This window comes from Petromyzon marinus, chromosome 79, assembly GCF_048934315.1.
Source record: "Petromyzon marinus isolate PM22_M1 ecotype Great Lakes invasive population chromosome 79, UKy_Petmar_22M1.pri1.0, whole genome shotgun sequence".
Taxonomy (NCBI): domain Eukaryota; kingdom Metazoa; phylum Chordata; class Hyperoartia; order Petromyzontiformes; family Petromyzontidae; genus Petromyzon; species Petromyzon marinus.
The window spans coordinates 15,710,722-15,782,810 of NC_133745.1; the positions used below are offsets into that span (position 1 = coordinate 15,710,722).

Below are 72,089 nucleotides of genomic sequence, written 5' to 3' on the forward strand. Positions count from 1 at the left end.
CGCTCACTCCTACATCATCCATGCTCACCTTTACAACGTCCACGCTGACCCCTACACCATCCACGCTCAGCCCTACACCATCCACGTTTACGCCTACAACACCCACGCTCACTCCGGCAACATCCACGCTCACCCCTTCACCATCCACACTCACCCCTACAACATCCACGCTCTTTCATACAAAATCCATGCTAACTCCTGCAACATCCACGCTCACCCTTACACCATCCACGCTCACCCCTACAACATCCACGCTCACCCCTACAACATCCACCCTCACCCCAACACCATCCACGCTCACCGCTACAACATCCACCCTCACCCCTACAACATCCCCGCTCACCCCTACAACATCTACGTTCACCTCTACAACGTCCACGCTCACCCCTACACCGTCCACGCTCACCTTTACAATGTCCACGCTCACTCCTACACCATCCACGCTCACCCCTACACCATCCACGCTCACCCCTACACCACCCACGCTCACCCCTACACCATCCACGCTCACTCCTACACCATCCACGCTCACCCCTACACCATCCACGCTCACCCCTACACCATACTCGCTCCTTAAACATCCACGCTCTCTCATACAAAATCCACGCTCACTCCTGCAACATCCACGCTCACACCTACGCCATCCACGCTCACCCCTACAATAGCCACGCTCACCCCTACACCATCCACGCTCACCTCTACAACATCCACGCTCACCCCTACACCATCCACGCTCACCACTACACCATCCACGCTTTCCCCTATACCATCCACACTCACATCTACACCGTCCATGCTCACTCATACAACATCCACTCTCACCCCTACACCATCCACGCTCACCTCTCCAACATCCATACTCACCCTGACAACATCCACGCCCACTCCAACCCCATCCACTCTCACCCCTACAACATCCACGCTCACTCCTACACCATCCACGCTCACCTTTACAACCTCCACGCTCACATTTACAACCTCCACGCTCACCCCCTACACCATCTACGCTCACTCCTACATCATCCATGCTCACCTTTACAACGTCCACGCTGACCCCTACACCATCCACGCTCAGCCCTACACCATCCACGTTTACGCCTACAACACCCACGCTCACTCCGGCAACATCCACGCTCACCCCTTCACCATCCACACTCACCCCTACAACATCCACGCTCTCTCATACAAAATCCATGCTAACTCCTGCAACATCCACGCTCACCCTTACACCATCCACGCTCACCCCTACAACATCCACGCTCACCCCTACAACATCCACCCTCACCCCAACACCATCCACGCTCACCGCTACAACATCCACCCTCACCCCTACAACATCCCCGCTCACCCCTACAACATCTACGTTCACCCCTACAACGTCCACGCTCACCCCTACACCGTCCACGCTCACCTTTACAATGTCCACGCTCACTCCTACACCATCCACGCTCACCCCTACACCATCCACGCTCACCCCTACACCACCCACGCTCACCCCTACACCATCCACGCTCACTCCTACACCATCCACGCTCACCCCTACACCATCCACGCTCACCCCTACACCATACTCGCTCCTTAAACATCCACGCTCTCTCATACAAAATCCACGCTCACTCCTGCAACATCCACGCTCACACCTACGCCATCCACGCTCACCCCTACAATAGCCACGCTCACCCCTACAACATCCACGCTCACCTCTACAACATCCACGCTCACCCCTACACCATCCACGCTCACCACTACACCATCCACGCTTTCCCCTATACCATCCACACTCACATCTACACCGTCCATGCTCACTCATACAACATCCACTCTCACCCCTACACCATCCACGCTCACCTCTCCAACATCCATACTCACCCTGACAACATCCACGCCCACTCCAACCCCATCCACTCTCACCCCTACAACATCCACGCTCACTCCTACACCATCCACGCTCACCTTTACAAACTCCACGCTCACATTTACAACCTCCACGCTCACCCCCTACACCATCTACGCTCACTCCTACATCATCCATGCTCACCTTTACAACGTCCACGCTGACCCCTACACCATCCACGCTCAGCCCTACACCATCCACGTTTACGCCTACAACACCCACGCTCACTCCGGCAACATCCACGCTCACCCCTTCACCATCCACACTCACCCCTACAACATCCACGCTCTCTCATACAAAATCCATGCTAACTCCTGCAACATCCACGCTCACCCTTACACCATCCACGCTCACCCCTACAACATCCACGCTCACCCCTACAACATCCACCCTCACCCCTACAACATCCTCGCTCACCCCTACAACATCTACGTTCACCCCTACAACGTCCACGCTCACCCCTACACCGTCCACGCTCACCTTTACAATGTCCACGCTCACTCCTACACCATCCACGCTCACCCCTACACCATCCACGCTCACCCCTACACCACCCACGCTCACCCCTACACCATCCACGCTCACTCCTACACCATCCACGCTCACCCCTACACCTTCCACGCTCACCCCTACCACATCCACGCTCACCCCCACCAAATCCACTCTCACCCCTACACCATCCACGCTCACCACTACAACATCCACCCTCACCCCAACACCATCCACGCTCACCGCTACAACATCCACCCTCACCCCTACAACATCCCCGCTCACCCCTACAACATCTACGTTCACCCCTACAACGTCCACGCTCACCCCTACACCGTCCACGCTCACCTTTACAATGTCCACGCTCACTCCTACACCATCCACGCTCACCCCTACACCATCCACGCTCACCCCTACACCACCCACGCTCACCCCTACACCATCCACGCTCACTCCTACACCATCCACGCTCACCCCTACACCATCCACGCTCACCCCTACACCATACTCGCTCCTTAAACATCCACGCTCTCTCATACAAAATCCACGCTCACTCCTGCAACATCCACGCTCACACCTACGCCATCCACGCTCACCCCTACAATAGCCACGCTCACCCCTACACCATCCACGCTCACCTCTACAACATCCACGCTCACCCCTACACCATCCACGCTCACCACTACACCATCCACGCTTTCCCCTATACCATCCACACTCACATCTACACCGTCCATGCTCACTCATACAACATCCACTCTCACCCCTACACCATCCACGCTCACCTCTCCAACATCCATACTCACCCTGACAACATCCACGCCCACTCCAACCCCATCCACTCTCACCCCTACAACATCCACGCTCACTCCTACACCATCCACGCTCACCTTTACAACCTCCACGCTCACATTTACAACCTCCACGCTCACCCCCTACACCATCTACGCTCACTCCTACATCATCCATGCTCACCTTTACAACGTCCACGCTGACCCCTACACCATCCACGCTCAGCCCTACACCATCCACGTTTACGCCTACAACACCCACGCTCACTCCGGCAACATCCACGCTCACCCCTTCACCATCCACACTCACCCCTACAACATCCACGCTCTCTCATACAAAATCCATGCTAACTCCTGCAACATCCACGCTCACCCTTACACCATCCACGCTCACCCCTACAACATCCACGCTCACCCCTACAACATCCACCCTCACCCCAACACCATCCACGCTCACCGCTACAACATCCACCCTCACCCCTACAACATCCCCGCTCACCCCTACAACATCTACGTTCACCCCTACAACGTCCACGCTCACCCCTACACCGTCCACGCTCACCTTTACAATGTCCACGCTCACTCCTACACCATCCACGCTCACCCCTACACCATCCACGCTCACCCCTACACCACCCACGCTCACCCCTACACCATCCACGCTCACTCCTACACCATCCACGCTCACCCCTACACCTTCCACGCTCACCCCTACCACATCCACGCTCACCCCCACCAAATCCACTCTCACCCCTACACCATCCACGCTCACCACTACACCATCCATGCTTTCCCCTATACCATCCACACTCACCTCTACACCTTCCATGCTCACTCATACAACATCCACTCTCACCCCTACAACATCCACGCTCACCTTTACAACATCCACTCTCACCCCTACAACATTCACGCTCACTCCTGCAACATCCACGCTCACCCCTGCAACATCAATGCTCACCTCGCCAACATCCATACTCGCCCCGACACCATCCATGCCCACTCCAACCCCATCCACTCTCACCCCTACAACATCCACGCTCACTCCTACACCATCCACGCTCACCTTTACAACCTCCACACTCACCCCCTACACCATCTACGCTCACTCCTACATCATCCATGCTCACCTTTACAACGTCCACGCTCACCGCTACACCATCCACGCTCACCCCTACACCATCCACGTTTTCTCCTACAACACCCACGCTCACTCCGGCAACATCCACGCTCACCCCTACACCAACCACACTCACCCCTTCAACATCCACGCTCTCTCATACAAAATCCATGCTCACTCCTGCAACATCCACGCTCACCCCTACACCATCCACGCTCACCCTTACAATAGCCACGCTCACCCCTACACCATCCACGCTCACCTCTACAACATCCACACTCACCTCTACACCATCCACCCTCACCCCGACAACATCCACGCTCACCCCTACAACATCCACCCTCACCCCAACACCATCCACGCTCACCGCTACAACATCCACCCTCACTCCTACACCATCTACGCTCACTTCTACAACATCCACGCTCACCCCTACACCATCCACCCTCACCTTTACAACATCCACTCTCACCCCTACACCATCCACGCTCGCCTCTCCAACATCCATACTCACCCCGACACCATCCACTCTCACCCCAACACCATCCACGCCCACCCCAACCCCATCCACTCTAACCCCTACAACATCCACGCTCACTCCTACACCATCCATGCTCACCTTTACAAAGTCAATGCTCACCCCTACACCATCCACGCTCACCCCTACACCATCCACGTTTACTCCTACAACACCCACGCTCACTCCTGCAACATCCACGCTCACCTCGCCAACATCCACACTCACCCTAACCCCATTCACTCTCACCCCTACAACATCCACGCTCACTCCTACACCATCCATGCTCACCTTTACAACCCCCACGCTCACCCCCTACACCATCTACGCTCACTCCTGCATCATCCATGCTCACCTTTACAACGTCCACGCTCACTCCTACACCATCCAAGCTCACCCCTACACCATCCAAGCTCACCCCTACAATAGCCACGCTCACCCCTACACCATCCACGCTCACCCCTACAACATTCACGCTCACTCCTGCAATATCCACGCTCACCCCTGCAACATCCACGCTCACCCCCTAACCATCTACGCTCACTCCTACATCATCCATGCTCACCTTTACAACGTCCAGCGCTCACCCCTACACCATCCACACTCACCCCTACACCATCCACGTTTACTCCTACAACACCCACGCTCACTCCTGCAACATCCACGCTCTCTCATACAAAATCCACGCTCACTCCTGCAACATCCACGCTCACCCCTACACCATCCACGCTCACCCCTTAAACATCCACGCTCTCTCATACAAAATCCACGCTCACTCCTGCAACATTCACGCTCACCCCTACACCATCCACGCTCACACCTACACCATCCACGCTCACCCCTACAATAGCCACGCTCACCTTCCACATCCATACTCACCCCGACACCATCCACGACCACTCCAACCCCATCCACTCTCACCCCTACAACATCCACGCTCACTCCTACACCATCGACGCTCACCTTTACAACCTCCACGCTCACCTTTACATCCTCCACGCTCACCCCCTACACCATCTACGCTCACTCCTACATCATCCATGCTCACCTTTACAACGTCCACGCTCACCCCTACACCATCCACGTTCACCCCTACACCATCCACGTTTTCTCCTACAACACCCACGCTCACTCCGGCAACATCCACGCTCACCCCTACACCAACCACACTCACCCCTTCAACATCCACGCTCTCTCATACAAAATCCATGCTCACTCCTGCAACATCCACGCTCACCCCTACACCATCCACGCTCACCCCTACAATAGCCACGCTCACCCCTACACCATCCACGCTCACCTCTACAACATCCACACTCACCTCTACACCATCCACCCTCACCCCGACAACATCCACGCTCACCCCTACAACATCCACCCTCACCCCAACACCATCCACGCTCACCGCTACAACATCCACCCTCATTCCTACACCATCTACGCTCACTTCTACAACATCCACGCTCACCCCTACACCATCCACCCTCACCTTTACAACATCCACTCTCACCCCTACACCATCCACGCTCGCCTCTCCAACATCCATACTCACCCCGACACCATCCACTCTCACCCCAACACCATCCACGCCCACCCCAAACCCATCCACTCTAACCCCTACAACATCCACGCTCACTCCTACACCATCCATGCTCACCTTTACAAAGTCAATGCTCACCCCTACACCATCCACGCTCACCCCTACACCATCCACGTTTACTCCTACAACACCCACGCTCACTCCTACAACATCCACGCTCACCTCGCCAACATCCACACTCACCCTAACACCATCCACGCTCACCCCAACCCCATTCACTCTCACCCCTACAACATCCACGCTCACTCCTACACCATCCATGCTCACCTTTACAACCCCCACGCTCACCCCCTACACCATCTACGCTCACTCCTACATCATCCATGCTCACCTTTACAACGTCCACGCTCACTCCTACACCATCCAAGCTCACCCCTACACCATCCACGCTCACCCCTACAATAGCCACGCTCACCCCTACACCATCCATGCTCACCCCTACAACATTCTCGCTCACTCCTGCAATATCCACGCTCACCCCTGCAACATCCACGCTCACCCCCTAACCATCTACACTCACTCCTACATCATCCATGCTCACCTTTACAACGTCCACGCTCACCCCTACACCATCCACGCTCACCCCTACACCATCCACGTTTACTCCTACAACACCCACGCTCACTCCTGCAACATCCACGCTCTCTCATACAAAATCCACGCTCACTCCTGCAACATCCACGCTCACCCCTACACCATCCACGCTCACCCCTACACCATCCACACTCACCCCTTAAACATCCACGCTCTCTCATACAAAATCCACGCTCACTCCTGCAACATCCACGCTCACCCCTACACCATCCACGCTCACACCTACACCATCCACGCTCACCCCTACAATAGCCACGCTCACCACTACACCATCCACGCTTTCCCCTATACCATCCACACTCACATCTACACCGTCCATGCTCACTCATACAACATCCACTCTCACCCCTACACCATCCACGCTCACCTCTCCACATCCATACTCACCCCGACACCATCCACGCCCACTCCAACCCCATCCACTCTCACCCCTACAACATCCACGCTCACTCCTACACCATCCACGCTCACCTTTACAACCTCCACGCTCACCTTTACAACCTCCACACTCACCCCCTACACCATCTACGCTCACTCCTACATCATCCATGCTCACCTTTACAACGTCCACGCTCACCCCTACACCATCCACGCTCACCCCTACACCATCCACGTTTTCTCCTACAACACCCACGCTCACTCCGGCAACATCCACGCTCACCCCTACACCAACCACACTCACGCCTTCAACATCCACGCTCTCTCATACAAAATCCATGCTCACTCCTGCAACATCCACGCTCACCCCTACACCATCCACGCTCACCCCTACAATAGCCACGCTCACCCCTACACCATCCACGCTCACCTCTACAACATCCACACTCACCTCTACACCATCCACCCTCACCCCGACAACATCCACGCTCACCCCTACAACATCCACCCTCACCCCAACACCATCCACGCTCACCGCTACAACATCCACCCTCACTTCTACACCATCTACGCTCACTTCTACAACATCCACGCTCACCCCTACACCATCCACCCTCACCTTTACAACATCCACTCTCACCCCTACACCATCCACGCTCGCCTCTCCAACATCCATACTCACCCCGACACCATCCACTCTCACCCCAACACCATCCACGCCCACCCCAACCCCATCCACTCTAACCCCTAGAACGTCCACGCTCACTCCTACACCATCCATGCTCACCTTTACAAAGTCCATGCTCACCCCTACACCATCCACGCTCACCCCTACACCATCCACGTTTACTCCTACAACACCCACGCTCACTCCTGCAACATCCACGCTCACCTCGCCAACATCCACACTCACCCTAACACCATCCACGCTCAACCCAACCCCATTCACTCTCACCCCTACAACATCCACGCTCACTCCTACACCATCCATGCTCACCTTTACAACCCCCACGCTCACCCCCTACACCATCTACGCTCACTCCTACATCATCCATGCTCACCTTTACAACGTCCACGCTCACTCCTACACCATCCAAGCTCACCGCTACACCATCCACGCTCACCCCTACAATAGCCACGCTCACCCCTACACCATCCACGCTCACCCCTACAACATTCACGCTCACTCCTGCAATATCCACGCTCACCCCTGCAACATCCACGCTCACCCCCTAACCATCTACGCTCACTCCTACATCATCCATTCTCACCTTTACAACATCCACGCTCACCCCTACACCATCCACACTCACCCCTACACCATCCACGTTTACTCCTACAACAGCCACGCTCACTCCTGCAACATCCACGCTCTCTCATACAAAATCCACGCTCACTCCTGCAACATCCACGCTCACCCCTACACCATCCACGCTCACCCCTACAATAGCCACGCTCACCCTTACACCATCCACGCTCGCCTCTACAACATCCACGCTCACCCCTACACCATCCACGCTCACCACTACACCATCCACGCTTTCCCCTATACCATCCACACTCACATCTACACCGTCCATGCTCACTCATACAACATCCACTCTCACCCCTACACCATCCACGCTCACCTTTACAACATCCACTCTCACCCCTACACCATCCACACTCACTCCTGCAACATCCACGCTCACCCCTACACCATCCACGCTCACCCCTACACCATCCACGCTCACCTCTCCTACATCCATACTCACCCCGACACCATCCACTCTCACCCCGACACCATCCACTCTCACCCCCCACACGATCCACGCCCACCCCATCCCCATCCACTCTCACCCCTACAACATCCACGCTCACTCCTACACCATCCACGCTCACCTTTACAACCTCCACGCTCACCTTTACAACCTCCACGCTCACCCCCTACACCATCTACACTCACCCCTACACCATCCACGCTCACCCGTACACCATCCACGCTCACTCCTACACCATCCAAGCTCACCCCTACACCATCCACGCTCACCCCTAAAATAGCCACGCTCACCCCTACACCATCCACGCTCACGCCTACAACATTCACGCTCACTCCTGCAATATCCACGCTCACCCCTGCAACATCCACGCTCACCCCCTACACCATCTACGCTCACTCCTACATCATCCATGCTCACCTTTACAACGTTCACGCTGACCCCTACACCATCCACGCTCACCCCTACCCCATCCACGTTTACTCCTACAACACCCACGTTCACTCCTGCAACATCCACGCTCACCCCTACACCATCCACGCTCACCCCTACACCATACTCGCTCCTTAAACATCCACGCTCTCTCATACAAAATCCACGCTCACTCCTGCAACATCCATGCTCACACCTACGCCATCCACGCTCACCCCTACAATAGCCACGCTCACCCCTACACCATCCACGCTCACCTCTACAACATCCACGCTCACCCCTACACCATCCACGCTCACCACTACACGATCCACGCTTTCCCCTATACCATCCACACTCAGATCTACACCGTCCATGCTCACTCATACAACATCCACTCTCACCCCTACACCATCCACGCTCACCTCTCCAACATCCATACTCACCCCGACAACATCCACGCCCACTCCAACCCCATCCACTCTCACCCCTACAACATCCACGCTCACTCCTACACCATCCACGCTCACCTTTACAACCTCCACGCTCACATTTACAACCTCCACGCTCACCCCCTACACCATCTACGCTCACTCCTACATCATCCATGCTCACCTTTACAACGTCCACGCTGACCCCTACACCATCCACGCTCACCCCTACACCATCCACGTTTACGCCTACAACACCCACGCTCACTCCGGCAACATCCACGCTCTCTCATACAAAATCCATGCTAACTCCTGCAACATCCACGCTCACCCTTACACCATCCACGCTCACCCCTACAACATCCACGCTCACCCCTACAACATCCACCCTCACCCCAACACCATCCACGCTCACCGCTACAACATCCACCCTCACCCCTACAACATCCCCGCTCACCCCTACAACATCTACGTTCACCCCTACAACGTCCACTCTCACCCCTACACCGTCCACGCTCACCTTTACAATGTCCACGCTCACTCCTACACCATCCACACTCACCCCTACACCATCCACGCTCACCCCTACACCACCCACGCTCACCCCTACACCATCCACGCTCACTCCTACACCATCCACGCTCACCCCTACACCTTCCACGCTCACCCCTACCACATCCACGCTCACCCCCACCAAATCCACTCTCACCCCTACACCATCCACGCTCACCACTACACCATCCATGCTTTCCCCTATACCATCCACACTCACCTCTACACCTTCCATGCTCACTCATACAACATCCACTCTCACCCCTACACCATCCTCGCTCACCTTTACAACATCCACTCTCACCCCTACAACATTCACGCTCACTCCTGCAACATCCACGCTCACACCTGCAACATCAATGCTCACCTCGCCAACATCCATACTCACCCCAACACCATCCACGCCCACCCCAACCCCATTCACTCTCACCCCTACAACATCCACGCTCACTCCTACACCATCCATGCTCACCTTTGCAACCTCCACGCTCACCCCCAACACCATCTACACTCACTCCTACATCATCCATGCTCACGTTTACAACGTCCACGGTCACCCCTACACCATCCACGCTCACCCGTACACCATCCACGTTTACTCCTACAACACCCACGCTCACTCCTGCAACATCCACTCTCACCCCTACACCATCAACGCTCACCCCTACAATAGCCACGCTCACCCCTACAACATCCACGCTCACCCCTACACCATCCACACTCACCACTACACCATCCACGCTTTCCCCTATACCATCTACACTCACATCTACAACGTCCATGCTCACTCATACAACATCCACGCTCACCCCTACACCATCCACGCTCACCTCTACAACATCCACGCTCACCCCTACACCATCCACGCTCACCACTAGACCATCCACGCTCGCCACTAGACCATCCACGCTTTCCCCTATACCATCCACACTCACATCTACACCGTCCATGCTCACTCATACAACATCCACTCTCACCCCTACAACATCCACGCTCACCCCTACACCATCCACGCTCATTCCTACACCATCCACGCTCACTCCTACACCAGCCACGCTCACACCTTCACCATCCAAGCCCACCCCTACACCATCCACGTTCACCCCTACAATAGCCACGCTCACCCCTACACCATCCACGCTCACCTCTACAACATCCACACTCACCTCTACACCATCCACCCTCACCCCGACAACATCCACGCTCACCCCTACAACATCCACCCTCACCCCAACACCATCCACTCTCACCGCTACAACATCCACCCTCACTCCTACACCATCTACGCTCACTTCTACAACATCCACGCTCACCCCTACACCATCCACCCTCACCTTTACAACATCCACTCTCACCCCTACACCATCCACGCCCACCCCTACAACATCCACTCTCACTCCTACAACATCCACGCTCACCCCTACACCATCCACGCTCACTCCTACAACATCCACGCTCACTCCTGCAACATCCACGCTCACCCCTACACCATCCACGCTCACCCCTACACCATCCACGCTCACCTCTCCTACATCCATACTCACCCCGACACCATCCACTCTCACCCCGACACCATCCACTCTCACCCCCCACATCATCCATGCCCACCCCATCCCCATCCACTCTCACCCCTACAACATCCACGCTCACTCCTACACCATCCACGCTCACCTTTACAACCTCCACGCTCACCTTTACAACCTCCACGCTCACCCCCTACACCATCTACACTCACCCCTACACCATCCACGCTCACCCCTACACCATCCACGCTCACTCCTACACCATCCAAGCTCACCCTTACACCATCCACGCTCACCCCTAAAATAGCCACGCTCACCCCTACACCATCCACGCTCATGCCTACAACATTCACGCTCACTCCTGCAATATCCACGCTCACCCCTGCAACATCCACGCTCACCCCCTACACCATCTACACTCACTCCTACATCATCAATGCTCACCTTTGCAACGTCCACGCTCACCCCTACACCATCCACGCTCACCCCTACACCATCCACGTTTACGCCTACAACACCCACGCTTACTCCGGCAACATCCACGCTCACCCCTTCACCATCCACACTCACCTCTACAACATCCACGCTCTCTCATACAAAATCCATGCTAACTCCTGCAACATCCACGCTCACCCTTACACCATCCACGCTCACCCCTACAACATCCACGCTCACCCCTACAACATCCACCCTCACCCCAACACCATCCACGCTCACCGCTACAACATCCACCCTCACCCCTACAACATCGCCGCTCACCCCTACACCACCCACGCTCACCCCTACACCATCCACGCTCACTCCTACACCATCCACGCTCACCCCTACACCTTCCACGCTCACCCCTACCACATCCACGCTCACCCCCACCAAATCCACTCTCACCCCTACACCATCCACGCTCACCACTACACCATCCATGCTTTCCCCTATACCATCCACACTCACCTCTACACCTTCCATGCTCACTCATACAACATCCACTCTCACCCCTACACCATCCACACTCACCTCTACACCTTCCATACTCACCCCGACACCATCCACTCTCACCCCGACACCATCCACTCTCACCCCCCACACCATCCACGCCCACCCCATCCCCATCCACTCTCACCCCTACAACATCCACGCTCACTCCTACACCATCCACGCTCACCTTTACAACCTCCACGCTCACCTTTACAACCTCCACGCTCACCCCCTACACCATCTACACTCACCCCTACACCATCCACGCTCACCCGTACACCATCCACGCTCACTCCTACACCATCCAAGCTCACCCCTACACCATCCACGCTCACCCCTAAAATTGCCACGCTCACCCCTACACCATCCACGCTCACGCCTACAACATTCACGCGCACTCCTGCAATATCCACGCTCACCCCTGCAACATCCACGCTCACCCCCTACACCATCTACGCTCACTCCTACATCATCCATGCTCACCTTTACAACGTTCACGCTGACCCCTACACCATCCACGCTCACCCCTACCCCATCCACGTTTACTCCTACAACACCCACGTTCACTCCTGCAACATCCACGCTCACCCCTACACCATCCACGCTCACCCCTACACCATACTCGCTCCTTAAACATCCACGCTCTCTCATACAAAATCCACGCTCACTCCTGCAACATCCACGCTCACACCTACGCCATCCACGCTCACCCCTACAATAGCCACGCTCACCCCTACACCATCCACGCTCACCTCTACAACATCCACGCTCACCCCTACACCATCCACGCTCACCACTACACGATCCACGCTTTCCCCTATACCATCCACACTCAGATCTACACCGTCCATGCTCACTCATACAACATCCACTCTCACCCCTACACCATCCACGCTCACCTCTCCAACATCCATACTCACCCCGACAACATCCACGCCCACTCCAACCCCATCCACTCTCACCCCTACAACATCCACGCTCACTCCTACACCATCCACGCTCACCTTTACAACCTCCACGCTCACATTTACAACCTCCACGCTCACCCCCTACACCATCTACGCTCACTCCTACATCATCCATGCTCACCTTTACAACGTCCACGCTGACCCCTACACCATCCACGCTCACCCCTACACCATCCACGTTTACGCCTACAACACCCACGCTCACTCCGGCAACATCCACGCTCACCCCTTCACCATCCACACTCACCCCTACAACATCCACGCTCTCTCATACAAAATCCATGCTAACTCCTGCAACATCCACGCTCACCCTTACACCATCCACGCTCACCCCTACAACATCCACGCTCACCCCTACAACATCCACCCTCACCCCAACACCATCCACGCTCACCGCTACAACATCCACCCTCACCCCTACAACATCCCCGCTCACCCCTACAACATCTACGTTCACCCCTACAACGTCCACGCTCACCCCTACACCGTCCACGCTCACCTTTACAATGTCCACGCTCACTCCTACACCATCCACGCTCACCCCTACACCATCCACGCTCACCCCTACACCACCCACGCTCACCCCTACACCATCCACGCTCACTCCTACACCATCCACGCTCACCCCTACACCTTCCACGCTCACCCCTACCACATCCACGCTCACCCCCACCAAATCCACTCTCACCCCTACACCATCCACGCTCACCACTACACCATCCATGCTTTCCCCTATACCATCCACACTCACCTCTACACCTTCCATGCTCACTCATACAACATCCACTCTCACCCCTACACCATCCACGCTCACCTTTACAACATCCACTCTCACCCCTACAACATTCACGCTCACTCCTGCAACATCCACGCTCACACCTGCAACATCAATGCTCACCTCGCCAACATCCATACTCACCCCAACACCATCCACGCCCACCCCAACCCCATTCACTCTCACCCCTACAACATCCACGCTGACTCCTACACCATCCATGCTCACCTTTACAACCTCCACGCTCACCCCCTACACCATCTACACTCACTCCTACATCATCCATGCTCACGTTTACAACGTCCACGCTCACCCCTACACCATCCACGCTCACCCCTACACCATCCACGTTTACTCCTACAACACCCACGCTCACTCCTGCAACATCCACGCTCACCCCTACACCATCAACGCTCACCCCTACAATAGCCACGCTCACCCCTACAACATCCACGCTCACCCCTACACCATCCACACTCACCACTACACCATCCACGCTTTCCCCTATACCATCTACACTCACATCTACAACGTCCATGCTCACTCATACAACATCCACGCTCACCCCTACACCATCCACGCTCACCTCTACAACATCCACGCTCACCCCTACACCATCCACGCTCACCACTAGACCATCCACGCTCGCCACTAGACCATCCACGCTTTCCCCTATACCATCCACACTCACATCTACACCGTCCATGCTCACTCATACAACATCCACTCTCACCCCTACAACATCCACGCTCACCCCTACACCATCCACGCTCATTCCTACACCATCCACGCTCACTCCTACACCAGCCACGCTCACACCTTCACCATCCAAGCCCACCCCTACACCATCCACGTTCACCCCTACAATAGCCACGCTCACCCCTACACCATCCACGCTCACCTCTACAACATCCACACTCACCTCTACACCATCCACCCTCACCCCGACAACATCCACGCTCACCCCTACAACATCCACCCTCACCCCAACACCATCCACTCTCACCGCTACAACATCCACCCTCACTCCTACACCATCTACGCTCACTTCTACAACATCCACGCTCACCCCTACACCATCCACCCTCACCTTTACAACATCCACTCTCACCCCTACACCATCCACGCCCACCCCTACAACATCCACTCTCACTCCTACAACATCCACGCTCACCCCTACACCATCCACGCTCACTCCTACAACATCCACGCTCACTCCTGCAACATCCACGCTCACCCCTACACCATCCACGCTCACCCCTACACCATCCACGCTCACCTCTCCTACATCCATACTCACCCCGACACCATCCACTCTCACCCCGACACCATCCACTCTCACCCCCCACACCATCCACGCCCACCCCATCCCCATCCACTCTCACCCCTACAACATCCACGCTCACTCCTACACCATCCACGCTCACCTTTACAACCTCCACGCTCACCTTTACAACCTCCACGCTCACCCCCTACACCATCTACACTCACCCCTACACCATCCACGCTCACCCCTACACCATCCACGCTCACTCCTACACCATCCAAGCTCACCCTTACACCATCCACGCTCACCCCTAAAATAGCCACGCTCACCCCTACACCATCCACGCTCATGCCTACAACATTCACGCTCACTCCTGCAATATCCACGCTCACCCCTGCAACATCCACGCTCACCCCCTACACCATCTACACTCACTCCTACATCATCAATGCTCACCTTTGCAACGTCCACGCTCACCCCTACACCATCCACGCTCACCCCTACACCATCCACGTTTACGCCTACAACACCCACGTTCACTCCTGCAACATCCACGCTCACCCCTTCACCATCCACACTCACCTCTACAACATCCACGCTCTCTCATACAAAATCCATGCTAACTCCTGCAACATCCACGCTCACCCTTACACCATCCACGCTCACCCCTACAACATCCACGCTCACCCCTACAACATCCACCCTCACCCCAACACCATCCACGCTCACCGCTACAACATCCACCCTCACCCCTACAACATCGCCGCTCACCCCTACACCACCCACGCTCACCCCTACACCATCCACGCTCACTCCTACACCATCCACGCTCACCCCTACACCTTCCACGCTCACCCCTACCACATCCACGCTCACCCCCACCAAATCCACTCTCACCCCTACACCATCCACGCTCACCACTACACCATCCATGCTTTCCCCTATACCATCCACACTCACCTCTACACCTTCCATGCTCACTCATACAACATCCACTCTCACCCCTACACCATCCACACTCACCTCTACACCTTCCATACTCACCCCGACACCATCCACTCTCACCCCGACACCATCCACTCTCACCCCCCACACCATCCACGCCCACCCCATCCCCATCCACTCTCACCCCTACAACATCCACGCTCACTCCTACACCATCCACGCTCACCTTTACAACCTCCACGCTCACCTTTACAACCTCCACGCTCACCCCCTACACCATCTACACTCACCCCTACACCATCCACGCTCACCCGTACACCATCCACGCTCACTCCTACACCATCCAAGCTCACCCCTACACCATCCACGCTCACCCCTAAAATTGCCACGCTCACCCCTACACCATCCACGCTCACGCCTACAACATTCACGCTCACTCCTGCAACATCCACGCTCACCCCTGCAACATCCACGCTCACCCCCTACACCATCTACGCTCACTCCTACATCATCCATGCTCACCTTTACAACGTTCACGCTGACCCCTACACCATCCACGCTCACCCCTACCCCATCCACGTTTACTCCTACAACACCCACGTTCACTCCTGCAACATCCACGCTCACCCCTACACCATCCACGCTCACCCCTACACCATACTCGCTCCTTAAACATCCACGCTCTCTCATACAAAATCCACGCTCACTCCTGCAACATCCACGCTCACACCTACGCCATCCACGCTCACCCCTACAATAGCCACGCTCACCCCTACACCATCCACGCTCACCTCTACAACATCCACGCTCACCCCTACACCATCCACGCTCACCACTACACGATCCACGCTTTCCCCTATACCATCCACACTCAGATCTACACCGTCCATGCTCACTCATACAACATCCACTCTCACCCCTACACCATCCACGCTCACCTCTCCAACATCCATACTCACCCCGACAACATCCACGCCCACTCCAACCCCATCCACTCTCACCCCTACAACATCCACGCTCACTCCTACACCATCCACGCTCACCTTTACAACCTCCACGCTCACATTTACAACCTCCACGCTCACCCCCTACACCATCTACGCTCACTCCTACATCATCCATGCTCACCTTTACAACGTCCACGCTGACCCCTACACCATCCACGCTCACCCCTACACCATCCACGTTTACGCCTACAACACCCACGCTCACTCCGGCAACATCCACGCTCACCCCTTCACCATCCACACTCACCCCTACAACATCCACGCTCTCTCATACAAAATCCATGCTAACTCCTGCAACATCCACGCTCACCCTTACACCATCCACGCTCACCCCTACAACATCCACGCTCACCCCTACAACATCCACCCTCACCCCAACACCATCCACGCTCACCGCTACAACATCCACCCTCACCCCTACAACATCCCCGCTCACCCCTAAAACATCTACGTTCACCCCTACAACGTCCACGCTCACCCCTACACCGTCCACGCTCACCTTTACAATGTCCACGCTCACTCCTACACCATCCACGCTCACCCCTACACCATCCACGCTCACCCCTACACCACCCACGCTCACCCCTACACCATCCACGCTCACTCCTACACCATCCACGCTCACCCCTACACCTTCCACGCTCACCCCTACCACATCCACACTCACCCCCACCAAATCCACTCTCACCCCTACACCATCCACGCTCACCACTACACCATCCATGCTTTCCCCTATACCATCCACACTCACCTCTACACCTTCCATGCTCACTCATACAACATCCACTCTCACCCCTACACCATCCACGCTCACCTTTACAACATCCACTCTCACCCCTACAACATTCACGCTCACTCCTGCAACATCCACGCTCACACCTGCAACATCAATGCTCACCTCGCCAACATCCATACTCACCCCAACACCATCCACGCCCACCCCAACCCCATTCACTCTCACCCCTACAACATCCACGCTGACTCCTACACCATCCATGCTCACCTTTACAACCTCCACGCTCACCCCCTACACCATCTACACTCACTCCTACATCATCCATGCTCACGTTTACAACGTCCACGCTCACCCCTACACCATCCACGCTCACCCCTACACCATCCACGTTTACTCCTACAACACCCACGCTCACTCCTGCAACATCCACGCTCACCCCTACACCATCAACGCTCACCCCTACAATAGCCACGCTCACCCCTACAACATCCACGCTCACCCCTACACCATCCACACTCACCACTACACCATCCACGCTTTCCCCTATACCATCTACACTCACATCTACAACGTCCATGCTCACTCATACAACATCCACGCTCACCCCTACACCATCCACGCTCACCTCTACAACATCCACGCTCACCCCTACACCATCCACGCTCACCACTAGACCATCCACGCTCGCCACTAGACCATCCACGCTTTCCCCTATACCATCCACACTCACATCTACACCGTCCATGCTCACTCATACAACATCCACTCTCACCCCTACAACATCCACGCTCACCCCTACACCATCCACGCTCATTCCTACACCATCCACGCTCACTCCTACACCAGCCACGCTCACACCTTCACCATCCAAGCCCACCCCTACACCATCCACGTTCACCCCTACAATAGCCACGCTCACCCCTACACCATCCACGCTCACCTCTACAACATCCACACTCACCTCTACACCATCCACCCTCACCCCGACAACATCCACGCTCACCCCTACAACATCCACCCTCACCCCAACACCATCCACTCTCACCGCTACAACATCCACCCTCACTCCTACACCATCTACGCTCACTTCTACAACATCCACGCTCACCCCTACACCATCCACCCTCACCTTTACAACATCCACTCTCACCCCTACACCATCCACGCCCACCCCTACAACATCCACTCTCACTCCTACAACATCCACGCTCACCCCTACACCATCCACGCTCACTCCTACAACATCCACGCTCACTCCTGCAACATCCACGCTCACCCCTACACCATCCACGCTCACCCCTACACCATCCACGCTCACCTCTCCTACATCCATACTCACCCCGACACCATCCACTCTCACCCCGACACCATCCACTCTCACCCCCCACACCATCCACGCCCACCCCATCCCCATCCACTCTCACCCCTACAACATCCACGCTCACTCCTACACCATCCACGCTCACCTTTACAACCTCCACGCTCACCTTTACAACCTCCACGCTCACCCCCTACACCATCTACACTCACCCCTACACCATCCACGCTCACCCCTACACCATCCACGCTCACTCCTACACCATCCAAGCTCACCCTTACACCATCCACGCTCACCCCTAAAATAGCCACGCTCACCCCTACACCATCCACGCTCACGCCTACAACATTCACGCTCACTCCTGCAATATCCACGCTCACCCCTGCAACATCCACGCTCACCCCCTACACCATCTACACTCACTCCTACATCATCAATGCTCACCTTTGCAACGTCCACGCTCACCCCTACACCATCCACGCTCACCCCTACACCATCCACGTTTACGCCTACAACACCCACGCTTACTCCGGCAACATCCACGCTCACCCCTTCACCATCCCCACTCACCTCTACAACATCCACGCTCTCTCATACCAAATCCATGCTAACTCCTGCAACATCCACGCTCACCCTTACACCATCCACGCTCACCCCTACAACATCCACGCTCACCCCTACAACATCCACCCTCACCCCAACACCATCCACGCTCACCGCTACAACATCCACCCTCACCCCTACAACATCGCCGCTCACCCCTACAACATCTACGTTCACCCCTACAACGTCCACGCTCACCCCTACACCGTCCACGCTCACCTTTACAATGTCCACGCTCACTCCTACACCATCCACGCTCACCCCTACACCATCCACGCTCACCCCTACACCACCCACGCTCACCCCTACACCATCCACGCTCACTCCTACACCATCCACGCTCACCCCTACACCTTCCACGCTCACCCCTACCACATCCACGCTCACCCCCACCAAATCCACTCTCACCCCTACACCATCCACGCTCACCACTACACCATCCATGCTTTCCCCTATACCATCCACACTCACCACTACACCTTCCATGCTCACTCATACAACATCCACTCTCACCCCTACACCATCCACACTCACCTCTACACCTTCCATACTCACCCCGACACCATCCACTCTCACCCCGACACCATCCACTCTCACCCCCCACACCATCCACGCCCACCCCATCCCCATCCACTCTCACCCCTACAACATCCACGCTCACTCCTACACCATCCACGCTCACCTTTACAACCTCCACGCTCACCTTTACAACCTCCACGCTCACCCCCTACACCATCTACACTCACCCCTACACCATCCACGCTCACCCGTACACCATCCACGCTCACTCCTACACCATCCAAGCTCACCCCTACACCATCCACGCTCACCCCTAAAATTGCCACGCTCACCCCTACACCATCCACGCTCACGCCTACAACATTCACGCTCACTCCTGCAATATCCACGCTCACCCCTGCAACATCCACGCTCACCCCCTACACCATCTACGCTCACTCCTACATCATCCATGCTCACCTTTACAACGTTCACGCTGACCCCTACACCATCCACGCTCACCCCTACCCCATCCACGTTTACTCCTACAACACCCACGTTCACTCCTGCAACATCCACGCTCACCCCTACACCATCCACGCTCACCCCTACACCATACTCGCTCCTTAAACATCCACGCTCTCTCATACAAAATCCACGCTCACTCCTGCAACATCCACGCTCACACCTACGCCATCCACGCTCACCCCTACAATAGCCACGCTCACCCCTACACCATCCACGCTCACCTCTACAACATCCACGCTCACCCCTACACCATCCACGCTCATTCCTACACCATCCACGCTCACTCCTACACCAGCCACGCTCACACTTTCACCATCCAAGCCCACCCCTACACCATCCACGTTCACCCCTACAATAGCCACGCTCACCCCTACACCATCCACGCTCACCTCTACAACATCCACACTCACCTCTACACCATCCACCCTCACCCCGACAACATCCACGCTCACCCCTACAACATCCACCCTCACCCCAACACCATCCACTCTCACCGCTACAACATCCACCCTCACTCCTACACCATCTACGCTCACTTCTACAACATCCACGCTCACCCCTACACCATCCACCCTCACCTTTACAACATCCACTCTCACCCCTACACCATCCACGCCCACCCCTACAACATCCACTCTCACTCCTACAACATCCACGCTCACCCCTACACCATCCACGCTCACTCCTACAACATCCACGCTCACTCCTGCAACATCCACGCTCACCCCTACACCATCCACGCTCACCCCTACACCATCCACGCTCACCTCTCCTACATCCATACTCACCCCGACACCATCCACTCTCACCCCGACACCATCCACTCTCACCCCCCACACCATCCACGCCCACCCCATCCCCATCCACTCTCACCCCTACAACATCCACGCTCACTCCTACACCATCCACGCTCACCTTTACAACCTCCACGCTCACCTTTACAACCTCCACGCTCACCCCCTACACCATCTACACTCACCCCTACACCATCCACGCTCACCCCTACACCATCCACGCTCACTCCTACACCATCCAAGCTCACCCTTACACCATCCACGCTCACCCCTAAAATAGCCACGCTCACCCCTACACCATCCACGCTCACGCCTACAACATTCACGCTCACTCCTGCAATATCCACGCTCACCCCTGCAACATCCACGCTCACCCCCTACACCATCTACACTCACTCCTACATCATCAATGCTCACCTTTGCAACGTCCATGCTCACCCCTACACCATCCACGCTCACCCCTACACCATCCACGTTTACGCCTACAACACCCACGCTTACTCCGGCAACATCCACGCTCACCCCTTCACCATCCACACTCACCTCTACAACATCCACGCTCTCTCATACAAAATCCATGCTAACTCCTGCAACATCCACGCTCACCCTTACACCATCCACGCTCACCCCTACAACATCCACGCTCACCCCTACAACATCCACCCTCACCCCAACACCATCCACGCTCACCGCTACAACATCCACCCTCACCCCTACAACATCGCCGCTCACCCCTACAACATCTACGTTCACCCCTACAACGTCCACGCTCACCCCTACACCGTCCACGCTCACCTTTACAATGTCCACGCTCACTCCTACACCATCCACGCTCACCCCTACACCATCCACGCTCACCCCTACAACACCCACGCTCACCCCTACACCATCCACGCTCACTCCTACACCATCCACGCTCACCCCTACACCTTCCACGCTCACCCCTACCACATCCACGCTCACCCCCACCAAATCCACTCTCACCCCTACACCATCCACGCTCACCACTACACCATCCATGCTTTCCCCTATACCATCCACACTCACCTCTACACCTTCCATGCTCACTCATACAACATCCACTCTCACCCCTACACCATCCACACTCACCTCTACACCTTCCATACTCACCCCGACACCATCCACTCTCACCCCGACACCATCCACTCTCACCCCCCACACCATCCACGCCCACCCCATCCCCATCCACTCTCACCCCTACAACATCCACGCTCACTCCTACACCATCCACGCTCACCTTTACAACCTCCACGCTCACCTTTACAACCTCCACGCTCACCCCCTACACCATCTACACTCACCCCTACACCATCCACGCTCACCCGTACACCATCCACGCTCACTCCTACACCATCCAAGCTCACCCCTACACCATCCACGCTCACCCCTAAAATTGCCACGCTCACCCCTACACCATCCACGCTCACGCCTACAACATTCATGCTCACTCCTGCAATATCCACGCTCACCCCTGCAACATCCACGCTCACCCCCTACACCATCTACGCTCACTCCTACATCATCCATGCTCACCTTTACAACGTTCACGCTGACCCCTACACCATCCACGCTCACCCCTACCCCATCCACGTTTACTCCTACAACACCCACGTTCACTCCTGCAACATCCACGCTCACCCCTACACCATCCACGCTCACCCCTACACCATACTCGCTCCTTAAACATCCACGCTCTCTCATACAAAATCCACGCTCACTCCTGCAACATCCACGCTCACACCTACGCCATCCACGCTCACCCCTACAATAGCCACGCTCACCCCTACACCATCCACGCTCACCTCTACAACATCCACGCTCACCCCTACACCATCCACGCTCACCACTACACGATCCACGCTTTCCCCTATACCATCCACACTCAGATCTACACCGTCCATGCTCACTCATACAACATCCACTCTCACCCCTACACCATCCACGCTCACCTCTCCAACATCCATACTCACCCCGACAACATCCACGCCCACTCCAACCCCATCCACTCTCACCCCTACAACATCCACGCTCACTCCTACACCATCCACGCTCACCTTTACAACCTCCACGCTCACATTTACAACCTCCACGCTCACCCCCTACACCATCTACGCTCACTCCTACATCATCCATGCTCACCTTTACAACGTCCACGCTGACCCCTACACCATCCACGCTCACCCCTACACCATCCACGTTTACGCCTACAACACCCACGCTCACTCCGGCAACATCCACGCTCACCCCTTCACCATCCACACTCACCCCTACAACATCCACGCTCTCTCATACAAAATCCATGCTAACTCCTGCAACATCCACGCTCACCCTTACACCATCCACGCTCACCCCTACAACATCCACGCTCACCCCTACAACATCCACCCTCACCCCAACACCATCCACGCTCACCGCTACAACATCCACCCTCACCCCTACAACATCCCCGCTCACCCCTACAACATCTACGTTCACCCCTACAACGTCCACGCTCACCCCTACACCGTCCACGCTCACCTTTACAATGTCCACGCTCACTCCTACACCATCCACGCTCACCCCTACACCATCCACGCTCACCCCTACACCACCCACGCTCACCCCTACACCATCCACGCTCACTCCTACACCATCCACGCTCACCCCTACACCTTCCACGCTCACCCCTACCACATCCACGCTCACCCCCACCAAATCCACTCTCACCCCTACACCATCCACGCTCACCACTACACCATCCATGCTTTCCCCTATACCATCCACACTCACCTCTACACCTTCCATGCTCACTCATACAACATCCACTCTCACCCCTACACCATCCACGCTCACCTTTACAACATCCACTCTCACCCCTACAACATTCACGCCCACTCCTGCAACATCCACGCTCACACCTGCAACATCAATGCTCACCTCGCCAACATCCATACTCACCCCAACACCATCCACGCCCACCCCAACCCCATTCACTCTCACCCCTACAACATCCACGCTGACTCCTACACCATCCATGCTCACCTTTACAACCTCCACGCTCACCCCCTACACCATCTACACTCACTCCTACATCATCCATGCTCACGTTTACAACGTCCACGCTCACCCCTACACCATCCACGCTCACCCCTACACCATCCACGTTTACTCCTACAACACCCACGCTCACTCCTGCAACATCCACGCTCACCCCTACACCATCAACGCTCACCCCTACAATAGCCACGCTCACCCCTACAACATCCACGCTCACCCCTACACCATCCACACTCACCACTACACCATCCACGCTTTCCCCTATACCATCTACACTCACATCTACAACGTCCATGCTCACTCATACAACATCCACGCTCACCCCTACACCATCCACGCTCACCTCTACAACATCCACGCTCACCCCTACACCATCCACGCTCACCACTAGACCATCCACGCTCGCCACTAGACCATCCACGCTTTCCCCTATACCATCCACACTCACATCTACACCGTCCATGCTCACTCATACAACATCCACTCTCACCCCTACAACATCCACGCTCACCCCTACACCATCCACGCTCATTCCTACACCATCCACGCTCACTCCTACACCAGCCACGCTCACACCTTCACCATCCAGGCCCACCCCTACACCATCCACGTTCACCCCTACAATAGCCACGCTCACCCCTACACCATCCACGCTCACCTCTACAACATCCACACTCACCTCTACACCATCCACCCTCACCCCGACAACATCCACGCTCACCCCTACAACATCCACCCTCACCCCAACACCATCTATGCTCACTTCTACAACATCCACGCTCACCCCTACACCATCCACCCTCACCTTTACAACATCCACTCTCACCCCTACACCATCCACGCCCACCCCTACAACATCCACGCTCACTCCTACAACATCCACGCTCACCCCTACACCATCCACGCTCACCTCTCCAACATCCATACTCACCCCGACACCATCCACTCTCACCCCAACACCATCCACGCCCACCCAAACCCCATCCACTCTAACCCCTACAACATCCACGCTCACTCCTACACCATCCATGCTCACCTTTACAACGTCCATGCTCACCCCTACACCATCCACGCTCACCCCTACACCATCCACGTTTACTCCTACAACAACCACGCTCACTCCTGCAACATCCACGCTCACCTCGCCAACATCCACACTCACCCCAACACCATCCACGCTCACCCCAACCCCATTCACTCTCACCCCTACAACCCCCACGCTCACCCCCTACACCATCTACACCCACTCCTACATCATCCATGCTCACCTTTACAACATCCACGCTCACTCCTACACCATCCAAGCTCACCCCTACACCATCCACGCTCACCCCTACAATAGCCACGCTCACCCCTACACCATCCACGCTCACCCCTACAACATTCACGCTCACTCCTGCAATATCCACGCTCACCCCTGCAACATCCACGCTCACCCCCTAACCATCTACGCTCACTCTTACATCTTCCATGCTCACCTTTACAACGTCCACGCTCACCCCTACACCATCCACACTCACCCCTACACCATCCACGTTTACTCCTACAACACCCACGCTCACTCCTGCAACATCCACGCTCTCTCATACAAAATCCACGCTCACTCCTGCAACATCCACGCTCACCCCTACACCATCCACGCTCACCCCTACAATAGCCACGCTCACCCTTACACCATCCACGCTCGCCTCTACAACATCCACGCTCACCCCTACACCATCCACGCTCACCACTACAACATCCACGCTTTCCCCTATACCATCCACACTCACATCTACACCGTCCATGCTCACTCATACAACATCCACTCTCACCCCTACACCATCCACGCTCACCTTTACAACATCCACTCTCACCCCTACACCATCCACGCTCACCCCTATACCATCCACGCTCACCCCTACACCATCCACGCTCACCTCTCCAACATCCATACTCACCCCGACACCATCCACTCTCACCCCGACACCATCCACTCTCACCCCCCACACCATCCACGCCCACCCCAACCCCATCCACTCTCACCCCTACAACATCCACGCTCACCTTTACAACCTCCACGCTCACCCCCTACACCATGTACGCTCACCCCTACACCATCCACGCTCACCCCTACACCATCCACGCTCACTCCTACACCATCCAAGCTCACCCCTACACCATCCACGCTCACCCCTACAATAGCCACGCTCACCCCTACACCATCCACGCTCACGCCTACAACATTCACGCTCACTCCTGCAATATCCACGCTCACCCCTGCAACATCCACGCTCACCCCCTACACCATCTACGCTCACTCCTACATCATCAATGCTCACCTTTACAACGTCCACACTCACCCCTACACCATCCACGCTCACCCCTACACCATCCACGTTTACTCCTACAACACCCATGTTCACTCCTGCAACATCCACGCTCACCCCTACACCATCCACGCTCACCCCTACACCATCCACACTCGCTCCTTAAACATCCACGCTCTCTCATACAAAATCCACGCTCACTCCTGCAACATCCACGCTCACACCTACGCCATCCACGCTCACCCCTACAATAGCCACGCTCACCCCTACACCATCCACGCTTTCCCCTATACCATCCACACTCACATCTACACCGTCCATGCTCACTCATACAACATCCACTCTCACCCCTACACCATCCACGCTCACCTCTCCAACATCCATACTCACCCCGACAACATCCACGCCCACTCCAACCCCATCCACTCTCACCCCTACAACATCCTTGCTCACTCCTACACCATCCACGCTCACCTTTACAACCTCCACGCTCACATTTACAACCTCCACGCTCACCCCCTACACCATCTACGCTCACTCCTACATCATCCATGCTCACCTTTACAACGTCCACGCTCACCCCTACACCATCCACGTTTACGCATACAACACCCACGCTCACTCCTGCAACATCCACGCTCACCCCTTCACCATCCACACTCACCCCTACAACATCCACGCTCTCTCATACAAAATCCATGCTCACTCCTGCAACATCCACGCTCACCCCTGCACCATCCACGCTCACCCCTGCACCATCCACGCTCACCCCTACAACATCCACGCTCACCCCTACAACATCCACCCTCACCCCAACACCATCCACGCTCACCGCTACAACATCCACCCTCACCCCTACAACATCCCCGCTCACCCCTACAACATCTACGTTCACCCCTACAACGTCCACGCTCACCCCTACACCGTCCACGCTCACCTTTACAATGTCCACGCTCACTCCTACACCATCCACGCTCACCCCTACACCATCCACGCTCACCCCTCCACCACCCACGCTCACCCCTACACCATCCACGCTCACTCCTACACCATCCACGCTCACCCCTACACCTTCCACGCTCACCCCTACCACATCCACGCTCACCCCCACCAAATCCACTCTCACCCCTACACCATCCACGCTCACCACTACACCATCCATGCTTTCCCCTATACCATCCACACTCACCTCTACACCTTCCATGCTCACTCATACAACATCCACTCTCACCCCTACACCATCCACGCTCACCTTTACAACATCCACTCTCACCCCTACAACATTCACGCTCACTCCTGCAACATCCACGCTCACCCCTGTAACATCAATGCTCACCACGCCAACATCCATACTCACCCCAACACCATCCACGCCCACCCCAACCCCATTCACTCTCACCCCTACAACATCCACGCTCACTCATACACCATCCATGCTGACCTTTACAACTTCCACGCTCACCCCCTACACCATCTACACTCACTCCTACATCATCCATGCTCACCTTTACAACGTCCACTCTCACCCCTACACCATCCACGCTCACCCCTACACCATCCACGTTTTCTCCTACAACACCCACGCTCACTCCTGCAACATCCACGCTCACCCCTACACCATCCACACTCACCCCTACACCATCCACGCTCACCCCTACACCATCCACGTTTACTCCTACAACACCCATGTTCACTCCTGCAACATCCACGCTCACCCCTACACCATCCACGCTCACCCCTACACCATCCACACTCGCTCCTTAAACATCCACGCTCTCTCATACAAAATCCACGCTCACTCCTGCAACATCCACGCTCACACCTACGCCATCCACGCTCACCCCTACAATAGCCACGCTCACCCCTACACCATCCACGCTTTCCCCTATACCATCCACACTCACATCTACACCGTCCATGCTCACTCATACAACATCCACTCTCACCCCTACACCATCCACGCTCACCTCTCCAACATCCATACTCACCCCGACAACATCCACGCCCACTCCAACCCCATCCACTCTCACCCCTACAACATCCACGCTCACTCCTACACCATCCACGCTCACCTTTACAACCTCCACGCTCACATTTACAACCTCCACGCTCACCCCCTACACCATCTACGCTCACTCCTACATCATCCATGCTCACCTTTACAACGTCCACGCTCACCCCTACACCATCCACGTTTACGCATACAACACCCACGCTCACTCCTGCAACATCCACGCTCACCCCTTCACCATCCACACTCACCCCTACAACATCCACGCTCTCTCATACAAAATCCATGCTCACTCCTGCAACATCCACGCTCACCCCTGCACCATCCACGCTCACCCCTGCACCATCCACGCTCACCCCTACAACATCCACGCTCACCCCTACAACATCCACCCTCACCCCAACACCATCCACGCTCACCGCTACAACATCCACCCTCACCCCTACAACATCCCCGCTCACCCCTACAACATCTACGTTCACCCCTACAACGTCCACGCTCACTCCTACACCATCCACGCTCACCCCTACACCATCCACGCTCACCCCTCCACCACCCACGCTCACCCCTACACCATCCACGCTCACTCCTACACCATCCACGCTCACCCCTACACCTTCCACGCTCACCCCTACCACATCCACGCTCACCCCCACCAAATCCACTCTCACCCCTACACCATCCACGCTCACCACTACACCATCCATGCTTTCCCCTATACCATCCACACTCACCTCTACACCTTCCATGCTCACTCATACAACATCCACTCTCACCCCTACACCATCCACGCTCACCTTTACAACATCCACTCTCACCCCTACAACATTCACGCTCACTCCTGCAACATCCACGCTCACCCCTGTAACATCAATGCTCACCACGCCAACATCCATACTCACCCCAACACCATCCACGCCCACCCCAACCCCATTCACTCTCACCCCTACAACATCCACGCTCACTCATACACCATCCATGCTGACCTTTACAACCTCCACGCTCACCCCCTACACCATCTACACTCACTCCTACATCATCCATGCTCACCTTTACAACGTCCACGCTCACCCCTACACCATCCACGCTCACCCCTACACCATCCACGTTTTCTCTTACAACACCCACGCTCACTCCTGCAACATCCACGCTCACCCCTACACCATCCACACTCACCCCTACACCATCCACGCTCACCCCTACACCGTCCATGTTTACTCCTACAACACCCATGTTCACTCCTGCAACATCCACGCTCACCCCTACACCATCCACGCTCACCCCTACACCATCCACACTCGCTCCTTAAACATCCACGCTCTCTCATACAAAATCCACGCTCACTCCTGCAACATCCACGCTCACACCTACGCCATCCACGCTCACCCCTACAATAGCCACGCTCACCCCTACACCATCCACGCTTTCCCCTATACCATCCACACTCACATCTACACCGTCCATGCTCACTCATACAACATCCACTCTCACCCCTACACCATCCACGCTCACCTCTCCAACATCCATACTCACCCCGACAACATCCACGCCCACTCCAACCCCATCCACTCTCACCCCTACAACATCCACGCTCACTCCTACACCATCCACGCTCACCTTTACAACCTCCACGCTCACATTTACAACCTCCACGCTCACCCCCTACACCATCTACGCTCACTCCTACATCATCCATGCTCACCTTTACAACGTCCACGCTCACCCCTACACCATCCACGTTTACGCATACAACACCCACGCTCACTCCTGCAACATCCACGCTCACCCCTTCACCATCCACACTCACCCCTACAACATCCACGCTCTCTCATACAAAATCCATGCTCACTCCTGCAACATCCACGCTCACCCCTGCACCATCCACGCTCACCCCTGCACCATCCACGCTCACCCCTACAACATCCACGCTCACCCCTACAACATCCACCCTCACCCCAACACCATCCACGCTCACCGCTACAACATCCACCCTCACCCCTACAACATCCCCGCTCACCCCTACAACATCTACGTTCACCCCTACAACGTCCACGCTCACTCCTACACCATCCACGCTCACCTCTACACCATCCACGCTCACCCCTCCACCACCCACGCTCACCCCTACACCATCCACGCTCACTCCTACACCATCCACGCTCACCCCTACACCTTCCACGCTCACCCCTACCACATCCACGCTCACCCCCACCAAATCCACTCTCACCCCTACACCATCCACGCTCACCACTACACCATCCATGCTTTCCCCTATACCATCCACACTCACCTCTACACCTTCCATGCTCACTCATACAACATCCACTCTCACCCCTACACCATCCACGCTCACCTTTACAACATCCACTCTCACCCCTACAACATTCACGCTCACTCCTGCAACATCCACGCTCACCCCTGTAACATCAATGCTCACCACGCCAACATCCATACTCACCCCAACACCATCCACGCCCACCCCAACCCCATTCACTCTCACCCCTACAACATCCACGCTCACTCATACACCATCCATGCTCACCTTTACAACCTCCACGCTCACCCCCTACACCATCTACACTCACTCCTACATCATCCATGCTCACCTTTACAACGTCCACGCTCACCCCTACACCATCCACGCTCACCCCTACACCATCCACGTTTTCTCTTACAACACCCACGCTCACTCCTGCAACATCCACGCTCACCCCTACACCATCCACACTCACCCCTACACCATCCACGCTCACCCCTACACCATCCATGTTTACTCCTACAACACCCATGTTCACTCCTGCAACATCCACGCTCACCCCTACACCATCCACGCTCACCCCTACACCATCCACACTCGCTCCTTAAACATCCACGCTCTCTCATACAAAATCCACGCTCACTCCTGCAACATCCACGCTCACACCTACGCCATCCACGCTCACCCCTACAATAGCCACGCTCACCCCTACACCATCCACGCTTTCCCCTATACCATCCACACTCACATCTACACCGTCCATGCTCACTCATACAACATCCACTCTCACCCCTACACCATCCACGCTCACCTCTCCAACATCCATACTCACCCCGACAACATCCACGCCCACTCCAACCCCATCCACTCTCACCCCTACAACATCCACGCTCACTCCTACACCATCCACGCTCACCTTTACAACCTCCACGCTCACATTTACAACCTCCACGCTCACCCCCTACACCATCTACGCTCACTCCTACATCATCCATGCTCACCTTTACAACGTCCACGCTCACCCCTACACCATCCACGTTTACGCATACAACACCCACGCTCACTCCTGCAACATCCACGCTCACCCCTTCACCATCCACACTCACCCCTACAACATCCACGCTCTCTCATACAAAATCCATGCTCACTCCTGCAACATCCACGCTCACCCCTGCACCATCCACGCTCACCCCTGCACCATCCACGCTCACCCCTACAACATCCACGCTCACCCCTACAACATCCACCCTCACCCCAACACCATCCACGCTCACCGCTACAACATCCACCCTCACCCCCACAACATCCCCGCTCACCCCTACAACATCTACGTTCACCCCTACTACGTCCACGCTCACCCCTACACCGTCCACGCTCACCTTTACAATGTCCACGCTCACTCCTACACCATCCACGCTCACCCCTACACCATCCATGCTCACCCCTCCACCACCCACGCTCACCCCTACACCATCCACGCTCACTCCTACACCATCCACGCTCACCCCTACACCTTCCACGCTCACCCCTACCACATCCACGCTCACCCCCACCAAATCCACTCTCACCCCTACACCATCCACGCTCACCACTACACCATCCATGCTTTCCCCTATACCATCCACACTCACCTCTACACCTTCCATGCTCACTCATACAACATCCACTCTCACCCCTACACCATCCACGCTCACCTTTACAACATCCACTCTCACCCCTACAACATTCACGCTCACTCCTGCAACATCCACGCTCACCCCTGCAACATCAATGCTCACCTCGCCAACATCCATACTCACCCCAACACCATCCACGCCCACCCCAACCCCATTCACTCTCACCCCTACAACATCCACGCTCACTCCTACACCATCCATGCTCACCTTTACAACCTCCACGCTCACCCCCTACACCATCTACACTCACTCCTACATCATCCATGCTCACGTTTACAACGTCCACGCTCACCCCTACACCATCCACGCTCACCCCTACACCATCCACGTTTACTCCTACAACACCCACGCTCACTCCTGCAACATCCACGCTCACCCCTACACCATCAACGCTCACCCCTACACCATCCACGCTCACCTCTACAACATCCACGCTCACCCCTACACCATCCACGCTCACCACTAGACCATCCACGCTCGCCACTAGACCATCCACGCTTTCCCGGCCTATACCATCCACACTCACATCTACACCGTCCATGCTCACTCATACAACATCCACTCTCACCCCTACAACATCCACGCTCACCCCTACACCATCCACGCTCATTCCTACACCAGCCACGCTCACTCCTACACCAGCCACGCTCACACCTTCACCATCCAAGCCCACCCCTACACCATCCACGTTCACCCCTACAATAGCCACGCTCACCCCTACACCATCCACGCTCACCTCTACAACATCCACACTCACCTCTACACCATCCACCCTCACCCCGTCAACATCCACGCTCACCCCTACAACATCCACCCTCACCCCAACGCCATCCACTCTCACCGCTACAACATCCACCCTCACTCCTACACCATCTACGCTCACTTCTACAACATCCACGCTCACCCCTACACCATCCACCCTCACCTTTACAACATCCACTCTCACCCCTACACCATCCACGCCCACCCCTACAACATCCACTCTCACTCCTACAACATCCACGCTCACCCCTACACCATCCACGCTCACTCCTACAACATCCACGCTCACTCCTGCAACATCCACGCTCACCCCTACACCATCCACGCTCACCCCTACACCATCCACGCTCACCTCTCCTACATCCATACTCACCCCGACACCATCCACTCTCACCCCGACACCATCCACTCTCACCCCCCACACCATCCACGCCCACCCCATCCCCATCCACTCTCACCCCTACAACATCCACGCTCACTCCTACACCATCCACGCTCACCTTTACAACCTCCACGCTCACCTTTACAACCTCCACGCTCACCCCCTACACCATCTACACTCACCCCTACACCATCCACGCTCACCCCTACACCATCCACGCTCACTCCTACACCATCCAAGCTCACCCTTACACCATCCACGCTCACCCCTAAAATAGCCACGCTCACCCCTACACCATCCACGCTCACGCCTACAACATTCACGCTCACTCCTGCAATATCCACGCTCACCCCTGCAACATCCACACTCACCCCCTACACCATCTACGCTCACTCCTACATCATCAATGCTCACCTTTGCAACGTCCACGCTCACCCCTACACCATCCACGCTCACCCCTACCCCATCCACGTTTACTCCTACAACACCCACGTTCACTCCTGCAACATCCACGCTCACCCCTACACCATCCACTCTCACCCCTACACCATACTCGCTCCTTAAACATCCACGCTCTCTCATACAAAATCCACGCTCACTCCTGCAACATCCACGCTCACACCTACGCCATCCACGCTCACCCCTACAATAGCCACGCTCACCCCTACACCATCCACGCTCACCTCTACAACATCCACGCTCACCCCTACACCATCCACGCTCACCACTACACCATCCACGCTTTCCCCTATACCATCCACACTCACATCTACACCGTCCATGCTCACTCATACAACATCCACTCTCACCCCTACACCATCCACGCTCACCTCTCCAACATCCATACTCACCCTGACAACATCCACGCCCACTCCAACCCCATCCACTCTCACCCCTACAACATCCACGCTCACTCCTACACCATCCACGCTCACCTTTACAACCTCCACGCTCACATTTACAACCTCCACGCTCACCCCCTACACCATCTACGCTCACTCCTACATCATCCATGCTCACCTTTACAACGTCCACGCTGACCCCTACACCATTCACGCTCAGCCCTACACCATCCACGTTTACGCCTACAACACCCACGCTCACTCCGGCAACATCCACGCTCACCCCTTCACCATCCACACTCACCCCTACAACATCCACGCTCTCTCATACAAAATCCATGCTAACTCCTGCAACATCCACGCTCACCCTTACACCATCCACGCTCACCCCTACAACATCCACGCTCACCCCTACAACATCCACCCTCACCCCAACACCATCCACGCTCACCGCTACAACATCCACCCTCACCCCTACAACATCCCCGCTCACCCCTACAACGTCTACGTTCACCCCTACAACGTCCACGCTCACCCCTACACCGTCCACGCTCACCTTTACAATGTCCACGCTCACTCCTACACCATCCACGCTCACCCCTACACCATCCACGCTCACCCCTACACCACCCACGCTCACCCCTACACCATCCACGCTCACTCCTACACCATCCACGCTCACCCCTACACCTTCCACGCTCACCCCTACCACATCCACGCTCACCCCCACCAAATCCACTCTCACCCCTACACCATCCACGCTCACCACTACACCATCCATGCTTTCCCCTATACCATCCACACTCACCTCTACACCTTCCATGCTCACTCATACAACATCCACTCTCACCCCTACACCATCCACGCTCACCTTTACAACATCCACTCTCACCCCTACAACATTCACGCTCACTCCTGCAACATCCACGCTCACCCCTGCAACATCAATGCTCACCTCGCCAACATCCATACTCACCCCAACACCTTCCACGCCCACCCCAACCCCATTCACTCTCACCCCTACAACATCCACGCTCACTCCTACACCATCCATGCTCACCTTTACAACCTCCACGCTCACCCCCTACACCATCTACACTCACTCCTACATCATCCATGCTCACCTTTACAACGTCCACGCTCACCCCTACACCATCCACGCTCACCCCTACACCATCCACGTTTACTCCTACAACACCCACGCTCACTCCTGCAACATCCACGCTCACCCCTACACCATCCACGCTCACCCCTACAATAGCCACGCTCACCCCTACAACATCCACGCTCACCCCTACACCATCCACACTCACCACTACACCATCCACGCTTTCCCCTATACCATCTACACTCACATCTACAACGTCCATGCTCACTCATACAACATCCACGCTCACCCCTACACCATCCACGCTCACCTCTACAACATCCACGCTCACCCCTACACCATCCACGCTCACCACTAGACCATCCACGCTCGCCACTAGACCATCCACGCTTTCCCCTATACCATCCACACTCACATCTACACCGTCCATGCTCACTCATACAACATCCACTCTCACCCCAACAACATCCACGCTCACCCCTACACCATCAACGCTCACTCCTACACCATCCACGTTTACTCATACAGCACCCACGTTCACTCCTGCAACATCCACGCTCACCCCTACACCATCCACGCTCACCCCTACAATAGCCACGCTCACCCCTACACCATCCACGCTCACCTCTACAACATCCACACTCACCTCTACACCATCCACCCTCACCCCGACAACATCCACGCTCACCCCTACATCATCCACCCTCACCCCAACACCATCCAAGCTCACCGCTACAACATCCACCCTCACTCCTACACCATCTATGCTCACTTCTACAACATCCACGCTCACCCCTACACCATCCACCCTCACCTTTACAACATCCACTCTCACCCCTACACCATCCACGCCCACCCCTACAACATCCACGCTCACTTCTACAACATCCACGCTCACCCCTACACCATCCACGCTCACCTCTCCAACATCCATACTCACCCCGACACCATCCACTCTCACCCCAACACCATCCACGCCCACCCCAACCCCATCCACTCTAACCCCTACAACATCCACGCTCACTCCTACACCATCCATGCTCACCTTTACAACGTCCATGCTCACCCCTACACCATCCACGCTCACCCCTACACCATCCACGTTTACTCCTACAACACCCACGCTCACTCCTGCAACATCCACGCTCACCTCGCCAACATCCACACTCACCCCAACACCATCCACGCTCACCCCAACCGCATTCACTCTCACCCCTACAACCCCCACGCTCACCCCCTACACCATCTACGCCCACTCCTACATCATCCATGCTCACCTTTACAACATCCACGCTCACTCCTACACCATCCAAGCTCACCCCTACACCATCCACGCTCACCCCTACAATAGCCACGCTCACCCCTACACCATCCACGCTCACCCCTACAACATTCACGCTCACTCCTGCAATATCCACGCTCACCCCTGCAACATCCACGCTCACCCCCTAACCATCTACGCTCACTCCTACATCATCCATGCTCACCTTTACAACGTCCACGCTCACCCCTACACCATCCACACTCACCCCTACACCATCCACGTTTACTCCTACAACACCCACGCTCACTCCTGCAACATCCACGCTCTCTCATACAAAATCCACGCTCACTCCTGCAACATCCACGCTCACCCTTACACCATCCACGCTCACCCCTACAATAGCCACGCTCACCCTTACACCATCCACGCTCGCCTCTACAACATCCACGCTCACCCCTACACCATCCACGCTCACCACTGCAACATCCACGCTTTCCCCTATACCATCCACACTCACATCTACACCGTCCATGCTCACTCATACAACATCCACTCTCACCCCTACACCATCCACGCTCACCTTTACAACATCCACTCTCACCCCTACACCATCCACGCTCACCCCTATACCATCCACGCTCACCCCTACACCATCCACGCTCACCTCTCCAACATCCATACTCACCCCGACACCATCCACTCTCACCCCGACACCATCCACTCTCACCCCCCACACCATCCACGCCCACCCCAACCCCATCCACTCTCACCCCTACAACATCCAAGCTCACCTTTACAACCTCCACGCTCACCCCCTACACCATCTACGCTCACCCCTACACCATCCACGCTCACCCCTACACCATCCACGCTCACTCCTACACCATCCAAGCTCACCCCTACACCATCCACGCTCACCCCTACAATAGCCACGCTCACCCCTACACCATCCACGCTCACGCCTACAACATTCACGCTCACTCCTGCAATATCCACGCTCACCCCTGCAACATCCACGCTCACCCCCTACACCATCTACGCTCACTCCTACATCATCAATGCTCACCTTTACAACGTCCACACTCACCCCTACACCATCCACGCTCACCCCTACACCATCCACGTTTACTCCTACAACACCCATGTTCACTCCTGCAACATCCACGCTCACCCCTACACCATCCACGCTCACCCCTACACCATCCACGCTCACCCCTACAATAGCCACGTTCACCCCTACACCATCCACGCTTTCCCCTATACCATCCACACTCACATCTACACCGTCCATGCTCACTCATACAACATCCACTCTCACCCCTTCACCATCCACGCTCACCTCTCCAACATCCATACTCACCCCGACAACATCCACGCCCACTCCAACCCCATCCACTCTCACCCCTACAACATCCACGCTCACTCCTACACCATCCACGCTCACCTTTACAACCTCCACGCTCACATTTACAACCTCCACGCTCACCCCCTACACCATCTACGCTCACTCCTACATCATCCATGCTCACCTTTACAACGTCCACGCTCACCCTTACACCATCCACGTTTACGCATACAACACCCACGCTCACTCCTGCAACATCCACGCTCACCCCTTCACCATCCACACTCACCCCTACAACATCCACGCTCTCTCATACAAAATCCATGCTCATTCCTGCAACATCCACGCTCTCTCATACAAAATCCATGCTCATTCCTGCAACATCCACCCTCACCCCTGCACCATCCCCGCTCACCCCTACAACATCTACGTTCACCCCTACAACGTCCACGCTCACCCCTACACCGTCCACGCTCACCTTTACAATGTCCACGCTCACTCCTACACCATCCACGCTCACCCCTACACCATCCACGCTCACCCCTCCACCACCCACGCTCACCCCTACACCATCCACGCTCACTCCTACACCATCCACGCTCACCCCTACACCTTCCACGCTCACCCCTACCACATCCACGCTCGCCCCCACCAAATCCACTCTCACCCCTACACCATCCACGCTCACCACTACACCATCCATGCTTTCCCCTATACCATCCACACTCACCTCTACACCTTCCATGCTCACTCATACAACATCCACTCTCACCCCTACACCATCCACGCTCACCTTTCCAACATCCACTCTCACCCCTACAACATTCACGCTCACTCCTGCAACATCCACGCTCACCCCTGTAACATCAATGCTCACCACGCCAACATCCATACTCACCCCAACACCATCCACGCCCACCCCAACCCCATTCACTCTCACCCCTACAACATCCACGCTCACTCATACACCATCCATGCTCACCTTTACAACCTCCACGCTCACCCCCTACACCATCTACACTCACTCCTACATCATCCATGCTCACCTTTACAACGTCCACGCTCACCCCTACACCATCCACGCTCACCCCTACACCATCCTCGTTTTCTCCTACAACACCCACGCTCACTCCTGCAACATCCACGCTCACCCCTACACCATCCACACTCACCACTACACCATCCACGCTTTCCCCTATACCATCTACACTCACATCTACAACGTCCATGCTCACTCATACAACATCCACACTCACCCCTACACCATCCACGCTCACCTCTACAACATCCACGCTCACCCCTACACCATCCACTCTCACCACTAGACCATCCACGCTCACCACTAGACCATCCACGCTTTCCCCTATACCATCCACACTCACATCTACACCGTCCATGCTCACTCATACAACATCCACTCTCACCCCTACACCATCCACGCTCACCTTTACAACATCCACTCTTACCCCTACACCATCCACGCTCACCCCTACACCATCCACGTTTACGCCTACAAACACCCACGCTCACTCCTGCAACACCCACCCTCACCCTTACAACATTCACGCTCACTTCTGCAACATCCACGCTCACCCCTGCAACATCCACGCTCACCTCGCCAACATCCACACTCACCCCAACACCATCCACGCTCACCCCAACCCCATTCACTCTCACCCCTACAACATCCACGCTCACTCCTACACCATCCATGCTCACCTATACAACATCCACGCTCACTCCTACACCATCCATGCTCACCTTTACAACCCCCACGCTCACCCCCTACACCATCTACGCTCACTCCTACATCATCCATGCTCACCTTTACAACATCCACGCTCACTCCTACACCATCCAAGCTAACCCCTACACCATCCACGCTCACCCCTACAATAGCCACGCTCACCCCTACACCATCCACGCTCACCCCTACAACATTCACGCTCACTCCTGCAATATCCACGCTCACCCCTGCAACATCCACGCTCACCCCCTAACCATCTACGCTCACTCCTACATCATCCATGCTCACCTTTACAACGTCCACGCTCACCCCTACACCATCCACACTCACCCCTACACCATCCACGTTTACTCCTACAACACCCACGCTCACTCCTGCAACATCCACGCTCTCTCATACAAAATCCACGCTCACTCCTGCAACATCCACGCTCACCCCTACACCATCCACGCTCACCCCTACAATAGCCACGCTCACCCTTACACCATCCACGCTCGCCTCTACAACATCCACGCTCACCCCTACACCATCCACGCTCACCACTACACCATCCACGCTTTCCCCTATACCATCCACACTCACATCTACACCGTCCATGCTCACTCATACAACATCCACTCTCACCCCTACACCATCCACGCTCACCTTTACAACATCCACTCTCACCCCTACACCATCCACGCTCACCCCTACAACATCCACGCTCACCCCTACAATAGCCACGCTCACCCTTACACCATCCACGCTCGCCTCTACAACATCCACGCTCACCCCTACACCATCCACGCTCACCACTACACCATCCACGCTTTCCCCTATACCATCCACACTCACATCTACACCGTCCATGCTCACTCATACAACATCCACTCTCACCCCTACACCATCCACGCTCACCTTTACAACATCCACTCTCACCCCTACACCATCCACGCTCACCCCTACACCATCCACGCTCACCCCTACAATAGCCACGCTCACCCTTACACCATCCACGCTCGCCTCTACAACATCCACGCTCACCCCTACACCATCCACGCTCACCACTACACCATCCACGCTTTCCCCTATACCATCCACACTCACATCTACACCGTCCATGCTCACTCATACAAGATCCACTCTCACCCCTACACCATCCACGCTCACCTTTACAACATCCACTCTCACCCCTACACCATCCACGCTCACCCCTACAACATCCACGCTCACTCCTGCAACATCCACGCTCACCCCTATACCATCCACGCTCACCCCTACACCATCCACGCTCACCTCTCCAACATCCATACTCACCCCGACACCATCCACTCTCACCCCGACACCATCCACTCTCACCCCCCACACCATCCACGCCCACCGCAACCCCATCCACTCTCACCCCTACAACATCCACGCTCACCTTTACAACCTCCACGCTCACCCCCTACACCATCTACGCTCACCCCTACACCATCCACGCTCACCCCTACACCATCCACGCTCACTCCTACACCATCCAAGCTCACCCCTACACCTTCCACGCTCACCCCTACAATAGCCACGCTCACCCCTACACCATCCACGCTCACGCCTACAACATTCACGCTCACTCCTGCAATATCCACGCTCACCCCTGCAACATCCACGCTCACCCCCTACACCATCTACGCTCACTCCTACATCATCAATGCTCACCTTTACAACGTCCACACTCACCCCTACACCATCCACGCTCACCCCTACACCATCCACGTTTACTCCTACAAAACACCCACGTTCACTCCTGCAACATCCACGCTCACCCCTACACCATCCACGCTCACCCCTACACCATCCACACTCGCTCCTTAAACATCCACGCTCTCTCATACAAAATCCACGCTCACTCCTGCAACATCCACGCTCACACCTACGCCATCCACGCTCACCCCTACAATAGCCACGCTCACCCCTACACCATCCACGCTCACCTTTACAACATCCACTTTCACCCCTACACCATCCACGCTCACCACTACACCATCCACGCTTTCCCCTATACCATCCACACTCACATCTACACCGTCCATGCTCACTCATACAACATCCACTCTCACCCCTACACCATCCACGCTCACCTTTACAACATCCACTCTCACCCCTACACCATCCACGCTCACCCCTACACCATCCACGCTCACCCCTACAATAGCCACGCTCACCCTTACACCATCCACGCTCGCCTCTACAACATCCACGCTCACCCCTACACCATCCACGCTCACCACTACACCATCCACGCTTTCCCCTATACCATCCACACTCACATCTACACCGTCCATGCTCACTCATACAAGATCCACTCTCACCCCTACACCATCCACGCTCACCTTTACAACATCCACTCTCACCCCTACACCATCCACGCTCACCCCTACAACATCCACGCTCACTCCTGCAACATCCACGCTCACCCCTATACCATCCACGCTCACCCCTACACCATCCACGCTCACCTCTCCAACATCCATACTCACCCCGACACCATCCACTCTCACCCCGACACCATCCACTCTCACCCCCCACACCATCCACGCCCACCGCAACCCCATCCACTCTCACCCCTACAACATCCACGTTCACCTTTACAACCTCCACGCTCACCCCCTACACCATCTACGCTCACCCCTACACCATCCACGCTCACCCCTACACCATCCACGCTCACTCCTACACCATCCAAGCTCACCCCTACACCTTCCACGCTCACCCCTACAATAGCCACGCTCACCCCTACACCATCCACGCTCACGCCTACAACATTCACGCTCACTCCTGCAATATCCACGCTCACCCCTGCAACATCCACGCTCACCCCCTACACCATCTACGCTCACTCCTACATCATCAATGCTCACCTTTACAACGTCCACACTCACCCCTACACCATCCACGCTCACCCCTACACCATCCACGTTTACTCCTACAAAACACCCACGTTCACTCCTGCAACATCCACGCTCACCCCTACACCATCCACGCTCACCCCTACACCATCCACACTCGCTCCTTAAACATCCACGCTCTCTCATACAAAATCCACGCTCACTCCTGCAACATCCACGCTCACACCTACGCCATCCACGCTCACCCCTACAATAGCCACGCTCACCCCTACACCATCCACGCTCACCTTTACAACATCCACTTTCACCCCTACACCATCCACGCTCACCCCTACAACATCCACGCTCACTCCTGCAACATCCACGCTCACCCCTATACCATCCACGCTCACCCCTACACCATCCACGCTCACCTCTCCAACATCCATACTCACCCCGACACCATCCACTCTCACCCCGACACCATCCACTCTCACCCCTACAACATCCACGCTCACTCCTACACCATCCACGCTCACCTTTACAACCTCCACGCTCACATTTACAACCTCCACGCTCACCCCCTACACCATCTACGCTCACTCCTACATCATCCATGCTCACCTTTACAACGTCCACGCTCACCCCTACACCATCCACGTTTACGCATACAACACCCACACTCACCCCTACAACATCCACGCTCTCTCATACAAAATCCATGCTCACTCCTGCAACATCCACGCTCACCCCTGCACCATCCACGCTCACCCCTGCACCATCCACGCTCACCCCTACAACATCCACGCTCACCCCTACAACATCCACCCTCACCCCAACACCATCCACGCTCATCGCTACAACATCCACCCTCACCCCTACAACATCCCCGCTCACCCCTACAACATCTACGTTCACCCCTACAACGTCCACGCTCACCCCTACACCGTCCACGCTCACCTTTACAATGTCCACGCTCACTCCTACACCATCCACGCTCACCCCTACACCATCCACGCTCACCACTCCACCACCCACGCTCACCCCTACACCATCCATGCTCACTCCTACACCATCCACGCTCACCCCTACACCTTCCACGCTCACCCCTACCACATCCACGCTCACCCCCACCAAATCCACTCTCACCCCTACACCATCCACGCTCACCACTACACCATCCATGCTTTCCCCTATACCATCGACACTCACCTCTACACCTTCCATGCTCACTCATACAACATCCACTCTCACCCCTCCACCATCCACGCTCACCTTTCCAACATCCACTCTCACCCCTACAACATCCACGCTCACCCCTGTAACATCAATGCTCACCACGCCAACATCCATACTCACCCCAACACCATCCACGCCCACCCCAACCCCATTCACTCTCACCCCTACAACATCCACGCTCACTCATACACCATCCATGCTCACCTTTACAACCTCCACGCTCACCCCCTACACCATCTACACTCACTCCTACATCATCCATGCTCACCTTTACAACGTCCACGCTCACCCCTACACCATCCACGCTCACCCCTACACCATCCTCGTTTTCTCCTACAACACCCACGCTCACTCCTGCAACATCCACGCTCACCCCTACACCATCCACACTCACCACTACACCATCCACGCTTTCCCCTATACCATCTACACTCACATCTACAACGTCCATGCTCACTCATACAACATCCACACTCACCCCTACACCATCCACGCTCACCTCTACAACATCCACCCTCACCCCAACACCATCCACGCTCACCCCTACACCATCCACGCTCACTCCTGCAACATCCACGCTCACCCCAACACCATCCACGCTCACCTTTACAATGTCCACGCTCACTCCTATACCATCCACGCTCACGCCTACACCATCCACGCTCACCCCTACAACATCCACGCTCACCCCTACACTATCCACGCTCACCCCTACAATAGCCACGCTCACCCTTACACCATCCACGCTCGCCTCTACAACATCCACGCTCACCCCTACACCATCCACGCTCACCCCTACACCATCCACACTCACCCCTTCAACATCCACGCTCACCCCTACACCATCCACGCTCACCACTACACCATCCACGCTTTCCCCTATACCATCCACACATCTACACCGTCCATGCTCACTCATACAACATCCACTCTCACCCCCACACCATCCACGCTCACCTTTACAACATCCACTCTCACCCCTACACCATCCACGCTCACCCCTACAACATCCACGCTCACTCCTGCAACATCCACGCTCACCCCTACACCATCCACGCTCACCTCTCCAACATCCACTCTCACCCCGACACCATCCACTCTCACCCCAACACCATCCACTCTCACCCCAACACAATCCACTCTCACCCCAACACCATCCACGCCACATCCAACCCCATCCACTCTCACCCCTACAACATCCACGCTCACTCCTACACCATCCACGCTCACCTTTACAACCTCCACGCTCACCTTTACAACCTCCACGCTCACCCCCTACACCATCTACGCTCACTCCTGCAACATCCACTCTCACCCCTACAACATCCACGCTCACCCCTATACCATCGACGCTCACCCCTACACCATCCACGCTCACTCCTACACAATGCACGCTCACCTCTACAACATCCACACTCACCCCTACACCATCCACCCTCACCCCGACAACATCCACGCTCACCCCTACAACATCCACCCTCACCCCAACACCATCCACGCTCACCGCTACAACATCCACCCTCACTCCTACACCATCTACGCTCACTTCTACAACATCCACGCTCACCCCTACACCATCCACCCTCACCCCTACAACATCCACGCTCACCCCTACAACATCCACGTTCACCTCTACAACGTCCACGCTCACCGCTACACTGTCCACGCTCACCTTTACAATGTCCACGCTCACTCCTACACCATCCACGCTCACACCTACACCATCCACGCTCACCCCTATACCATCCACGCTCACCCCTACACCATCCACGCTCACCACTACACCATCCATGCTTTCCCCTATACCATCCACACTCACCTCTACACCGTCCATGCTCACTCATACAACATCCACTCTCACCCCAACACCATCCACGCTCACCATTACAACATCCACTCTCACCCCTACACCATCCACGCTCACCCCTACAACATCCACGCTCACTCCTGCAACATCCACGCTCACCCCTGCAACATCAACGCTCACCTCGCCAACATCCACACTCACCCCAACACCATCCACGCCCACCCCAACACCATCCACGCCCACCCCAACCCCATTCACTCTCACCCCTACAACATCCACGCTCACTCCTACACCATCCATGCTCACCTTTACAACCTCCACGCTCACCCCCTACACCATCTACGCTCACTCCTACATCATCCATGCTCACCTTTACAACGTCCATGCTCACCCCTACATCATCCACGCTCACCCCTACAACATCCACGCTCACTCCTGCAACATCCACGCGCACCCCTGCAACATCCACGCTCACCTCGCCAACATCTACACTCACCCCAACACCATCCACGCCCACCCCAACCCCATTCACTCTCACCCCTACAACATCCACGCTCACTCCTACACCATCCATGCTCACCTTTACAACCTCCACGCTCACCCCCTACACCATCTACGCTCACTCCTACACCATCCATGCTCACCTTTACAACCTCCACGCTCACCCCCTACACCATCTACGCTCACTCCTACATCATCCACGCTCACTCCTCCAACATCCACGCTCACCCCTACACCATCCACACTCACCCCTTCAACATCCACGCTCTCTCATACAAAATCCACCTCACTCCTGCAACATCCACGCTCACCCCTACAATAGCCACGCTCACCCCTACACCATCCACGCTCACCTCTACAACATCCACGCTCACCCCTACACCATCCACGCTCACCACTACACCATCCACGCTTTCCCCTATACCATCCACACTCACATCTACACTCTCCATGCTCACTCATACAACATCCACTCTCACCCCTACACCATCCACACTCACCCCTTCAACATCCACGCTCTCTCATGCAATATCCACGCTCACTCCTGCAACATCCACGCTCACCCCTACAATAGCCACGCTCACCCCTACACCATCCACGCTCACCTCTACAACATCCACGCTCACCCCTACACCATCCACGCTCACCACTACACCATCCACGCTTTCCCCTATACCATCCACACTCACATCTACACCGTCCATGCTCACTCATACAACATCCACTCTCACCCCTACACCATCCACGCTCACCTTTACAACATCCACTCTCACCCCTACACCATCGAAGCTCACCCCTACAACATCCACGCTCACTCCTGCAACATCCACGCTCACCCCTACACCATCCACGCTCACCTCTCCAACATCCATACTCACCCCGACACCATCCACTCTCACCCCGACACCATCCACTCTCACCCCAACACTATCCACGCCACACCCAACCCCATCCACTCTCACCCCTACAACACCCACGCTCACTCCTACACCATCCACGCTCACCTTTACAACCTCCACGCTCACCCCCTACACCATCTACGCTCACTCTTGCAACATCCACTCTCACCCCTACAACATCCACGCTCACCCCTATACCATCCACGCTCACCCCTACACCATCCACGCTCACTCCTACACCAGCCACGCTCACCTCTCCAACATCCACACTCACCCCAACACCATCCACGCCCACCCCAACCCCATTCACTCTCACCCCTACAACATCCACGCTCACTCCTACACCATCCATGCTCACCTTTACAACCCCCACGCTCACCCCCTACACCATCCACGCTCACCCCTACAATAGCCACGCTCACCCTTACACCATCCACGCTCACCTCTACAACATCCACGCTCACCCCTACACCATCCACGCTCACCACTACGCCATCCACGCTCACCACTACACCATCCACGCTCACCCCTACACCATCCACGCTCACCAATACACCATCCACGCTCACCCCTACAATAGCCATGCTCACCCTTACACCATCCACGCTCACCTCTACAACATCCACGCTCACCCCTACACCATCCACGCTCACCACTACGCCATCCACGCTCACCACTACACCATCCACGTTTACGCCTACAACACCCACGCTCACTCCGGCAACATCCACGCTCACCCCTACACCATCCACACTCACCCCTACAACATCCACGCTCACCCCTACAATAGCCACGCTCACCCTTACACCATCCACGCTCACCTCTAACAACATCCACGCTCACCCCTACACCATCCACGCTCACCACTACGCCATCCACGCTTTCCCCTATACCATCCACACTCACATCTACAATGTCCATGCTCACTCATATAACATCCACTCTCACCCCTACACCATCCACGCTCACCCCTACAACATCCACGCTCACTCCTGCAACATTCACGCTCACTCCTACACCATCCACGCTCACCTCTCCAACATCCATACTCACCCCGACACCATCCACTCTCACCGCGACACCATCCACTCTCACCCCTACAACATCCACGCTCACTCCTACACCATCCACGCTCACCTTTACAACCTCCACGCTCACCTTTACAACCTCCACGCTCACCCCCTACACCATCTACGCTCACTCCTGCAACATCCACTCTCACCCCTACAACATCCACGCTCACCCCTACACCAGCCACGCTCACCCCTACACCATCCACGCTCACTCGTACACCAGCCACGATCACCTCTCCAACATCCATACTCACCCCGACACCATCCACTCTCACCGCGACACCATCCACTCTCACCCCCCACTCCATCCACGCCCCCTACTTGGGTGTCTGTATATACATCTGGGGTTATGTGTTTCCTCTCTCTCGTAAATTTAGCTCTTCTGTACCTGATGATGGCTGCTTGTGTTGCAACCGAAACGTCGTACGCTATTGTTATTTTATTATTTTTTATTTATACGTGACTTTACCGAAAAAAACAAAGAGTAATTCTTGCAGTCACGAAAGCTTCGAATCAAGTCTGAACCACCTCTAAGGGAGGTATTAGGTCTGTGTCTTTGTGTTGTCTCTGCTTGTGCATCTGCCTTTGTGTCTTGGCTTGGATTTGTGTCTCTGTGCTGTCTCTGCCTGTGTGTGGGCCTTGGTGTTTCCGAGTGTGTGCTGCCGTGCCCCCTTTGTTCCATGCATACCTCATGCTAATTTGTCCCATTGTCTCTCAGCCTCACCTTCTCTGCCTATTTAAGGCGACTTCACTGTGTGCGTGTCTGTGCTGGTTCACTCTACTTGGATGTCTATGTGTGTGTGTGCGCAGTCTGTATTTTAAATTTCATACTTAACTTGCAATTTAACAATCTTTGAAATAGCGTAATCAACCAGACTATGCGTTAATTGTGTTTTGACCGACCGTCTGTGTTGCTTTATATGGTTTCCAAATTATGCTAAACCCTGATTGTTTGGTATGCTTCTCTCTCTGTTGTACCCTGTTGTATCTGTATTAGTTCCCCCCTACTTGGGTGTCTGTATATACATCTGGGGTTATGTGTTTCCTCTCTCTCGTAAATTTAGCTCTTCTGTACCTGATGATGGCTGCTTGTGTTGCAACCGAAACGTCGTATGCTATTGTTATTTTATTATTTTTTATTTATACGTGACTTTACCGAAAAAAACAAAGAGTAATTCTTGCAGTCACGAAAGCTTCGAATCAAGTCATCCAGACTGTTTGATGCCACTCTTTTGGGGATCAACCAGGAGCACAGAATAAAGGTTTTATGAGCGATGACCTCCAAAAGTATAGTTGAATGTTGATTGTTTTATACATCTGAATGTGCGACAGGTCTTTGCAAGCATGGCCTACGACCATATCACCCTGAATGCGCCCGATCTCGTCTGATCTCGGAAACTAAGCAGGGTCGAGTCTGGTTAGTGCTTGGATGGGAGACTGCCTGGGAATACCAGGTGTTGTAGGCTCTTGTTTACTTGGATCTGGATGGCTCGCTTTTTACACTTCGACTCATCCAGTGAGTGCCCCTGCCAATTTCACGTCGATATGGTGTACTGCATTGGGATCAATATTTTCTTGTAAAATAATGTTTGATGCCACTCTTTCGGGGCTCAACCAGGAGCTCAGAAACAGGTCCCTGCAGGGTGGGCTGGTAGGACAAGTCTCTGCGCTGTCTATTACTGATTTTATACACCCAACAGCACGAGATTTCACTTCGTTAAAGTATTGAAAGGGGACGGACGGACGTACGGACACATTAATCTATTGCAGGCTGGTACACTCAGTTTACAACTTCGTTCCTACCAGTATAAAGATTTTTTGAGCGATGACCTCCAGAAGTTATGTTGAATGTTGATTGTTTTATACATCTGAATGTGCGACAGGTCTTTCCAAGCATGGCCTACAACCATATCACCCTGAATGCGCCCGATCTCGTCTGATCTCGGAAGCTAAGCACGGTCGAGTCTGGTTAGTACTTGGATGGGAGACTGCCTGGGAATACCAGGTGTTGTAGGCTTTTGTATATTTGGATCTGGATGGGTCGCTTTTTACACTTCCACTCATCCAGTGAGTGCATCTGCCAATTTCACGTCGATATGGTGTACTGCATTGGGATCAATATTTTCTCGTAAAATACTGTTTGATGCCACTCTTTCGGGGCTAAACCAGGAGCTCAGAATAAACGTTTTCATGAGCGATGACCTCCAGTAGTATAGTTGAATGTTGATTGTTTTATACATATGAGTGTTCGACAGGTCTCTGCAAGCACGGCCTACGTCCATATCACCCTGAATGCGCCCGAACTCATCTGATCTCGGAAGCTAAGCAGGGTCGAGCCTGGTTAGTACTTGGATGCGAGACTGCCTGGGAATACCTGGTGTTGTAGGCTTTTGCATTGTTATATCTGGATGGGTCGCTTTTTACACTTCGACTCATCCAGACTGTTTGATGCCACTTATTCGGGGCTCAACCAGGAGCTCAGAATATACGTATTCATGAGCGATGATTTCCAGAAATATAGTTGAACTTTAATTGTTTTATACATCTGAATGTGTGACAGGTGTGTGCAAGCATGGCCTACGACCATATCACCCTGAATGCGCCCAATCTCGTCTGATCTCGGAAGCTAAGCAGGGTTGAGCATGGTGAGTACTTGGATGGCAGACTGCCTAGGAACACCAGGTGTTGTAGGATTTTGTATTTTTGGATCTGGATGGGTCGCTTTTTACACTTCGACTCATCCAGTGAGTGCACGTGCCAATTTCACGTCGATATGGTGTACTGCATTGGGATCAATATTTTATCGTAAAATAATGTTTGATGCCACTCTTTCGGGGCTCAACCAGGAGCTCAGAATAAAGGTTTTATGAGCGATGACCTCCAGAAGTATAGTTGAATGTTGATTGTTTTATACATCTGAATGTGCGACAGGTCTTTCCAAGCATGGCCTACGACCATATCACCCTGAATGCGCCCGATCTCGTCTGATCTCGGAAGCTAAGCAGAGTCGAGCCTGGTTAGTACTTGGATGGGAGACTGCCTGGGAATACCAGGTGTTGTAGGCTTTTGCATTGTTGTATCTGGATGGGTCGCTTTTTACACTTCGTCTCATCCAGTGAGTGCACCTGCCAATTTCACGTCGATATGGTGTACTGCATTGGGATCAATATTTTATTGTAAAATACTGTTTGATGCCACTCATTCGGGGCTAAACCAGGAGCTCAGAATAAACGTTTTCATGAGCGATGACGCCGACGTGTTCAGTGAGCACGATTCGGATGTGGGCCGGACTGACCTTGTTAAGCACCAAATTGACACCGGTGCCGCCCGACCAATTAAACTCCCCGCATACCGAGTGGGCGCGCCTGAACGGGCCCAGATTAAAGAGGCCATCGTGGAAATGCTCCGAGATAACATAATCCTACCCTCAGCGATCCCCTGGTCTGCCCCGGTGGTACTGGTGATGAAAAAGGATGGGTCGACCCGATTTTGTGTTGATTACCGAAAGTTGAACGCAGTCACCCTCGGCGATGCCTTCCCCATCCCCCGCATCGATGACACCTTTGACAGCCTCGCGGTGGCGTGGTATTTTTCCACCCTCGATCTAGCATCCGGGTACTGGCAGGTGGATATGGCGGAGGAGGATCGGCCAAAGACTGCATTTACCAAACCGATGGGACTGTTTGAGTTTCGGATACTCCCGTTCGGACTCACTAATGTGCCTGCGACGTTCCAGTGGTTGATGGAGCTGGTGATGCGGGGCTTGCAGTGGGAACAGTGCCTAATTTACCTGGTTGACGTGATAGTGTTCAGTATATCTCTGTCTGAGGACTGGTCCAGGTTATGAGAGGTGTTCCAGTGACTGCGAGCAGCCCATCTCAAACTCAAGCCACGTAAGTGTTATGTTGCGCAGCACGAGGTGGGGTACCTTGGACACCGAATCAGCGAGGCAGGGTTGCGCACCGATCCGGAGAAGGTACGCGCCATAGTGGAATGGCCATGGCCAAGGAACCTGACGGAGATCAGGTCATTCTTGGGGCACGCCACCTATTATCGTCGATTTGTAAAGGGATTCAGCGAGATTGCACGCCCCCTCACCCAACTCACTTCCCCTAAGAACCCTTATCAGTGGACGGAGGCCGCCTGACGGCCTTCACCACCCTCAAAGACCACCTCACCCATACCCCCACCCTGGCTTTCCCGGATTTTTCCACCGATTTGATTTTGGACACCGATGCCTGCAGCTATGAGCTGGGCACGGTGTTGTCACAGGTGCAGGATGGGATGGAACGGGCCATCGCATACGCCAGCTGGACCCTGAGCAGGGCCGAGCTGAACTATTGCGTGACCCGTCAGGAACTGTATGCCGTGATCTTCACATGTAAACAGTTCTGGCCGTATTTGTATGGCAGAAAATGTCGGGTGCGGAGTGACCATTATGCTCTGCAGCTCCATCTCACATTCAAGAAATCGCAGGGGCAGATGGCCCGATGGCTGGCGCAGCTGCAGGAATACAACCTGCAGATCGAGTACCGGGCTGGGCGGATGCACGAAAATGTGGACACCTTGTCGAGGCAGCCCATGGTGTGCGCCGAGACGAGGGCAGAGGAGGCCTGCCCATGCTTCATGGGGGACGCTGCCAACAGGCAACGCCCCCCCGGGAGCGCACTGAGACTAACCCCCCTCTCGCGAGAGAGAGTGCAGTATGCGCCGCGGAGACCCCTACAGAAGGAGCCGACGGACTGCCCCACCCTGACCGGGCGGATCCAAGAGGACGTCGGCTGCGCCTTCCCGGGCCTGGACGACGAGCAGTTGAGACAGACCCAGCAACGGGACCCGGATCTGGCGGCAGTGGAAGTGGCCCTGCGGGAGAAGAAGAGCACCCTACCAGGACCCTGGAGTGGTTTGTATGCCCGGTTGTGTGTGCAGAACGGGGTGGTAAGAGGGTGCATCTGTGTTCCCTCCCAGGTGCGACCCCAGCTGCTATGGCTGGTGCACGACCACCTGCTCGGGGGCCATGATGGGGAACGGCGCACTCGGGAGACCCTGCGTCGCCAATATCTCTGGCCCAAATTGGTGCAAGACGTGGCCGCCTGGGTACAGGACTACCGCGCGTGTCAGCAATGCGGGCCGAAACCGGCACAATATCAGGTACCCCTGAGGCCGTTCCGCGTCAGTCGGACAAACCAGCTGGTTGGGATCGACCTACAGGGGCCATTTCCGCGATCCCACCGGTAGAGTATTTCGCACGCTATCCCGTGGCGGTGGCCATCCCCGATAAGACGGCTCTTGTGGTGGTCTGGGCATTCGTGGAGCACTACGTACTTAAGCACGGGATCTCCGAATGGGTCATTACCGAGCAAGGTAGTGAGTTCGAGGCAGAGCTGTTTCAGGCGCTGTGCCGCGAGTTCGGAATCCAGAAGGACCGAACCACGGCGTAGCACCCCCAGGTGAACGGTATGGTGGAGCGTATGAACCAGACCTTAGCTGGGAAGCTCAAATGCATGGTGGCCGCAACTCAGCAGGACTGGGACGAACACCTCCCCTATGCCCTGTTCTCCTACGCCACCACAGTACACACGTCTACGGGACAGACCCTGTTCCTAATGATGTGTGGCCGTGAGTCTCGTCTACCTGCAGATCTGCTGTTCGGCGTTCCCCCACTGCAACGGGATGAGGGGAGCCGCCCCGTGGAGCACCTGATGGAGACTCTGCGAGGGGCCCGGGGCGGGGCCTACCCACAAGGAGAGGCCGCGCATCGGCACCAAGAGCAGGGCGCCCGACCCCTTATGGAGCCCCCCTTCTACTCGGCGGGCTCTAAGGTGTGGCTATACACCCCTCGTGTCGGGGCTGGACAGCTGGGGAAACTGACCACCTACTGGCGCGGACCCTGGACCGTGGGGCGGCAGATCTCCCCCTGGACGGTGCTGATTCACGGCGGAGACAGGGGCCGAGAGATGGTGGTCAACGTCCGCCAATTAAAACCATGGAAGGCAGCCCCAGCGAGGGAGAACCCCGCAGTTTGGGTACCCCGAAATCCCGGGGTCCCAACACCCTCCATGCTCGGCCCCGAGGGGTCACGGCCCAGGCCAGGGGGGGCGGGGACGATGGCACCTAAACCCTGCTGCCTCTGAGTTTGTTCCCCAGCCCACAGGTGCCGAGGGACGAGAGGAGCCATTGGAATGGAGGAAGAGACCGCCGCTAAAAGCCCAAAAGACGGAGCCACCACCCCCGAGGCCAGCCACGAGGGCCGGGCGAGTCCCGCCGACCCCGCGGCGCTACCTCGTGGGGGCAACCCAGGCGAGATGCTCCAGTCAACCCAGGACGGAGACTGGCACCTCGGCGGGCTATGTGGTGCCATAGCAGCGAAGCCGCTCCGTCGGGGCCATGCCTGCAACGCCACCACGGGAGAGCGTGCAGGCCGAAGCTGCTTCTCCCTCACCATCCCCAAAATGAGCACACACAACACACACACCCCCCACGTAGGACCTCGTGGGGAAGTCACCTGGCCTCCAGGTTTTCACCCAGGGGCCTTCTTCGTAGGGACATCCCTCACGGTTTCCTGGGGCCAGGGAATTGGCCGACTTCCCCCAGGTTGAATTACACCACAGAGCCGTGAATTGACGTGCAATTGCATGCTCACGATAAGGCTACTCAGTCACCGCGGTTAGGTCCACACGAGCACCAGGGGAAGCATCCGATTGGCCGGAAAAGTACGCTTGCACGCCGTGGCCAATGGCAATGGCCCAACGGCGGCCCCTGTTGATGGGTAGAGAGGGAAGCAGACGTCTGTGAAGGCACCGAGGTGGGCGCACCAATGGCGGTGGGGTATCGCGGGTTAGCCGGGCAGACCTTTGATGTAGAGAGGGATAAAATGGGAGAGGAGAGCGACGATGGGGGTTCGCGTTCTCCTCAAATGAGCGATCGGAGCAGTCAGCTTGCCGGCCACTGGGTCGTCCGTGGGACGAGTCTCAGCGAAGCCAGGCCCCGCTCCCCGCAAGAACCTCGTGCAGCCTCGTCTCTCCGCGACGGCCCACGCATCGCAGGCGGAACGTGAGTACGAAAGCGAGAGTGGGGAGTTTCACTCCAAGGGGACGAGGTAGATCAGCTTTAGACCATCGGGAGATAGGTTAAACCTGCCCTGCTGACTCGGACTGACTCGGGTAATAGTAGCCCACAGACACGCCAGGAATAAATCGTCAGTGATCAACAAACCTTGTTATGTGGTTTCTGCGAGTGTGGAACGGGCACATGGTGGTGTGAGTCCGCTCGTCGTGGTACGGGGATTTGCACGTGGGTAACTCTGTTGAGGCGGCCATTGTGTGCGGGCCCGACCGGGGTTCCTGCGTCGTACCCTGTGTTTGTGCGCGAGTGTGTATTTACCCACGTGTTTGAGCTCGCCCCTGCGCATAGCTCGTGATTAGCGTGTGTGTGTGGCGAGCGGCGGCGGACTCGTACAGGGGCACGGGAGGTTACTCATCCGCCCTTGTGTTTAATGTGTGCGTTAGGTAGACAGGCGGCGTACACGCACAATTATCCATACTGCCTTTGTTTAGCGTGTGCCCGCGGTGAGCGACGGTGGACTCGCCTGGGTACACGTGGGATTATCCCTACAGCCCTTTAAACAATCTCCATTGCCCGCCCTCGGTGGCAACGCGTGTGCGAAGGACGTCATTGCCCTCTGACCCCCTCTTCAGCGCGTGCGAGTGGTGCGTGGGGTTGTGTGAACGGATACGTCGCGTTTGAGTGGCTGAGAAGCGACATATTGATTCCAGGCAGCCATGCGCCAGCCCCGAGCTATGCCCCCCAAACAGAACCTGCGGACCCGAGGGGCTCCAGCGCGAGGAGAGGAGCTGGGGAGCGGCAGCCCTCTCCCCACGAGTGAGCAGTTGGATAGCGGCGACTCTCACATGAGCGAGGAGTCCGGAACCTGCAGCTCTCCCGAGATCAACCCTCCCCCGGAGGGGGAGCCAGGGGCCCACGTCCCTCACAATATCGCGTCCCTCCTGCGTTCTCTGCGGCTGTGCCGATCTGATTATAGAGTGCTTTGGGAAGGGTAATTGCCCGAAACGTGTTTTGATGTTGCGCGCCAGTTCCTCGTGAGAGTGGACCGGGCTCTTCTTCTCGTAGAATCGCAGCCGCGCGCTCTGCTCGGGAGTCGCGAGCGATGCGCGGTTGCGTGAGGCGCCGTCTGCTGCTACTGCAGCAGCTGCAGTAGCCGAGGAGGGCTCTGTCTCAACCGAGAAAGCGGTGATATAGAGGATGTGTCACCCATCCTCACACACTCGCACAACACAAACAGCACGCATACCTTCCGCACTCGACATCACGCATGCCTAACGCATCAAGGGTCGGAGGTCAGGGATCACCACGTCACGCACGCGGCACGCTCGGGCGGGGAAGAGAGATCGGGGTGTGAGCACGACGTGCACGAAACGCAATCTGATGAGTGAGTGGTTGACACTCGGATCGGATTGGTGCGGAGAGCGGATCGGGAAAGAGCGAGAAGTGGGAGAAAGGTAATTGGTGGAGAAGAGGTTTAAAAGTGGCTGAAAAACGTGGAACTGGGTTGGTTTGATGATGAGTGTTGCTGTAATGTACGAGCGGTGACAACGAAATAAATAAGTTGAAGTACACCAGCCCGAGTCTCCTTTTCAATGTGTCCTCGTCGTCCTCACCATGTCTGGACGTGGCAAGACCGGTGGTTAATCTCGAGCCAAGGCAAAGTCCCGTGCAGCACACTCGCACAAATATTTTCATAACCAAACGCTCTCAGCATTGAGCGTTTGGTTACAAAAACATGTTTTCTGTCGGTAGGTTTTCGCAGTGCATAGTTGTGTACCAAAACGATTTCAGAGTCATGGTTTCGAACAACCATGCAGTAAAATCTATTTCATTCGTGGTCTCAACAAAGAGCATATTCTGTACACGATATTTGAATGTTGCGATAATTTGCACCCGAATTATGGGGAAGTGAAATCCAAACAATGGAAAGAGGTTTTACATCTGACACTTGTTATGACCTCGTTATTACATCTTAAAAAATGTGCAGTTTCAAAGATTAACATCTTATTTAGATGATGTATACTGAATGGTGCCAAAACAACCACTGCACGGTCTCTCGTGGTTTTAATCGAGTATCTTTTTTTGGAAGGGTATTTTCTTGAGAAAGGAGCAGCACTTAAGGACACCAAAGCAGCTCATAGCCACTTGACTTTGATGCGGCATTCTGCAATGATACAAACCACGAGCGTCGAGTTTGTTATGAACACGGCTCCAGCATCGAGCCCTTTGCAAGCTGACGACCCCAATCAACACGCTCTCTTAGCATCACGTCACGACTCCACTGACCAATGAGAGCGCGCTCTGCGCCAGAGATCTCTGATCTCCAGGTTCGCAGCGCGCTAACCGTTGCACCACCGCTCCCCACACTTTCACAAACAAAGACAAAGATCCCCCGTGTAGCCTTAACAGAATGTTGGGGCAGGTACTGTTAGCGACTACCTATGAAGAACGGCACGGTACACGAGGGCATAAGTGACCAACACCATCCCCGGCCGCATTTGTTTCCCTAGTCGTGATGTTTACACAACGTGTTGATTTCAGGCTGAATTAGCGAGGCCAATAACCGATTCAGACAATCGTCACTTGTATTTGCCGTGAGCGGGAATCGAACTGATTGGCCGGCTTCGTGGCGAAGTGCGTTAATCACGACACTACCGCTCCCCACATTCACCAGCCCACACAAAGACACAGATCCCGCAGCACCTACCCCCCAACAGCCCTAACAGATTATTAGGGCAGGTGCTGTGAGCAAGCATCTGTGAAGGCCAGCACGGCTTGGCGAATGGGTTATTGTATGCTTGAGAACTTGAGAGGGTGGGTGGGTGGTTTGTGAGTTATTGATTGGATTTCTCCAGTATAAATACATATTCTAATTAATTTGTACGTCGGTATCTGAAATAAATATTCGGACAATGGAACATCTATTTACATTCGTATTCACGCGTGTTATACGAAGTGTATTTGTTGGGGTGTGTGTGTGCACCTTCTACCAAGAGTCTGTTCAGAAGGGTGCGCGAGGCGCGTGTGAGTGGTTCGTGTGCTGGGTTCCTCTCTGATTCGTGTACCAAGGAGCACGTGACTCGCCGTGACGTCACCCAAATCGCCAGTTGCCTCGCAACGAGTTGTCCGACGCGCCGTCACGAGGCCCTAACCGATGTCACGTGGTCCTAACTGCCATTTTGAGCAGAGGCGTTGAGCAGAGAGCTGCGTTCTTGCGATGCTCAAGATTTCCAAATGATGACCTCATACGAGAATATTGCACGAAAAGATATTGACATGGTGAGTGGAGCGAGTGTTGCTGTGTGTGTGTGTAGATTCCTGTGTGGGGAGTAGGCAGGGCTGTTGTGTCGCTAGAGGAGTAGCGCGAATTTATATTCCACGGTGGTTGGTATTTAGTGAAAAAGTCATGGGCCTCCTCTTTGTCTACTCAGACTCAAAACGATTACAGTATCTGATTCAACGTGTTAAAACATCACCTATGTAAAGAGCCCCCGTTGAAAACATCAGCATAGGGGAGACAAAGGTGGCCAGGCGTGGTGTGCCGTGCTGCTCTTCAGCACAGCACTGGTCCAAGGCTGCCAGGGGGATCTTCGTCTCTGTAGCTGTATATGAGGAGCATGCTTAGCGACACGCTTCACGATTTTCTTCCTCCGCCTCCCCCCCGTTCCCTCCCTTTCGACTCCGGATTCTGAGAAGCCTGCGAAGTCCCCCTCCACAGCCGCTTGGGCCGAAGTGGTCGCAGACTACGAGGCGAACCAAGGTACTGAACATCTTTGAAAACGAGCTGTATAGTTCATCGTATTCCTCCAGTATGAATATAGATTCAGATTCTGATTCTGACCAGAGACAAGGACAGAAACCCCCCGTGTAGCCGTAACAGACTAGGGGCAGGTGCTCATAGCGAGTACCAATCAGCACCACCACTCACTTTCCTCAAATAACTTTGACGTGCCCGTCCTTGATCGATAGTAAACAATAATTTAATACCGACGATGAGTACATCAATGTGCGTGTCTCTTTGGCCTGTGGCCACATCTGCCAGAAGCACTTATGTGTAAATTTGCCTCTTTGGTTTTCCTTCTAAAGAACGTGACGAGTTGCTATCTATTTAACAAGTAATTAAGTCATAAGGATAGTCTCGGTAACGATAAATAAGTAAATCAATGATAAACGAGCGCTAAGTAAACAAGTAAAGTCTTTATTATAGCGATGTGGGTGGGCAACAACAAACCCGGGTAGCCATGGCAACTGCCACCCCGCTCCAACTGTCGCCAACGGTCCAGGCCTTGAGCCCCGCCCTCTGGTGACGTCACTGCCACGGCCTATGTGGCCCCGCCCCCGTCTTCTGCAGGCTCCGCCCCCATCGTAGAACACTACAATTATATATTCTTAGCTCTTTCGGTAAAGTCACGTTGAAGGGAAACAATAAAATAATAAAATATATAAAACAATAAAAATTCTCACGACGTTTCAACCATAACACAAATGGTCATCAGGTGTGAAAAACCAACGGCAAGAAACATTTGAAAGAATTGGCGGTTTGCATTTATGTATTTATTTTTAAACGGTGTATTTATTCATTTTAAAAAAACCCGTTAGCACCACGGGCAGCGATTTGGCAGTTTATTTAGAAGGACGAGTCCATCTATGTTCTGAAAAGAGGAGGGGGGAGACGAAAAATTAATGTATGCTGTCTGAAAGCCACTGTAAGCGTGAACAATCAATTAAGACCTGAAATGGTTAATCAAATCCTTCCAATGATTGCTAAGCCAGAATCCATCTTCTCGGTTGAAATTGTCTCTATGCTTGTATATGTGGATAGCCTCATGAACGAATCTCTCATGGTAGCCAGATGGCTTACAAAGAACCTCTGTCTTGGAGAAGTCAATGTCATGTGAGCCTACTGAATTATATCAATGATCTGCCACGGCCGAGGTGTTGGTCCTACCGTGTTTAAGGTCTGCTTTGTGTTCACGTTTTCAGAACATAGATGGACTCGTCCTTCTAAATAAACTGCCAAATCGCTGCCCGTGGTGCTAACGTGTTTTTTTTTATAAATAAATACACCGTTTAAAAATAAATACATAAATGCAAACCGCCACTTCTTTCAAATGTTTCTTGCCGTTGGTTTTTTACACCTGATGATGACCATTAGTGTTATGGTCGAAACGTCATGAAAATTTTTATTGTTTTATATATTTTATTATTTTATTGTTTCCCTTCAATGTGACTTTACCGAAAGTGCTAAGAATATGAATTACTGCAGTCACGAAAGCTTTAAATCAAAATTTACACTACAATTACTTTGATATAAAATATAATTAGTATATAATTACAAAAAAAACATTGATGACATGGCCGTCTAGATGCGTTGCCTAGCCAAGGTCACCCTCGCAATGATGTCTTTGGGTCGTACATATTCCAAGGTCCGTGTGCTCCTCTCACAAGCTTTCCATGCAATTCTGAGGGTGCAGCCGACGTTTAAGTACAATGATCATAGAATGTTGACGTGGATGACTGAATGACGAATGTGAGTACTTGCATGATGATAATTAAGGGTACGGTCCAGGTACTGCCCAGTGCTGATGACATCCCCCTACTGTGCCCTAGGTCTCACTCATCCCCCAGAATCCTGTGAAGGAGCGGAGTCAACAGAGTACCACCACCTCCTCCACGACGCCTGCCTCCTGACAGCCGAGAATCCCCTGCTGGGATATGAACAGCTGTGCAGCTGCTGTTGCTGCCTGGGCCTGTGCGGGCCTCAGTTATCTCAGGTCGACCCTGCGCCAGTTCCTACAGTCGGGTTCTGGGAGGCGGCGGCTGTTAAGGACATCTGGCTCGAGATGGAAGCAGCCAAGAAGTCACCTCAACGACGCCGGCAGAAAAAAGCAGCTGGACCCAACAGCAGCAGCTGCTTGGCTCGTCCCACAAAGCGTCCCCGAGCTCCGGTGGGGGTGATGACGCGGGCCCAGAGGACTTGCCCCTCCTTCGTGGCCGAGGAGCAGGGCTACGAAGTGGGAGGCCACCTGAGAGTCAACCTCTCATATTATAATGACTTTTGCGGGAGGCCTTCACTCAGCAAGAAGAGGCGCTGCCACGGGGAGAAGATTTTCGTCTGAAAATCTTCTCCCCGCCTCCCCTCCATCCTGCCCGACCATCTCACCCCCCACCATCACTCTCCAAACCACCCTCCACCATCACCATCCACTCACCCCCCACCTTCACAGTAAGCCCCAACCCCCATCATCACTATTCGGTGTGCCCTCCACCATCACTATCCGCCCCAAACCCCACAATCACCATCCAACCAGCCCCGCAACATCACTATCCACCCATCCCCCACCATCACAATCTGCCCCATCCACCACCATCAACGAACGCCTCATCCCCACTATCCCCCCCCACCACCATTACTATACACCCATCCCCCCACCATCACGATCTGCCCGACCAACTACAATCACTATTAGCCCCACCCCTTACCAATACAATCCGCCTCACCCTTCCCCATCACGATCCGCCTCACTCCTCACCATCACTATCCGCCCCCCCCCCCCCCCTAACATCACTATTCACCACCCCTCACCATCACTATCCAACCCAGCCACTACCATCACAATCCGCCCGACCCCCTACCATCACTATCCGCCCCAAACCCCACAATCACTATCCAACAAACGCCGCAACATCACGATCCACCCAACCCCCCAACATCACAATCTGCCCCACCCACCGTCATTACTATACGCCCATCCCACCGCCATCACGATCTGCCCCACCCACCACAATCACTATTAACCCCACCCCTTACCATTCCTATCCGCCTCACCCTTCACCATCACTACCCTCCTCAATCTCCCCCATCACAATCCACCCACCCCTCACCATCACTATCCACCTGAACCTGCACCATCACGATTCGCCACACGCCCAAATATTACTATATGCCCATCCCCCCCACCATCACTATCTTCCCCACCCACAACAATCGCTTTTCGCCCCACCCCTTACCATCACTATCCAACCCATCCTCGACAAAGACCAAGAAGACGAATCCAAGATGGCCGCCTGAGGCGCGCGTGCGCTCCCGGGGCGTTCCCGGGCCGCACTCCGAGCAGGGGCTGGCGGGGCCGTTTGTGAGGGGGCCGAGGGAGCCGACAGAAGGAGGTGATGGAGCCGAGGTGGCCGGGGGGGGGCCGACGGGGGCGGAGGGGGCGACGGAGCCGGGGGGGGCGACGGAGCCGGGGGGGGGGGCGACGGAGCCAAGGGAGGGCCGATGGAGCTGGGGGAGGGGGGCGACGGAGCCGGAGGGGGGGGGCGACGCGCGAGCAGAGGGAGCCGACATTGACTTTCTCATACATCATACACTGACTCCCTCACACATCATGCACTGACTCGCTCATCATGCGCTTACTCACTCACACATCATACACTCGCACAACCACTGACCCATTCACTCATCATACACAGGTTCACTCATCGTGTGCTGGCTCACTAGCACATTATTCACTCACTCACACTGCCGCTGACTCACTCACACATCATACACTGACTCACTCATCATGCGCTGACTAACACATTGTGCGCTGACTCACACATCATACACTCACGCTGCTGCTGACTCACTCACACATCATACACTGACTCGCACATCATACACTGACTCACTCATCATGTGCTGACTAACACATCGTACGCTGACTCACACATCATACACTCACTCAACCTAATACGGACTCAACCATCATACAGTGACTCGCACATCATACACTCACTCACGCTGCTGCTGACTCACTCACACATCATACACTGGGAGTGTCGTGCTGCCAGTTATGGCTGCAGGTTTTTGTCGTCAGTGTTATGTATATCGTTTATTGTTAAATTTAAAATTACAGTTCCTAAGATTACTGTTGTTACATTGTTTTTTATAGCTTTTTTTTGGTGATTTAAAAACATATGGTTAATCTAAATTGTCTTATAGTTCATATTCTTAGCTCTTTCGGTAAAGTCACGTTGAAGGGAAACAACAAAATAATAAAATATATATAAACAATCAAAATCAAAATTTGTCTTATAGTTGTTGTTGTTGGCTTGCACCACATTGTGATTTTTGCACACAGCGTTTTAATACGTTTTTTGTGTGTGTGGAATATGTCCTGGTTTATTCCAGGATGTTTCTGTTGCGCGTCGTCGCTTTGGGATGTTCTGTATTCATATTTTGTTGGTTGCGGTTGCACCCGACTTAAGAGCCGCATGGCTCACAGGGCTATACCTAAATAAATGAAACTTGAAACACCATCACTATCCGCATAACTCTCCACCATCACTATACTCCTCATCCTCAACCAACACGATGCTCCTCACCCCACACCATGACGATGTGCCCCACTCCCCACCACCCTCCACCCCACCACCCCACCACCCCACCACCCTCCACCCTACCACCCTCCACCCCACCACCCACCACCCCACCACCACACCACCCTCCACCCCTCCACCCCTCCACCCCACCACCCTCCACCCCTCCACCCTCCACCCCACCACCCTCCACCACACCACCCTCCACCCCACCACCCCTCCACCCCACCACCCTCCACCCCACCACCCTCCACCCCACCACCCACCACCCCACCACCCACCACCACACCACCCTCCACCCCTCCACCCCACCACCCTCCACCCCTCCACCCTCCACCCCACCACCCTCCACCACACCACCCTCCACCACACCACCCTCCACCACACCACCCTCCACCACACCACCCTCCACCCCACCACCCACCACCACACCACCCTCCACCCCACCACCCACCACCACACCACCCTCCACCCCTCCACCCCACCACCCTCCACCCCTCCACCCTCCACCCCACCACCCTCCACCACACCACCCTCCACCACACCACCCTCCACCCCACCACCCACCACCACACCACCCTCCACCCCACCACCCTCCACCCCTCCACCCCACCACCCTCCACCCCTCCACCCTCCACCCCACCACCCTCCACCACACCACCCTCCACCCCGCCACACCACCCTCCACCCCACTTCGCCACACCACCCTCCACCCGACCCTGCCACACCACCCTCCACCCCACCCCGCCTCACCACCCTCCACCCCACCACACCACCCTCCACCCCCCGCCACACCTGTTGTATATGCCCCCCTTTCCATCTTAATATTAACAAGTAATTTTTCAATACATATAGATACATATTTCTATTGTTTCTTTTAATTTTAATAATGAATAAAAACACCAAACCAGGCCTCAGCATGGCATGTGGAGGTCATATTTACCTTGACCCACTAACACGATTTTGACGTTCAGAGCCCTCCCAGGGTCAGAGGGAGCAGATAGAGAGCCGAGCGCAGCGGATTGCAAGGGGCTGACGTAAACACAAAGCCAGGGTCACTGGGAGGTTGCGTTAGCCTAGATCTAGTTAAGTCAAAAAAGCTAATTGGTTCTGCATTACTATTAAAGTAACTTAAAGTCGGAATTTAACGACAGGGTAGGCTAAAGTTATTGATCTTCATACCCACTTCAATTGAACCCTGCCACAAGCTACGTCAATGTAACCATCACCCGTCTATTAATTTAATATGAAATGTATATACATATTTTAATAATTTCTATACGACTTGACCCGAAGCCTAACACTCAGGTTTTCCTAAGTCAACATGAATGCTCTAATCCACCCATACGCAAATAATAAGCCGGGTTAAAGTAAGAGTAGAGAGGAAAAGAAATGCAAGCGCACAGCAAAACTGCAACGTAAGCAAAGGGCGATGTTAAACCCAGGGTCGGAGAGAAAGGAAGATCCCGGCCGTCTTTGTATCCCCGCAGCGCGGGGTAGGAGTGTGTATACGCTCGGGGAAACACGAGTCAAACACCACAACGGGAAGCTGACCCAGACCTTGGACTAATACAGAATCATAACTGTGGAACTCTGAGGAAGTGAAATGTTAACTTAAAACTTTTTAACCATTTCTCTGTGCGTCGGTGAAAGTCGGAGGGAATATCAGCCCTCCCTCCAGGTTGTGCACCCAGACAGAGAAGCGCCTTCAAGACAATTGATAACATTTGATTGTTTTACTTGTGGGTTTTATGGTAGGAGTATGACAACGGAATATACCGTGGGTGATGCACAAGGACACACACTGACACACGTACGGACACACACACGGACGCAGATACATACGGACAAATCCTGACACAGCAAAAATCGAAAGAAACCCCGCCTTGTGGGCAGGATCCGAGTGAAGGGATTTTTGGGCATAAAAAGAGGAACTCGGAGGAGCAACTTACCAGAGTTCGACCGGGGGGGGGGGGGGGGGGGTCGGCTCACCAGAGTTCGACCGGGGGGTCGACTCTCGGGAGACAGTTCGACTCGGAGGAGCAACTCGGAAGAGTTCGACCAGGGGGGTCGGAACTCGGGGACTTCGACTCGGAGGAGGTCGGAACGCGGGGAGTTCGACCAGCGAGTCGGTTCAGGAGCAGTTCCAATCGGGAACGAGAGCAACAGGTCGCCAGCCGGCGAGCTGCAGAGCAGGGGGCGGCGAGCAGAAGCCAAAGTGGCCCCGTCGCTACCCACTGACGTTGGCAAGACTCGCAGGGTAGTGAGGCGTCACCTAGTGCGATTTCCAAGAGCTGAAAGACAGAGCATTGCTGAAAGTTTAATTTACATTGAGTCCAGCTGCAGATCGACCGATGCACCAAGCAAGAGCTTCTGCAAACCAGAGCAAGAGTACGTGCGACTGGAGTCATCCAGCAGTGGAGAAAAACCTGCTGTTAGAGAACCAGTACGAGCGCGTGCGACCTGAGTCATCCAGCAGCGGAGAGAAACCTGCTTTCAGCAAACCAGCAGCGAGTACGTTCGAGTTCTCCACACAGAGAGAGAGAGGGAGCGTGTCGATGCAGATCATCCAACAGCGGAGATAAACTGCTGTCAGCGAACCAGCACGAGCGTGATCGCGCAGCTCATCCAGCAGTGGAGAGAGGTGTCCACTGAGTAGAACTGAGAGCGATCAAGCAACTCTCCCCCGTGGACAGAGGCTGGCTGCTGCGTGGAGGAGGGCGGCGATACGTATGATGCACTCCCACACACCTCACCGCTCTAAAGGGAGCGAGGCTACTTCTACTACAAGCGATGCCAACTTCAGCGTATGGCAACACAAATAATTAATTCCAAACACTGACTATTCAAAACAATTCATATCACTCAAACCTACACGGGTCCTTAACCAGAAGCGAACACTCAAGTCCGTGAACCATCTGACTGTGGAAGCATCAACCGTGTTACAACAGTCCGTCGTTTATAAGTATATTCATAATTTCCCTCTTTAATATTTTGTTTTGGACTGTGCTTCTAATCGCATAAGTTACCAACCGATCCATCAATACTAATTAACCCTTGGCACCTTCGCCACGGAGCTACGCTCCCGGGGAGGAATCGTGCTAAACCGATTTTCTGATCATACAATCTTATTCACGAATTAAGTAATTAATTAATCTCCCGTGAGATAACATGTTCCGCCGCATACCCTCACACTAAGCCATTTCGGTAATCTTATAGTCTGTCCGGTGGATCTGTTGTTACATTTATGCCTTTGGAAATAATAACTGTTTGATTGTCTTTTTATATGAATACCGTTGCATGTTAATCAATCGCCTGTGATAATGTGCTGACCATTTCAAGCATAATGATCGTTCATATTATAATGTATAAGCTTTTGTGTAGCATAGTATTTGTATGTCCTGACTCTCTCTCTCACTAACAGCAATCGCTTTATGCGGGGTCCATGTGTTATCAAAGTGAAATCGTACAGTCGTTGATGATACTGTCTTGATACCGTGTGGATACTGTGTTGAAGTTCCGAGATTGAGAGTTCACATACATATTATAGTTAAGGTTTAATTAGAAAATAAATTGATTAATACAGAAGTGGTCGTGTGATTCTTTCCTGAAATTTTTGCATAAGATCTGTATCCTGCGACGAGATAGGAACTCGGGAACCTAAACTATAAACACACCAATACACACTCATTAAACTAAAGCGAACGATATGAACATGGGAACCTAAACTATAAAGACACCAATCCACACTCATTAAACTTTAAAGCGAATGATATGAACTTGGGACCTAAAATATGAACACTCGGAGAGTGTTAAAGCGAGAATCATTGTATTATGCTGATCAATAATACGAAGTTAGACAACGAGGCCGAATTGACACTAGCGTAACTGCACACGATTGATTGCGTTATCCTGATTGATAACCCCACCTCGTCAACGAGGCGGGGCCTGATTATCATAAAGGCTATCATGAACACAACTACACCCACTCGTATAAATTAATACTATTACCTCTCTAATTAGCATAGTTATACGCATAATTACACGAATTAACATAATTTTGGATTAATAATGCAAATTTCGAATTTCATTTAATTTTAATTATTTTTCATCAATTTTCACACACCCACATATACAACAACATGTTGTTTGATTGGTTGCTCGTCCATTTTATATCCCATAGCTTAACCACTCATATCTTTGGATTCCTCTCGATGAGGCGAGCAGTACGAGTACCACCTTGATGGGTCTGCGACGTTTCCTTCCAGAGTTATTACCAAAAAACCACAAACTTCCCAGAATCCTCCCGGTTTGGGGTCAAAATGTTGTCGCTCATTAAATCCCATAAGAAACGTCGCATCGAATAAATGTGATTGAATTCTCCCCGTCTGGACGAGCGGGATTAAATGGTGCAACTGATTTTGCTGTGCTGTGTTAAAACAGATATTTGCATGACTGCTTTTGTTTTATTTTGTGAATAGCAAAAAGCATTCAACCCCATATTACATGTTGTTTTATTGGTCGCTCGTCCATTTCATATCGCATAGCTTAACCACTCATATCTTTGGATTCCACTCGATGAGGCGAGCAGTACGAGTACCACCTTGATGGGTCTGCGACGTTTCCTTCCAGAGTTGTTACCAAAAAACCACAAACATCCCAGAATCCTCTCGGTTTGGGGTCAAAATGTTGTCGCTCATTCAATCCCATAAGAAACGTCGCATCGAAAAAATGTGATTGAATTCTCCCCGTCTGGAAGAGCAGAATTGAATGGTGCAACTGATTTTGCTGTGCTGTGTTAAATCAGATATTTGCATTACTGCTTTGGTTTTATTTTGTGAATAGCAAAAAGCATTCAACCCCATAAAACATGTTGTTTTATTGGTCGCTCGTCCATTTCATATCCCATAGCTTAAGCACTCATATCTTTGGATTCCTCTCGATGAGGCGAGCAGTACGAGTACCACCTTGATGGGTCTGCGACGTTTCCTTCCAGAGTTGTTACCAAAAAAACACAAACATCCCAAAATCCTCTCGGTTTGGGGTCAAAATGTTGTCGCTCATTCAATCCCATAAGAAACGTCGCATCGAAAAAATGTGATTGAATTCTCCCCGTCTGGACGAGCAGAATTGAATGGTGCAACTGATTTTGCTGTGCTGTGTTAAATCAGATATTTGCATTACTGCTTTGGTTTTATTTTGTGAATAGCAAAAAGCATTCAACCCCATAATACATGTTGTTTTATTGGTCGCTCGTCCGTTTCATATCCCATAGCTTAAGCACTCATATCTTTGGATTCCTCTCGATGAGTCGAGCAGTACGAGTACCACCTTGATGGGTCTGCGACGTTTCCTTCCAGAGTTATTACAAAAACACCACAAACATCCCAGAATCCTCTCGGTTTGGGGTCAAAATGTTGTCGCTCATTAAATCCCATAAGAAACGTCGCATCGAATAAATGTGATTGAATTCTCCCCGTCTGGACGAGCGGAATTGAATGGTGTAACTGATTTTTGCTGTGCTGTGTTAAAACAGATATTTGCATGACTGCATTTGTTTTATTTTGTGAATAGCAAAAAGCATTCAACCCCATAATAAAAGTTGTTTTATTGGTCGCTCGTCCATTTCATATCCCATAGCTTAAGCACTCATATCTTTGGATTCCTCTCGATGAGGCGAGCAGTACGAGTACCACCTTGATGGGTCTGCGACGTTTCCTTCCAGAGTTATTACAAAAACACCACAAACATCCCAGAATCCTCTCGGTTTGGGGTCAAAATGTTGTCGCTCATTAAATCCCATAAGAAACGTCGCATCGAATAAATGTGATTGAATTCTCCCCGTCTGGACGAGCGGAATTGAATGGTGTAACTGATTTTTGCTGTGCTGTGTTAAAACAGATATTTGCATGACTGCATTTGTTTTATTTTGTGAATAGCAAAAAGCATTCAACCCCATAATAAAAGTTGTTTTATTGGTCGCTCGTCCATTTCATATCCCATAGCTTAAGCACTCATATCTTTGGATTCCTCTCGATGAGGCGAGCAGTACGAGTACCACCTTGATGGGTCTGCGACGTTTCCTTCCAGAGTTATTACAAAAAAACCACAAACATCCCAGAATCCTCTCGGTTTGGGGTCAAAATGTTGTCGCTCATTAAATCCCATAAGAAACGTCGCATCGAATAAATGTGATTGAATTCTCCCCGTCTGGACGAGCGGGATTGAATGGTGCGACTGATTTTGCTGTGCTGTGTTAAAGCAGATATTTGCATGACTGCTTTTGTTTTATTTTGTGAATAGCAAAACGCATTCAACCCCATAATACATGTTGTTTTATTGGTCGCTCGTCCATTTCATATCCCATAGCTTAACCACTCATATCTTTGGATTCCACTCGATGAGGCGAGCAGTATGGGTACCACCTTGATGGGTCTGCGACGTTTCCTTCCAGAGTTGTTACCAAAAAACCACAAACATCCCAAAATCCTCTCGGTTTGGGGTCAAAATGTTGTCGCTCATTCAATCCCATAAGAAACGTCGCATCGAAAAAATGTGATTGAATTCTCCCCGTCTGGACGAGCGGAATTGAATGGTGCAACTGATTTTGCTGTGCTGTGTTAAATCAGATATTTGCATTACTGCTTTGGTTTTATTTTGTGAATAGCAAAAAGCATTCAACCCCATAATACATGTTGTTTTATTGGTCGCTCGTCCATTTCATATCCCATAGCTTAAGCACTCATATCTTTGGATTCCTCTCGATGAGTCGAGCAGTACGAGTACCACCTTGATGGGTCTGCGACGTTTCCTTCCAGAGTTATTACAAAAACACCACAAACATCCCAGAATCCTCTCGGTTTGGGGTCAAAATGTTGTCGCTCATTAAATCCCATAAGAAACGTCGCATCGAATAAAAGTGATTGAATTCTCCCCGTCTGGACGAGCGGGATTGAATGGTGCAACTGATTTTGCTGTGCTGTGTTAAAGCAGATATTTGCATGACTGCTTTTGTTTTATTTTGTGAATAGCAAAACGCATTCAACCCCATAATACATGTTGTTTTATTGGTC

At 54.1% G+C, this 72,089-nt stretch overlaps 4 non-coding genes and 1 pseudogene across 4 annotated transcripts; all 5 read left to right on the forward strand.

Moving 5' to 3' along the window:
- The first annotated feature begins 50,940 nt into the window (after positions 1-50,940).
- LOC142907568 (5S ribosomal RNA) lies at positions 50,941-51,059 on the forward strand. The gene has a single exon (XR_012931094.1). It is a non-coding gene; the product is annotated as a 5S ribosomal RNA (ribosomal RNA).
- A 432-nt stretch (positions 51,060-51,491) lies between these two features.
- Positions 51,492-51,610, forward strand: LOC142907552 (5S ribosomal RNA). The gene has a single exon (XR_012931078.1). It is a non-coding gene; the product is annotated as a 5S ribosomal RNA (ribosomal RNA).
- A 253-nt stretch (positions 51,611-51,863) lies between these two features.
- Positions 51,864-51,982, forward strand: LOC142907564 (5S ribosomal RNA). Its single transcript, XR_012931090.1, has one exon. It is a non-coding gene; the product is annotated as a 5S ribosomal RNA (ribosomal RNA).
- Positions 51,983-52,168: 186 nt separating this feature from the next.
- LOC142907532 (5S ribosomal RNA) lies at positions 52,169-52,287 on the forward strand (annotated as a pseudogene).
- Positions 52,288-52,539: 252 nt separating this feature from the next.
- On the forward strand, positions 52,540-52,658 carry LOC142907571 (5S ribosomal RNA). The gene has a single exon (XR_012931097.1). It is a non-coding gene; the product is annotated as a 5S ribosomal RNA (ribosomal RNA).
- Positions 52,659-72,089: the final 19,431 nt, after the last annotated feature.